Consider the following 72,089-nt stretch of genomic DNA (forward strand, 5'->3'; position numbering starts at 1 on the left):
TGCTTCCCCATTGACAAAGCTCCCCATGCATAGTAGAATGAATATGTGTGAATACATTGTACCAGAATTGGACGGAAGAAAAGTTCTGGACTGACACTGCTCTCCAGCACTGTAACTCTCATCTGATGAAATGAAGCACTGCAACGAGGTTTCCAGGGAATGAAGGTGCTGAGTCCAAAAATTTTGAAAATACCACTGAAATTTTCTCATGTAAAAATGAGAATCATGGTACCATCAGTCCACAAATTTTCATGAATTCCCAAGATGGGGTGACAATCCTCTTTGAGAATTCTAAAACACCATTTGTTAAGACAGGATCTTGTCTTGGGCAAAAAAGCCATTTTTTACATTGGAGTCAATAAGACACCCTGGAAAGATAAGTATTTGTGAAGGGGGTCAGGTCTGACTTCTGGAGATTCAACTTGAATCTTGGAAGACATTGAAACCTTCTCTAATGACTCCAAACACTTGGACATAGACTCTGCACAGATCAGCCAGTTGCTCAAGTAAGGAAAAATGTGGATACCCCAAGTCCAATAGTGGGCCTCTTCTGGGGCAAGATATTTTGTAAATAATCAAGCAGTGAATACCCCAAAGAGCAATATAGAAAGCTTAAAGTGTGACCCAAAGACAACAAATCTCAGAAACCTCTGGAAGTGATGGGAAATGGGAATATGATGATAGGCATCTTTTAAGTCAGGGGTTTCCATGAAGCAATGGCCCAGAAGAAGAGGAAGCATTGTCTGCACAATGAGCATTTTGAACTTGGGAATCTGGATGGAGGTATTCAGAAAGGACAGGTCCAGTAGTGATCTCCCACACATTTTCTTTTTTGAAAACCAAGAAAATTTGGGAATTAAAATCCCTCATTTTCTCATTAGGAGATACTAGCTCTATGAGCCCTGAAGCCAGCATATGTTGGAGAATAGGAGGGAATAACAAACTTTGGTCTGTTGGATGAAGAAGAACTTCCTTGAACAGATGAGGATGGTCTTTTCACTGCCATTGGTAACCCTTGACCACAATGTTGAGGATCTAATTGTCAGAAACCATTGGTGGGCATGCCATCTTGATGAGAGACAACTTGAGAGATCTGGCGCCCTGAAGAAAACTTGAAACCAGTGGGTGCCTTGTCCTGGTGTAGACATACGTTGGGACGCGGGTGAGTCTTTTTTAAAAAGGGATCCCTCTTGTTGGACTTTGCGGAGCTGCTGTCTGGCCACTCCCTTTTGCTACTTTGGTTCTTGTTACAGTAAGACTTCTGTTTACAAGGCCACTGAAAATTATCCTATTTAAAGGAGGAAATTTTAGAAATATGAAATATTTTTTGATATACCATACATTAATTTACCTTTGTCATCCCAATGTTTAAGGTTCTGATTAGCTGCAGTAAGAAACACACAATCAGACTCAACTGGAGTATTCAAAATGTCACTTTTTATGTCATCAAAAAACTTTTGACTATGCAACCAAGAATACCTCCTCATGACCACTGACAAAGCTGCATTTCTCAAAATACTGTCAGCCCCTTCTAAGATACTCTTTAAAACATATTTTGACACTTGAGAAATTTTGGACACAATATCTTTGACAAAAACATTTTGCTCAGCTGGCAACAATGCAGCAAACTCTTCTAAACTATTCATGATTCTCAAAACAAATTTCTACACAAAACACTGGTAGTTAAATATTTTAAATGCTACTGTACTGGACTGCTCCAGCTTCTTTCTCTAAGATTCTAGCCACTTGTCTATTTCACCTAGAGAAAATGGATTAGACGAAAACATAGACTTTTTATATGAAATTGTACCTGGAGACACAGAAGCCAGGTCCACAGACAAAGAACCCTGGAAACCCGGCAAGGTAGAGAAAACCCTAAATTTCCTAAGCACTTTTTAGAAAGAGCCTCAGTAAGCAAAGGAGAATGATAAGCTTTTTTTAAAAAACATCCTCCAAATCCAGGATCACAGGTGGGATGGGCTAAAGATAGGAGCCTCATCCTCCAAAACATAATAGACCCTTCCAGTATCAGGTGCAGTAGATTGCTCTTAAATACATCCCTAAGTCTTGTCAGCATTTGGGAAACAGAAAATATCTGTTCAGTTTCCGGCATCTGTTTGTCACCAGAGGAAACTGCCTGAACTGATTCATATCTGTCCAAACCCTCAGATACACAATCTCCTTCAAAATCAGGATAAAAAGCAAAAAAAAAAAAAAAAAAGGTGGAAATACCAGAGTTATTGTTAATCAAGGAACGTACCCTGGAATCAACTGCTTGAACACTGCCACCACCTCCAGTGGAAGAGACTTTCTTAACTACAGGATAGATTTTTTTGTTTTGTTAGCATGTTGTATAGTAGAAGGAAAATCCCTGGAGGGAAACTTAGCAACCCTAGCAATGGATTTTGCATTGCTGGTATCTGGTATTTGGTTCTTACGTAAACCCAGAAGGATGTGTCCAGCCCTCGTTTCATGCATAGTTATGGTACCAATACCACATCAGGGGTCCTGGAGGTAAAACAAAGGTGAGGGTTCTGACAGCCTGCTCTTGGCTAAGGCTCATGCAGAGTCACCTGTAGGCTGACGTATATTTGTTGTTTTATTTTTGTGTTTTTTAGGTGCAGACATGGTAGATGGTAGGGGGAACAGTTTCAGAGTCCATCTAGACAAGTGGCAAAGAAAACTAGTCAGGTCAGTAAAACTACAGTGTAACTACACTTCCAGTAAATAAAGGAATAATGCCCCTATATTCTCCCTTAAAATAGCAACAGAAAGATTATTTAACAGAAAAAAAAAGAATACTGTACTGTACTGAAGAAATGGCCAGTAACTCAGTAGTTACACTAACTACCAATACAGATCAACAACTGCAATGAAATGTCTAATTTCAGTCCCACATGTATAAAAACAAACTAAATTAGCCTAAAATAAGGAATTCAATATAAACGTACGAAAAAATTCCTGTCATAAAACAAAATGGTACCAAAATCGCAATTTAAACAAATAAATTTGTTGAAATCTCATTAAATAATTTAACAAATTAAAGAGGTTTAGATTTAATTTAAAACTTTTATTTCAAATTTCTTGCACAAACTCTGATGGTCATTTGCTAAACAAAATAGTATTACATTGAAAATAGACTTAACATAAGCAACAGTAAACTTCTGTTCCCTCACATTCATTGAAAATGCATCTGGCTGATTAATCTGCTGGATTAAGTGTAACTTGAGCCCTTAGCAGTTTTTAAACCATACACCCCAGGCACATATTTTCAGGACTATGCATACATACGTGTGTTCTTTGATTCACCTTCCTGATTGTTTCAAATGATATTTTCTGTTTAATAAAACAATATTAGTTAGCATGTGTTTTAAAAGGCCACTCAAACTGTTGTTATTATAATCCATCAATATCCACACTCAACAATTATGGTCACATTATTGACTACGTACACATCAGGGCTGATTGTGATAGGGATATTTTAGTGTGATCAGATTTATTTGATTTACACAGATGCACATTAGTCTTACAAAGACAGGCTAATGACATTGGGATAAAAATGATGACAATAGATTATTCCTATTTGCTTTACAAAAATGCACATTAGTCCTGCAAAGACAGACTAATGACTTTTTAACTTTATCTGTTCAGCAGTCACTCATTTTATCCACATACATCTCTGAAACCCAGCATGTATAGCTATGTTGTTGAGTGCATCTTTCTTAGATGTCTGTGTCAAAAAATTAATAGCGATAATAATGATCAAAAATCACATAGTTCAAATTTCTTTCACACAAGCACACAGCAGCCAAAGCATTCCAACTTAATTCACATACATATATATACACACACACACACACACACACACACACACACATGCATGCGTGAGTGCTAGTCCTGGAAAGCCAAATTAAAGACTGTTTAAGATGGCCAGATGATAAAACCATACCCCCACCCTCACCAGCAGTTATAGTCCCCTAGTTGTCTGTGCACATACCCTTATTGTAATGAAGAAATAAAGTATGTGTATTTTATTGGACGCTTTGGATGAACTACATGAAACTGTATGAAGATTACTAGCATCAGACCATAACATCCATCCATGTCTATCACAGTTTAAACAGAACAGCATTTATAGGAGCATACGAAATATTAACTACTTGATAACATATGCTAAGCCAATATGCACACTCGCTGTGCAAGTAAAAATATCTGAATAATTCCTCAGTAAAAAGATTTATTACTAATGCAGAGGTTGCTCCTGGTTAAAAAAAAAAATTGCATTTCAGTGCTTCAGCTACAATGCAGTACCTGAATAAATTGACTAGGTTGCTTTAAAAAACTGGTGTACTGTTGGTATTGCTATAACATTTCCTGAACTAGATTAGCTATGCAATAGAGAATGGCTGGCAAACAATGACAACAGTTTCATATTTACTAGGCATGCAGTCCTGGAGGCCATTAAGGAGCCTAGCCCAAATTCTCAATTGCTCCAAAGCACTACCTGGTTAAGTGACTTTCTGAATGTCACACAGCAGGTAAATGAAGGTGAAAAGATTCAAACCCTACACCCTTCCCACAGAACTACACTGACTACCAGAGTAACAGTTTTTTTAACTAAATGTAGAAATCCTTTGTAATCCAAGCTTGTAGAGAAGACTGTACAATGGTACAATGATTACATAATGGATGCTTACAGTCAGACAATTCTGATCACCACTCCAAATAATATATACCATATTGCATGATAAATGCCAACATCTTTTGCAGTTGCTGGAGGCTACAAAAAAGATACTGCAAAAATATGTTCTTAAAATATAGCATGTTTAGACTGTATCACAGAATCTAGAACTATTAATGAATTAATTAATACTCATGTGCAATGATCAAAGCAAAGCAATTAAAGACGACATAAATACTGCAATAGTTTTTGTTCAACAAACCAAAAATCATACAAAAAACAGAATTATTACTGCATACAGCATACTATTTTGGGGGGTGTGGGCCTTACATGCTTGCAGGACACCTACATTTCATTTTTACCTCCCTATGTCTTCTTTATCATCAAGAATTGCAATCCCATCTGATATCCCTCAGTACAGATCTAACCTATACGAATCGGTAATAATGCTGTATTGTTGCAGCACATACCTTCAGAGCCAACAGAGTCAAATAGGGCCCTGTGCAAGGTAATGAATCAGGGCTATGCCAACCAAACCAATATTCCATTACTTGGTTGTCTCTCCCCATTTACCATAAACACTATTCAACCCTATCAGTGTACATACCATTTTCTTCTTTACTTTTACAATTATCAAAGAGATTTGGAATTCATTTAAAATTTTTATTTCAAATTTTACAGAAAAATACTGATAGCTATTTTCTAAATAAAATGAAACAATTTCACATTGAAAACAGACTTGACATGAGAAAAAGTAAACTTCTCTTCCCTTGAAACTTACATTTAATGAAAATGAATCTAGCAACTCAAACTGCAAGACAAATGCTGGGATTCATACTGAAATAACATATGCTGAAAGATTAATCAACGTGTATGTGAAGGGTGCAGGAGTTCAAAAGACAAATGTGTAATGCATTTGCTAACAGCCTATGACAACCCACTGGACACAAGTGTTTCTTTTCAGGAGTAGCCTACGGGTACTGTCTGGTGAAATAACTTGGAAGAGTCCCATATAAGACAAATGAAGGCTGAGAGAATCAAATGTTGTGCTACAGGAAGCACATAGCCTTACTCATCTGCAGTAGGTACTAGGCAAACTATTGTAGACAAACTACAAAACTATCTAACTCTATGACTGACATTGACAGACTGTAATCCTCAATGATTTACAAACAAAAAAAATGCTAAAGAAAGCCAGTTGGTGTGGATGATTAAGACTCTTGTTTCCCATATTGAAGGATTAGGGTTTGACTCTGGGCATTTAATTTAACTAAATCATGGCCCATAATTGCAACATTACATACACACGTCCTCCTCTGCTAGTCCGTTCCTACAGGAAAATCATATCTCCCACATGGACATCTTCCTCCTATAAAATCTGGACATACATTGCACATGTTGAAGTCTGCACTAGAGTAAATCTCTCTTCTGCAATCTATCGCTTGTGGAGATGTCTTAAGCTTTTATTTTGTAACAGAGCATTCTTTTTTTATTTTTTTAAAGCCAGACTGTACTCCCCCACCCAGCCAGCAGCAGGCCCTAGGCAGCTCCCTAGGCCACCTAGTGCTAGATCCAGCTCTGCTGTCTTCTCCAAAAGACCTGTCACTAGTAGTGTAAACAAGGGCTCACACCTTGGGTCACTCATCTTTCACAGTTACATCTCAGAGGACAAAGCTTATGTTAAGGGTTTGTGGCTGACCAAGTTTGCCTTAGTGCCATCATAAACTCCCAGAAGACAACAAGATTCTCCAAGAGGGACTATCCAACCAAATAGCTGGTGTCAAAATCACTGACTAAAAATAGATACCAAGAAGTGCAGAATCATATCCTTAGGCAAACATGCTTCCCCCTCATTTGTAATCATCACATATGATCCCACAGTTAGGGATATTGGAACATATATCAACAATGAACTGCCCTTTGATCACCATGTATCTACTGCTGTAATGTAGTCCTTTTTAATTGTATAGCTTAAATCTAAAGATATTGAATCTAGATCCAGGAATGCAATGGTTCTATTGTACTTGGCACTCAGACTAATCATGGGGTGTGATGTCCCTTTCAGTATGTACTTATCTAAACAATTGTCACAACTACAATGCTTTCTCACTAAAAAAAAAAAAATCAAGGGCCTAAATAAAAAAAAAATCTATGCAGACCATCTCAAAGCCTTGTCCCCTTTCTTGGTAAAATATAGACTACTAAGAGGTGACCTGTGCCTTGCATATAGAGCTTCAACAGCTATGCTGTCAGACCTATTAAACATTTACAAGTCTAGTGGTACTATAAATACCCACTGAAGAGATCTCAATCTCTTTTGCAAAACAAAGAGAACATGTTGGAGTGATAGGTAATGTATCACAAAGAGTACCACTTCAGTGGAACGGTCTTCCACTCCAAATAAAGCAAAATACTGTTTAGAACCCCATGTCCATCATGGATAGGAGAAACATACAAATGTCCCAACATATCCTTGCTTGGCCCATCTCTGGGTTATTTGCATGCAAAATATAAGGGACCTTAATCTTGGAGATGCCAGCTCTGGAGAAAACCTGGGAGCACAGGCTGAGGAGATGGAACAGTAGAAGGTACAGGATACCAAGGCTTCAGATCTAAGGTCTTAGCAAACTTCAGAGGAGGTTTCAAAGCAGGTGTAGACCAAGGAGACTGGACAGGTGAGCGTTTATGGTGCTGCCTGGGCTCCTTCAATTTCTAGGAAGGGGTTTGAGCCCCTGAGGAAAAAGTGCCTGAAGATGGACCTGAAGCAGGATGGAGGCCTTTCAAAATAAGCTTATTTCTTCTGTCACTTATAACTCTCACACGTGGAACAAGAGGTGTCCAGATGTACACTCCCTGTGGACATCAGAACTGGGGACCTTACGGCCACAGGAAGCACATTTTTTTTAAATCAAGTTGGCTTATCAGGCATACTGGAAAATAAAAACAAGTTTAAGAAAGAAAGGAAGACTTTTTTTTAAGAAGCAACAGGAAGGAAAAAGAAATAACTACCAATGATGGTATTACAAAGGCAGCACTTCAGGGTATAGGAGAAGGAAGAATGGACTACCAACAGTGGTAGTACAAAAATACTCAAAACTTGGTAGAGAAGGTTACTAAGGGTAAGGGGGTTAAGTTAACTAATAAAAAGAAGAAGAAAAGAAAGAACTGTTAAAAGGTAACAAGAAATAGCAAACTTTCACTCACAATACCCCAAAGGAGCTTGAGGAATATTTTGAATAATGACAAACGAGACCTAAGGGATTGTCGTGGTAAGAATCATTAAGCTAAGGGAGGAGCTTGAGATTCGTATCCTAGAATCTTTAGAAAGTGGCTGAGTCGGATCAAACCCATTCGTTGAGGAATGAATGAAAATGATATCAGATCTTTAGTTTTATCCAAATAATATCTGAACTGTATATGCGAATCCAAGATGTGAAGAACCTTCTCACTGGCAGACTGTGGAGAAGGGAAAAAGGAAGGCAGATAAATGGAATGATTAAGGAACAACTCATTAACCACCTTGGGCATAAAAGGATTAGTACAAAAAGACACCCTTTATCTGTGGAAAACTAAGAAAGGGGGAACAGCCATGAGAGCCTGAAGTTCAGACACTCTCTTGACTGAAGTGAGAAACAAAAGAAGAATAGTCTTCCAGGTACAATGTTGCAAGAATGCTAAGGCAGCAGGCTCAAAAGGAGCCTGATTGAAATTTTCAAGTATAAAACCGAGATCCTAGGAAGGCTGAATAGGCTTCCTGGGAGGCCTGATATGAAGGATACCTTTAAGAAATTGCTTGACCTCAAATCTAGAGCAGAAAGTGCTGACAGGTGAGCTTTAACTGAAAAATATACTACCCCAGCATGGAGCAGATCACACAAATAAGACAAAACCAGAGAAACCAACAAAGAAAGGGGATCCTGATGGTGAGAAAGGCACCAGACAGAAAATCTTTTCCATTTGGACAAATATGATTTCCTGGTAGTGAGTTTCCTAGCTGCCTGCAGAACCCGAAGTACATCCTCAGAAAAGAGGTGCCTGAAAGGGATCAAAACCCTATCCCTCACAGCATCAGTTGAAGAGTGACCATGTCATGATGGATAACAGACCCCTTGTCTTGCTTGTGTGAGAAGATCCACCAGTGAGCTGGCCAAGTAAGAAAGAAGGGGGAACCAATGCTGTTTGGGCCATAAGGGAGTCAGTAGCAAGATTTTGAAAGAGTCCTGCTTGATCTTGTGTAAGACTCGTTGTAACAGGGGAAGGGGAGGGAAGGTGTACAGAAACATCCCCTTCCAAGGAAAAGACAGGCAGTCCACTTTCCAAGCCAGAGGACTTGGAACTCTGGAACAAAAAAGAGGAAGTTTTCTGTTCTGGGGGTCAAAAAGATCTACTTGAGGAATACTTCACTCTTGGGCAATGTCCAGAAACACATCTCTGTAAAAAATCCATTTGTGGGCTTGTGTGCTGGACCTGCTAAAAGAGTCTGCCACTAGATTGTGCTCCAAGGGAATGTAAACAGCCTGAAGAGTCACTTGATACTGAACAGCTAGATCCCAGACCTAAAGAACTAGTTTGCAAAGAAGATAGGACCTTGTACCCCCTTGCTTGTTGACATATCACATCACCATAGTATTTTCTGTGATAATTTTGAGGGGTCTGGGATAAAAGAGAGAATGAAAAGCCTGAAGATCTAGAAGCAGAGCCCTTATGTCCTTTATACTGATGTGTTCTGACCTCTGCTGAAGAGGCCAAAGACCATAAATCTTGTGAAGACTGAAGGATATCCCCCCCCCCATCCTCTATCTGAGGCATCTGTAAAAAGTTCTTTAGTTGGGACCACAGTCTGGAAAGGAAGCCTTCAGCTGAGAAAGTTGATGAATCCACAACTGAAGCTTGAGCTTGAGATAGGGAAGTAAGGGGACTGGGAAGTCCAAAGGGAGCCACACTGATGTAAGATACCACTGCAACTTTTTCATCTGGAGCCTGGCAAAAGGAAGAAAGGGGAATGGTGGAAGACATGAATCTGAGGACCCTGAGAAAGTTCTTGGCTGTGACTTAAGACAGATGAAGAAGAAATTGGAAAAAGGCAGAAAGAGACAGAACCTTGGGGGGCAGGCAGAGATGCTGGCATGAGGATGGTCTGAAGCTTGCAACCAAGGAATATATGATCTCTGAAAAGGTGTCAGAGCTGATTTCTGGAAGTTTCTGGTGAACCCTAGACTCTGTAACAAAGAAATAGTAAACTGGAGATCCTGAAGCAGAGCATCAGAGGAAGATGCTTGAAAGAGTAGATCACCCAGGCAAGGAAAGATGTGAACTCCTCTCATCCTGCAAAAGGCTATCATAGGAGTGAGACATTTGGTAAATACCATTGGGGCAGAAGAGAGGCCAAAGAGCAAGCAGAGAACTGAAAATGACATGGAGAAACAGAGAAACTTAAAAACTTCCTGAAAAGGGGATGGATGGGGATATGAAGTATGCATCTTTGAGATCCTTAGTTCCAGACAGACCAGAAAGGCCAGGGGTAGGGAAAGGGGAAAAGAGTCTGTAGAGACAACATTCAAAAGGAAGGACTCTTGAGAAAGGTATTGAGCTGAGAAAGATCCAGAATTCATCTCAAAATTCCCTCCTTTATGTGAACCAAAATATTCAGGAATAAAAAAAAACTACCTACTGGGCAGGGTCCAATGCTTGAAGGGTGCTCTGGACTAATAGAGAGTGAAGCACCTCTGGGAAAAGAGGAAGTTGATCCCAAGGAGATGGAAGTATGCCCAAAAAGGGAGGAAGGGATTTCCAAATCATGAAATATCCCTGGAGGTTAATGGACTGTACCCAAGAGTCTGTTGAGATCTTTAATCAATTTGGAAGAGAAATGGAAAGACAGAGTGATAAGGGAACCCAACCGAGGGAAAGGGAAAGAAAACTGTCAAATGGAACCTAGCTTATCTTGAAAAGTAGGTTTCTGGGAGGTAGGGATTTGAGTAGGCTTAGCAGGAGGCATACATCTGGAACCCTTTTTACCCTTAGATGGAGGGCGAGACTGTCTGCGAACAAAAGTAGATTTGGAGGGGTAATTCCTTTGAAACTTAGGAATACGAGAAACAAAAATATGTTTCAACTCCTGCAAGGCTTTACCCTTATCATGGACAGACTTGAAAAGTTCAGCAGCAGCAGCACCACCACCAAAAGGATTTTTATTATTGAAACACACACCCATCTGGTGGACATCCTGTATCAACAGGCTTTACAGCAAAAGGAAGAAACTGTTTTCCAAGGGTAAAAAGGAACAAATTCCAAATTGAGAAAACTCCCTCCTTAGCCTCAACAAGCAAATTAGATCATTAGTGAAAACCTCCAAAGCTAATTATGAATTGAAACTAGCCTCCTAAACAAAGGAAAACCACAAAGCCTTCTTCAGTTACGTCTGGAACATCCATGGCAAAGCCCAGGTCTATTCTGAATTAGTACTTCATGGTACCACTTACAGTGATCCTGTTGACTTAGCCAACCTGCTAGCAGATAGGTTCAGCGCAAACTTCACCCCCCCCATACGCCCCCAAAGGCCCATTCAACATCCTTGATACTTGTCCTGAACCTCACATCTCCATAGATCAAGTGTTAAAGCCCATATTCAAAGCAAATAACACAGCTGATTGTATCCCAGGCTGTATTCTGCACCATCTCCAGCAATAACTAACTTCACTATTGAGCATTCTATTCAACCACAGCCTAAGTACAGGCTGCATTCCAACAGCGTGGAGAACTGCCATTGTCATCCCTTGCACATAGGTGGTGCCGCTACTGACCCTGTAAACTATTGGCCCATTAGCTTGACAAGTCTGATCTCTAAAGCCATGGAGCATATTATTATGGATCTCATAAACAAGGACATAGGCAATATCCAAGCACTTGACACCACCCAGTTCAGATTCGTCAAGGGCAGATCTTGCCTGTTCTACCTGGTTGACTTCTTTGTTGATTTATTTTTTTATGTTGATTTTTCACTGTCACCAAGGCCCTGGATGAGGGAAAGTCAGTACATACAGCATACCTTGACTTGGCCAAGGCCTTCGACACAATCCCCCACTCAGGCATTATCGAAAAGCTGACACAGCTTGACGTAAATCCCTATCTCAACAAGAGTTTGGCCAACTGGCTCACTGATAGGCCCTACAAGGTCAAAATAGGTGCCTCCACCTCCGACAGCAGACCTGTCACTAGTGGTGTTCCCCAGGGATCTGTCCTGGGACCCCTACTGTTTGGCATCTACTTCTCAGAGGTCCAGACAAAAGGCCTGTGGCTGACCAAGTTTGCAGATGACTGTCAGTTGGGTGCTGTCACTAACTTCCCAGATGATGTTAACATACTGCAAGAGGGTCTCACACCAACAAATGACTGGTGCAAAAGTCATGGCTTTAAGTTAAATGCAAAAAATGTATTATCATACCATTTGGCAAAAACATGGCCCGTACTGATTACCACATCAATGGCAAACCCCTAAACACAACCTGTCGTGACAGACCTGGGTACTCAGGTTGACAGCAATCTCACATTTGACCATCATGTAATGGCAGTGGTCAGAAAAGCCTTTTACTTGATTCATCTCATAAGTAAAGTGATTATATCCAGAAAAAAGAGGTTATTACCTCTCTGTACTCCTCCCTCTTTAAGCCAATAATTGAGTGTAATGCCCCATTTGGTATGTACCTTTCCAAACACCTGAACCAGGCATGGGCAAACTATGGCCCAGGGGCCACATGCGGCCCGTTAAACGTTTTGATTCGGCCCGCCAAACTTGAAAAAATTTAATAAATTAACCTTGTTAATGTTTTATTTCCCCTGCAATTCTGATGTTTCCTCACTAGATGGCGCACTCTAGATATATTGGCTTTGTTGAGGTGAAGCGTAGGCCTATTACTCCACGTTTGCACTTTACCCTTTGACCCACCACCCCTCTATGAAGATGAGCAGACCCAAGAAAAGGAAAGTGGACAGAGAATGTCGAGTGTTCAATAAGGAGTGGACAACTAAATATTTTTTCACTGAAGACCGATCATCTGCTGTTTGCCTGATATGCCAAGAAAACAAAACAAAACTAACTCCAGACTTTGATGTGCTCGCTAAAAAAGGAGACCAACAACACTGCTCCCATTAAAATGTGTGTGTCTCCGTGATACACACGTTGTTAAAATAAACAGTGCGCGCAGATCAAATATAACGCTTCACAGACTGACTTGCTGCAACTGTTTCATCCTTGCACTGGTCGTTGTTGACTTTTGGCACCGGGGAAACAAATTGAATAAAAGGAACAGGACAAGTACATCTGCATCTCCTACTGTTTTTGAAAAAAAAGACAGTCAGGAGGAGAGTGATGGTGATATCCTGAAGGATAACAGAACTTTCAGTGCTTTAAAATAAAATGGTCATTTATTTGATTTTCAGTGTTTAAAGACTCATTTTGAAGTCAGAGATTTTATTGTAATGCTTTTCTTCATTTTCATTGGAAATTAAAGCACATGTTTTCTCCATATCCCAAGATGTGTATTTTTCCCCCAATGAGGTGATGTTTTCAAAGCATGCCATCTATCTGCTCCTGTTCCGGCCCCTTTGTCAAATGTTAGAACTCAATGTGGCCCATGAATCAAAAAGTTTGCCCACCCCTGACCCAACTGGAAAGGCCACAGAAATACCTCACAAAGAGAACCCATGGCCTCCAACACCTGTCCTATGCGGACAGGCTCAAATCACTATCACTCTACTCGGTATAATACAGATTGTTTAAAGGTGATGTGTGTCTCACCTACAAGGCAATATTGGACCCTGCCCTATTAGAGATGTTCCATATCTGTAAGTCTAATTCATTGTGCATTACCCACTCAAAAGGCCTAACTCTAATATGCAACAGTAACAAAACCTGCTGGCGAGACAGGTTTGTCTCCTAGAGGCTGCCTCATCTCTGGAATAGACTTCCCATACATGTCAAACAGAGTACCTCACTGACCCTCTTCAAGCCCAACCTTGATGAGTGAATGGGAAACCACAAATTTGTCCCAGGGGTTCCACCTGTGTACCACATTGACAGGGCCTGCAGGTGCTGACTGAAGTTCTTTTTGGGGATAAACTCTTGTAAGGGCCCCAAGGCCATTAGCCTAGTAACCTCTTGTGATCCTTCCCTTTTTAATTTCTCTAAATTTTTTGAGTTTCTAATACCATGATTGGAATGGACCTCATTCCTAAGTCAAAGTATGATTAAAGTTCATGAAATTAGTATTATTTCCCTCTTTGATGTCAGCCAAAAGTGCTCTTTGCAGCATCTGCAATGTGCCCTGTAATGAATCCTTCCGTAATTCATATGGAGTTACATGTATTGGTAACATATCTAAATATGACTGTAGACTCTTTTTTATAAGACCCATTGCTCCAACTACTATTGGAACTATCTGGGTATCTTTCTTCCACATTGCTCTCATTTCTGTAGCAAATCCTGATATTGTATTTGTGTCTCTCTGTGCACAGGACACTGTAGTCACTGGGTGTGGTGATTCCAATGATCAGTGCTACTTTTTGTCTTCCCACGGACCACTATATCTAGTTTTCTAGCATCTATCTTGTGAAATGTTGGCAATGGATGATCCCATGTGATGTAGACTTCATCATTTTCTATGATGCTTTGTGGCTCATGTTTCCAGTGTTTTTCAGCCACTTCAATACCATAATGTTTGCACAATCCCTGTGCAAAGTCTCGCCACATCGTTATGCCTTTCAGTATACAGTCTTTCTGCCATTAGTATGTCGCAACCAGCAACGAAGTGTGCAAATGTTTCTAATTCGGTTTTACAAAACCTACATTTGTCTGTTTCTCCCACATGTTCAATGGACTTTGTAAACTAATGTGCATGTAGCCCATTATCTTGTGCCTCCAATATTAACCTTTCATATTTTGGTTTGAATTCACCTCTCCTTAACCATTCCTGCATTTGTTCCTGATCAACATGAGGGTCTTCAAGTAGTTTTCTATACTTGCAACTATATTTATGCATTTTCCACATTTCTTGCCTTCTCATCTTATCCTTCACCTTATATTCTTTCTTTTGTTTTTTGGGACATTCAGTTGCTGCCTGGTTTTTATCTACTTGTGATTTGATTTCCATTCCTGCTTGACGTCGATATGCTTCTGCTAGCCTAAGCAGGTAAGTCATCTTAGATTTATTCTCCTCATGTGAAAAAATAATAGTTCACTGTCTTTTCACTAGCATGATTATTAGCTTGAATAAAAAGCTGCAAGAATGATATGAAATATAAAGGGTTAATTTAGAAATAGTATAAAATGCTGAAAAATAAGTAGCAGTAAGTGTGCTGGCATAGCTTAGATACTGGCATCCATGTAAAGGAGTATGTTATTGAGAAACAAAGTCTGTAAAAATAACTGCACAGATGGCAGATAGAAGGACATCAATGATGTAAAGAGATGTAACATCAAGTTTCAGATAGTGCTGGAACACCAAGTTTCAGATAATGCAAAACTGAGTTTCCATGGATCATCAAACTACAAAGAACCGAGGACAAGGGAACAAAGGAAAACTGTTATACAAAGAAAGAACTGTTATACATCAGACTCTGAGAAAAAATATCAGACTTTTTGGTATAAATATCAGTGTAACAGTAAACAAGCTTTGGGGATTTGCCACAGAGAGCTGACAGCATCTGTGTTGCATGCTTGTAGATCCAAAAGGAAAATGTAATCATAGAAAATACATATTAACTGAAGCAGTGTCTCAGTGTATTTATTGTACTTAGTACAATACAGCAATAAGACTAGTTGATCACAATACGTAGTTAAATATGCTTTGGTATGCTTGAATGTAAATGCAAGTACCAGCAAGAAACCAAAAGATGTCATATAATTGTTCAATGGCAAGCCACAGTTGACAGACTGAATAGTTTATTATCGTGACAACTACAGCTTCTTTTTTATTTTATTCAGTTAGTACGTTCAGTTCCAGTGCAAATGTTTGCCTTCTTCTTATGCACAGTATCCAGTAGCAGAACAGTGCATCTCTCCAGATTCCACAGGTCCTGTACATTCACACAATTGAGTCTGCCTGCTGTGTTTGACCACCTTTTGGGAGAATCAGTGAGGGACTTTCTACATTTTCTCGACGGAAGATTTGGCCACCTTCCACACAGAAACTGGTAATTCTCTTTTTGTTTCTCATTCTACAGCATGAATGCCATTAGACAGAAAAGTATTAAATGTAAGACTACCTTTCAGGTAGACAGTAATAATAGTCCAGCACATGTATGGTCAGGATTTAAAGATTGGTATAAACATAACTGTAGCACATGTAGTACTTTACTAGGTAAAGGTCATGTCAATGCTTTATGTGCGTTTGGCTATCTTAAACAGCAACATCATTAGTACGACAGTAAACGTTTATTGTGCAAGTCATATGAAACTGTTTTCTGTATACAATGTCATAAAAGTAATGGTAAACAACCAGATGCATTATGTCCTGTCACCACATGTAAAATGTTAATTTCAGAGTTACAATATCAGTCAAGTCAGTTATTTACACAATATTCTGTACATCTTGCTAGGCAAAAGTGGCATAAAACCAGTGCACATTTCAAAACGGATACGAGGTTCATGGTGAACTAACAAAAAGATTTAATAAACTTCTAAGACACAGAGTGAGTTCAAAAAGTTCAGACAACATATGCAAACACTTTTTCAGAAGTGCATAAGAGCGTTAAAGTCAGCAGACAGAATACTGACAAATATAATCTGGTTAGTAAAGAGTTAAAGCAACAGCAGTTAACTACGCTAATAAATAATTTACACCGTACTATTCTGCATTTAGAAAATGGTTAAGGGTACACAGCACAAACTTTCATTCAGTTACAGCAAGGCACTTAAATAGTAATTTTAAAACTATTTCAAATAAAACAGTTCTAGGGCATAGAAATCAAATGACAGTTGTTAAACGAAGTAAAGACATGACGTCACAAGACTGACATGCATGTATTTTCTTTTCACCTAAAGTGCGGCAAAAGGCACACAACAGCAAATATAAATCACGTAAATATATCTGTTTTAAGCATGTGTTAGTTAAGCCAATATCTCCTTTGTTTCTTACAATATTTTGTCATTGTATAATAGCATAAAAAATAGCAAAGACTCCAGCAAAAACAGTATTCAAAAGCAATATTATGCATAGTTAAACAAGTTAATGTTTATTACAACTGCATTCTAGTATCAAGTTGCAAGTATATTAATGAATGACTGAAGGTACGAGTAAGTGCAGAAGGAGTTATGGGTTAAGCATCTGGAATGCGCAGAAAAAAATAAAGTAAGTAATGTCAGCTCAAATCTTTCCAGGCTGGAATGGGTAGTTACAAGGAATGTTGCAGAACATAAAATGTTACTGGTACTGAAATTTATAAGGTCAAGGAAACAAGACTGGTTGCCAGGCCAAATGGCTTATGTTTTTCTAAAACATTATTGTTAAGTATTCATGTACAGCATTAAGCAAAAAGTACAAAAGTCCTGTTTAGTAACTGCAATAAGATGTCACAATTGTGCATACATGTCATTAATAATCTGTTTGCAAGTAAATACTACACCGAGTACAGTCAGTACATGGGCTATAGTATGCAGTTAAAATAAATTATGCAGGTCCCTTTACAAAAAGGGAGGGTACGAATAGCTAGTAGTAACAGTAAATGTCTTTTCAAAATGAGTAAAAATGGCCAAAAAATGATAAATGTGTAAGACCAAAGCGTCACAGTCTAGGTAACAGCCAAAAGGCAAGCATACATTTAATTCTCACAGCATAAAGCAAATAAACAATACTGAAAGTAAATAATGTATACTACAGGGGGAAGAGCATGCTTTCAATTTTACACCAACTATGTAAACAGTACTGCAAAAGAGACTCAAATAAAGGTGCAAAGTGATAATACCAAAAATACATTTTAATGTTTCAAGTAATGTAATTAGCAGGCTTCAGTTTAATGCTAGGTTTGAAAATTGGACTGACTGTACATTACAGCCATGTATATACAAATGCAAAAACAATCTGTACAAGGATGTGTATTCTGTGCAGTATATAGTAAATTGTTTATCTATATAAATAGACAATTTTGCATTCAAGTGTTTTAGTAACAAGTCAAAGCTTGACATATGTGTTTTTTTCCCAGTTCTAATAGTAATGGTTGTCATCATTGTATTGACAATATAAAACTGTGTTAACTTGCTGTATCAAAAGAAAGCTAAGGGTTTTGTTTAGCAATATAACATCAATAAAAAGTAGATACTGATATAGACAGTTTTGTATTTAAAATAAAACAGAGGGAAAGTATACAGTGATATATATGTTTAAAATATATAAATGCATATGCACATCTATTTGCTAGTTAAATGCATATACACATCTGTTGCTATAATATATGTAAAAATAATATAGTTAGTTAAATGCATGTATTTCTGTTTGGTAGCATACATATATTTTGGCACAGCTTGAGACAAGCTGAATGTTCAGTGTCTGGAACACGCTTCAAGGACTATAGATAAAAATGCAGCTGCGAGACAAGGCACGCAGCATCCAACACAGACATCTGCAATTCATTTGCATCATTCTAAACAAAACACAGGGAATTACAATATTTCATGAATAAAACTTGGTTAAGAAAATGCTACAGAAAATAAAACACAAGACAAGTTCAGTTGTAAAAAGCATACAGCATGTACCTTTGAGAAGATAACATTTAACACAAATATAACAGCATGGTTAGCTGAACAAGGTCAGGCATACATAAAAGTAAAAAAAGAATCAAAGACTTACATAAACATTTCAATAAACAGCTCTATCTCTATTAGATGCTGCACATTACATCCTACAAATGTAACAGTTCTGACAAGGGAAGACATCATGCAAAAATGTCACAGTGTGTAGGCAATAGCACAAAAATAAAAATAAACTCAACAGGGAAAAAAGGGTACGATTTCTATCAATACTCTGTTTATTTGTATAAACAACACAGTAATACAAGAAAAAGACCATGGGTTAAAATACTTACATTTTGGGTAACAGGCCAATACTTCATACAGATCAAATGGTAAAAATACCATCCACTTGTACTATGATAGGGCAACAATATAAAAAAAACAATATTGCACTTCAATATTACATTTCCAAGTTTTAAAGATACCAAATGCAGATTTGAAAGAGCTTGGTATAAAAACTAAAACAAGATATCTCACAAATTGTACATTTACAAACACAATAAAATCCTACTATTTAGTAAGTCATTACAAGTATCTTTAATAAAAAGATTACAATTTAGTACTAATGTGTCTAAATTTGTAAATTGAACAAAATGTTGTGTAAATGGCCTTCAAATTTCAAAATGTTTGTTAAAGTGGCATCACAATTTGTATGTGTGGTTTCAAATAACCCAGTGTTAACAGTAAAAGACAAAAACAAAAGCTGACACGGCTCATAATTGGTAGGACATATTCACAAAATAGTCGTCATCTGGGACCAAATTGCTAAATTGGTTAATACATCTTGTGTTGGTAGTTTTGGAGGTCATAATAATAATAATGACAGCTTAAAATTGTTTTATATGCTGCAGGTTACAAAGAGTTGCAATAGCTCAACAAGTTATGATTCTAAATACAAACAAAGTGGTAAATGCTGTAAATAATAATGCTAATGAAACAAATGCAATCTTTTCTTTAAATGAAGTTTAGTCCATTCCTCAAAAAAATAAATAAATAAAATAAGGGGGGCCTGAAAGAATAATAGTTCACTGTCTTTTCACTAGCATGATTATTAGCTTGAATAAAAAGCTGCAAGAATGATATGAAATATAAAGGGTTAATTTAGAAATAGTATAAAATGCTGAAAAATAAGAAGTAGTAAGTTTGCTGGCTTAGCTTAATTAGAATTTGGCATCCATGTAAAGGAGCATATTATTGAGAAACAAAGTCTGTAAAAATAACTGCGCAGGTGGCAGATAGAAGGACATCAATGATGTAAAGAGATGTAACATCAAGTTTCAGATAGTGCTGGAACACCACGTTTCACATAATGCAAGACTGAGTTTCCATGAATCATCAAACTACAAAGAACCAAGGACAAGGGAACAAAGGAAAACGGTTATACAAAGAAAGAACTGTTGTACATCAGACTCTGAGAAAAAATATCAGACTTTTTGGTATAAATATGGGTGTAACAGTAAACAAGCTTTGAGAATTTGCCATAGAGTGCTGACAGCATCTGTGTTGCATGCTTGTAGATCCGAAAGGAAAATGTAATAGAAGAAAATGCGTATTAACTGAAGCAGTGTCTCGGTGTATTTATTGTACTTAGCACAATACAGTAATAAGACTAGTTGATCACAAGAAGTAGTTAAATATACTTTGGTATGCTTGCATGTAGATGCAAGTAACAGCAAGAAACAAACAGAAGACGTCATATAATTTTTCATCATGTTTCAAAACTTTCACTACATTTGGGTCTTGTGAGGTCAGCAGAACTGTGTGGAGTTCCACGACTGCAGATCTATCTGTATCTGTATCTATCTGTAATCAATTTCAAGGAGGCCCATCCCTCCTTCGGAATGGGGAATATATAATCTTGGTATTCACTGATTTTTATAAATCATTTGGTGAGCATGAAGCATCCTTCTTGTTTTCCTATTTAATCTATGCAACATATTTTGGGGCCAGTCAGTCACTCCAAATCTGTAGGTTAGAACAGGAAGAGGAAATTGGTTTATAGCTTGGATTTTGTTCCTAGATGTCAATTCTGTTTTCAGGATTAATTTAAGTCTTCTAAAGTACTCCTTACTAAGTTTTATTTGCATTTGTTCATATTATATTGTTGATCCTTCATCAGTTCTCTTGCTCAAGTTTTTATATCACATTCTTGTCCCAAACCAATGTTTTGTTGGTGCTGCATTGTCCTGCTTTAAAGGTTGCTTTTGCACAAGTATCAAGACCAAATGACATTCTTATATCATCTCTTGCAGTTGTACTTTCAGTTCCTCATCTGATGAGTTATACAGTTTCAAATCATCAACAAAGAGAAGATGAGAAGTCTTTACACTTCGTTGTTTTTTATGAGCCAAATTATAGCAATGGCCTAAGCTGTTAAGTAGGCAGCTTAATGGGTTATGGGCAAGACAGAATAGCAGTGGTGACAAGACAGTCACCCTGGAATATCCCCCTTTGAATTTTTATCCTTGAAATCATAATTAGTTCTTTATCATGGCTTAATTGCAAATTGTTTGCCACTGTTTCATGGTCTCTGCAATGTAGTTGCTCAATGTACGGTGCATCTTATACATTTTTAAGCACTGTTTTAGCCATGAATGTGGGATACTATCAAATGCTTTTTTGTAGTCAATCCATGCCATACTTAAATTCTTCCCATTTTTACAGTTCATGACTTTATTTAACAGCAAATAATCCTTTGTTCCATATGACTTTCTTTTATTGCCATAACTAAGTTTTCATCTAAATGACTATAGACTCTGTCAGCATAAATTCCAGTATACAGTTTACATGTCATTGGAAGGCAAGTTATTGGTTTATAATTTTTAGAATAGCTTGTAGATTCACTTTTAGGTAAGAACATTGTTTTTCCTGTTGCTAGCCAGGCTGGTGTCTGTTCGGGGTGCGCATATAAATTAGTTCTTACTCATGGCTAAATCTTCACACAAAGATGTTTATACATTCAACCAGAAGTTAGGTACTGCATCTGGGCCTGGGGTTTTCCAATTTGAGGCTTTTCTTAACTTTGTTTCAATCTCTCTGGCTATTACTTCATCCTATTTAATATCCTGTACCTTTAAACTTCTTATTCTTTCTTTTACTTATTCTATCCATTTAGCATCTTTGTTATGCTCGATAGGATCTTCATAGATACTTACGCCAAAATTTATCAAATACTTCTTTTTTTTTTTGTGGTCTTTCGATTCCTTTTACCTTGTTTCCAAATTCTCTATAAAACATTTTTGGGTCATCAATAAATTGCTTATTTTGTACTTTTCCTTTATATTTATCTGCATATATTCTAGGTTTTTCCACCTGTGCTGCAATTTTTAGTTTATTTGGGATAGTGTATGATAGATTCTGATCTGTTCTAATACTGCGCATTGCTTTTATCATGTCTATCTTTCTAAGTATTTTTGTTGATCTGTTTCCTCTTCTATACTATTCTAACAATGACACTTCTTGTCTTAGTTGCTTTATAGTTTTCTCTATTCGATCCTTCCATGATGGTATTCAATTTCTCCCCTTTCTCTCCCTCACTACCCTGTGTCCTTGTGGTAGAAGTTTATCAGTTATTAATTTAGCTGCACAGTAATATATCATGTTTACTTCTGTTATATTGCATGGCTCTCTATGGACAGTCCTAATTATTGTGTTCTTTTGTTTGATCAAACTTCTGACTTTTTGGGTTTTATTGACCTTCTGCAGTCTGTTTCTTTCATTGATCTTAATATGTCTATCTATCTCTATAAAGTCAAGCAACTCTTCTCTAGCCCGTTTTCTTCTAAACTTAGGGCAATTTTTTTGTTTTCCATTTCCTGTGAGCATTCTATAGAAAGTTCTATTGCATCTTCCTGTGGCACATTCTCTTCAATTTCATCCTGTGCCATCCGTTGCTCTTTCATATGAGAATTCACTGGCCTATCACTCCTCAACATTAACTGTGTCAGAGTTTCCTGTTCCTTCTGTTGCCATCCAGCTTCAAGTGAATATTTATACTCATTTCCTGCGGAAGGCTCCAAAATATCTTCATATGGCACCTGACCAGTTGCTTCCCATTCTACTGGTTTCCCCTTAATTTGGAGTTCCATTGCTTGATCCTTTTGTGGTGCTTTCTGAATTAGATTTTCTATACCTTTTTACACCAAATCCTTCACTTTGGAGGCATGCCATAACCTCAGTTTTTATTTCTTTAACATCTCCATTACTGATCTCCTTCCCTACTTTTCCTCTTTGTCTTCTTATTTTTTGTATCGTGAAGGTTTCCATGTCTGGATTCCTTTGCCTGTATTTCTATTCAAATATCTTTGGTGCTGCTCTTTTTGTATTGATTAGCTTTGCTTTCTCCTTTGCATAGATATTATACCATATTAACTCTCTTTTTCTTTCTCATGTCCATATTTCTTCTTCAGACATCTCCTGATCTTCTTGTTTCTCCTTACTTTGGGGACTCGTTCCATTATGCTGCAATTTAACCTGTGTTAGACCTTCTACATCAAAGCCTTCACCTCGCAGGCACTCCATAACTTCAACTTCTATTTTTTTAACTTCTACTTTACTAATATGCTTTTCTACATTCCCTCTTTGTGATACTATTTTTTTATTGTCAAATGTTCCATGTCTGGATGCCCTTGCCTGTATTTCTCTGAATATCTTTGGTGCTACCTTTTTTATGTTGATTAACCTGGCTTTCGCCTTTGCATAAATATTGCACCATACCAAATCTCTCTTTCTTTCTCATGCACATATTTCTTTTTTATACTTTTCAAAAATATCTAGGCTTTGTTGTTTATATTTTCACAATTCCTTAGATGCTTCTTTTTCCAAACAGATCAAAGTTTCTTGGTCTATATACTGTTTTTCAAAAAAAACACACATTTTTATTTGAAGCTTCTGACAGTTTTTCTTGCGGAAGTGTTTTTCTTTTCTCTAATTTTTCTCTTAATCTTTTTGTATCTCATGTGTGGAAATTCTGGGTTTTTTTTGCATAATAGTAACAATACATAATTTCTTTGTTATCCTCAATAGTCCATTCTGTTGTATTTATGGCTGTTCTTCGGCCTATCAGTTTTTGTGATTTTTGTGGACTGCTACTTCCTTCTTGAACAGAGTGGCCTATACTCCCCCTGAGTTTGGCCTGGCCTGGCCCGGCCCCATTGTAGGAATGTTTCTGTATTTTGTGGATTCTACACTGTCATGTTTTCCAGTCCTGGCACCAATGCGCCTACTAGGATTGGGCACTTTTTATCCTGGGTCTTGTGCACCCAGCTATCTTTTGTAATTTTTGACCTACTTCTGTCCTTGATATATGCTATATAAATACAGTCTATATACCAGTGTTGTCTTGGTGAGATTTTGTAGAAGACAGGGTCCACCTCATGAAGGTACTCACCAAGACTCGAGAATGAATTCAATTTCAGCACTACTACTCTCCTTTCTTGCTGACTTTTCATCTCTCCATTTGGACCCCTGATCCTATGAACCTCCTATGATGCTATGAAAGGAGCATCCAATCTTAATATTATCAGGCAAAGCATGAAGTCGAAGTCAAGAGTAATGCCTTATAACAAAACCAAATGCAGCAGTCCTGGAGGAGGCATCAGCTGCACTGTAGCTGCATTTGACAGAGTGGCAAGCAGCTTTAGAGGGAGAAGCCTTCCCCTTAGTCAGAAAGATCAGAAACAGGGCCAAAACATACCCTGGTTGTATCAGTCCGGTAGTTGATGGTCCAAAAGGATAAAGTGTCAGCAGTATAAACCTTCTTGCCCAGCCTTTCCATGGCCTTACTAATCTGAAGGAAGCAACTTGGTACACAGCAACAGCTTGGAGGGCTTGTCAGAAGAGACAGGCACTACAGAAGGATCAGCAGAAGAGTATTTATAAAGACATATTCATTTGTCATGTACCTTGCAAAATCTATCAGGTTTCTTGGGTGCAGGGGTCTGAGAATCAGTGGCCACACAAGCTAGTGAAATGGTATCTAGGAGGGCAGCCAGAACAGGGGGAATAGCTGAGGTCTTGGAATGCTCCATCTGGAGGAGCTCATAATACCTCTTCTGAATGTCAGAGACTTGACAACAATCCCACTTCAAATAACTCCATCACACAGGCAACAGTATCCACAAAGGAGAGTTCCTCCAAAGGGGGAATCTGGATTAACAGAATTCTCTTCTTCTGAACCATAGTCTAAGGGAGAAGGGATTTGAGAAGAGTAAGCCGGGGATTCTTGCCCAGAATCCAGATCCTCATCTGAAAAGTCTAGTTCCCTGGGTCTTTTAACAGTGATAGAAGACCAGGGAGGGATAGGCACAGGCACCCCTTGAGGAGGCTTCAAAGCATTAAATAACCCAAGTAAAATCCTGCCATTCATGTTGGGGATCCTTAACTACAGGGGAAATATGCCTGGTTTTCTGTGAGACATCCACACAAAACACCCTTGGAGGGTCAGGCCCCTGGTGACATTCAATAAGCATAGTAGGGAATCTTCTCCCTAACTAAGATATGCAGGATCCCTCTTGGTCCCGCGGATATAATCAGCTACGGTTTCCCTTCAACATCAGGAGCAGATATCTGTAACGTCTGTGAGGATGTGCAAGAAGATAGGGCCCATGCTAGCCTCTGACAGGGTTGTGGCAGAAGAATCCAAGGCAACTATCAGATGATCCTGTGGGCTTTCACTAGCCTCCAGAGACATGTCTGAGGGAGACTGGACAGTGGCCATATCAGACCTAAGCTTTTTGGCCTTTTTCTTGGAAGTTGGCTGACCATCAGGATGGGAAGACTCATCCATAGCACCTTGAGCTAACAGCTGAAGATGCTTGTTTTCAAGGCAAATAGACAAAAAGGGAGAGAAAACTATGTTGGGTCTTAGGGACAAAAGACTGGCAAATAGAACACTGCATACAGATGTGTGAAGCACCCAAATAGAAAAGAAAATGGTGGTGATGGTCTTTATGGGGAATCTGCCTCCCACACTGACATTCTCACTTTCTGGATGGCATGAACCTAACAACACTAAATAATTGAGAAAGATAAGCAGAAACACCAATAGGGCACTTATATGAAACTCGGCTTGGTAACCAGCATAGCAGAAGGGCAGTTAGACTAATGTTGAACAGTGGCATTCAGACTGGTGGCAGAGAAGTACTGAGTATGCATCTGTCTGTATGTCACCTTTATACCCTACACCTTGCATAGGGAATGTACGTGGGATGTACGATGCCTGTAAGTACTAAAGGCTTTGGTATACTGGCCCAACATTGGGCTATCCTTGGCAGGAGATCTCTTAGGTTATGAATACTGCAACAGTGATATGGAAGGACATCACAGTGTTCAATTTCCAGTGTAATAGCACCAGATGTGCATATATTGGAGCAAGCACAACTCCCATGGCCATCCCTATGGCTTGCTGGTGATATCCTCAGTCAAACATAACAAAATTGCTGTTCAATAATAAATGCATGGCTTCCTTCACTCATAAGAAAGATCAGGGAGACCACAAATAACTTACAAACTAAGGTAATCCTGTTCCATGTGGCATGACACAGAATAAATCCTTAATGTCTCATGTAATAAATATTATATCATACAAGCAAGGTGCATCTTTTATGACATTTAAAAATGTAGAGAATTTTTAAAAATATATGAATGCTTACACACCACCACTTTAAAGCTTCCAGTCAATGTATTTTGCTAAAGATTCAGCCTTTGATCCAACAGCAGCTACAGATGCCCTAAATGGGGGATTGTATAGATCCTTGGGGACTCCAAAAATACTGAGTACTCTAGGTCTATCCACATTTAAAAAGTCATAAAACCATGGTTCAATGCATCACTCTGATAGTAAATGTTCTAACCATAAATCAATGTCCATATATGACAAGTTCATATCATTTAAAGAAACAAAAGTTATGCACTCATTATAACGATGCATCTGTGTTGTTCATTTTCATTCTTCCTCAAGTGGTGGGTCTCAGATCTGGCTTGCCAGTTTTTACCAAATTTACAGATCCAACTCTCAAGCTCCTCCCTTTACCCATATTACCCTATTGTCCTCACATACCTCAGATCGAGTTTGCTGTCCCCAACAACATATACTTGAAGCCAAATTGATATAAAAAAGAGGTTTTGGTATACTGGCTGAACACTGGGCTATCTTTGGCAGGAGATCCTTTACATAAGGAATACTGCAACAGTGATGTAGAAGGACATCCAAATGATCGCTTTCCAGGGGGCCTCCCCAAAGACTGTTTTTGACAGTTTTGGTGTTTGTATATGAAAACTTCTATCTCCAAAATGGCTGAATATTTGTAATACAGAATGCAGCATATATTGCTGGCATAATTTTCTCTAAAACGTCCTTACACTGGTCTCCCATGCTCAAATTAAAAATAACAGCTTCATCTTGAATTTTAATGAAAACTTATATTTTGGCTCTTATTTCATAAAAATACACCAGTGAAGTGATTTAAATACCTACTAGGCTTGTCAGTCTGAAAAAAATGTAAACTATACCCACATGTTAGGAACTGAATGGAAAAAATATAGTACCCAAATGGCTATATAATACTACTGGTGGCAACTAGCAATATCACAGCAATTCTCTGCATATAAATGAAACATTGCAGCAAGTTTATTAGAATAGTGTTCTTCTCAGAATAATAGGTTGTGATCCTTGGCTACAGAAGGCACATAGTTAATTTACTTCTGATGTAATTACAACTCAGTAAAGATGTATTCAAGGCCATTACTGCATTATATACATACTCACTAAAAATCACATAAAATCCTCAACAGAAGCCAAGTAGAATACAAAATGTCAGATTATGACAGAGAATGCATGTGGATATATGAATTTGGAATTTATGTATAAAAGGCAACATTTCAGTTCCCCTTTCAGATATAATTATGAATCTTCCATAACAGTATTTTACTACAAAATTCTCCTAACACTGTTATTCTGCCCTTAGAGAGTTTAGTGCATTACATTTACATTTGAACTAATGAAAACTGTACTCTGTGTATGAGTAGAAGGTTAACACAATACCTAAAATACAAAATATACATAATGGAAAATGTCAGAGTGACAGTGAAGGCATATGGACACCTGCATCAGGAACCAATATATAAAGACCATATCTCAGTCCTTTCCAGATTTCATTGTGTAACATGAATAAAGTAACATGGTGTTTAGATACAAAATGCTGAGTATAGACAAAGAGAAAGAAATACGGTGTCCTAAACAAAAGACCAGTGCTGGCAGAGTTTTTAGTAGAATCTACAACAGAAGCTGCCATTAAAAAGGAATAATTAGTAGAGCATATAAAATACTGCATGAAAACTATAAGAATCAATCAGAGGAGGTTAGAAAGGAATGGGAAGAGAGACTGGATAAGCAATTCACAAAGAAACAAGGGGAGGATATATAAATACTGGAGGTGTGATGGGGAAGAAAGAGATACTTGGGAAAATATTTTCTGGGAGTGTGGTTGGTTGGCAAACTTTAAGGATTCCCTGCAAGATGCATTGTCGGAGATACTGGGTTGGGGGCTTGGTGTGACAAGGGAGATGATATTTCTGAGCTATGATACAGAATCAGAATTGCCTAGACATGTTAAGGCCTTGCTGTGTCTAATAATGGTGGATGCCGAAAAAGCAATCACTAGAAAATGTAAATCAAAATCTAAACCAACAATATTAGAAGTAGTGAATATAGTAGCAGAGATAAAACAACTGGAATTGACATCTTTAGGAAAGGGTAGGAGCAAACTACATAGGAAAAATGGGAATTGTGTGTACAATACATACAGGGAAGAATGAGGTTTAACAGAAGGAAGGACTTAAATGAGCTATGTAATGTTTGACTGAAAATGATTGGGTAGATTATAAGTGATGTATAATGTTTGTAATTGGGAGAGCGTCAGTATGGTTTGTGATGTAAAATGCTTGCAACTAGGATTGTGTAGGAGTGGTTTGTTTTCATTTATATAAATGCATGATTGCTTATGTCGTAAGTGATGGTTTAATAAAGATGTTTCTTCTTTTAAAAAAAAGGGGCAGAAATTGAATAATTCATGTAATGTTGCTTAGGTTATATGATGTATAGCAATATATGTGAAGTATAATGTGTGTTAATGTTAATTTGTTAATACAGCTTGATTACATTTGTATAAATGTAAATTTGCCTATGTCACAAGTGATCATTCAATAAAGGTGTTTTAAAAATGTTCATAGATTTAAAGATTGATTCAGTGGGCCATTTATAGTATAGCCACAGATCCAAAATCATTGTACCCACTTACATCAATAATTAATACCTAGTCTCGACACCATTCAATGAGGACTTGAGATTCTAAACCAAGGGTGTATTTATGACTGCCCATTCAATTGTTCAGGTGCTGCTTAAAGAGGGTTAGAGAGCTACTTTGATTTATACCTAGGAGAGCCTATTCCACAAAAGAGGGATTCATCAAGAGATCTGTTTCTATCTCACCAGCAAGTCCTAGTCATGTTTTAGTGAAAGTTTACATCTCTTAAGCAGGTGTTAAAGGATTCTGTATGATTCATCTATATGCAGGAGCTCTTATAAGGTTTGATCCTTTCAGGATCTGCAGGCTAAACAGAGGTCCTGTCTCAAAATTCTATAATAAACTTAAGAGAGAGAGAGAATATGCTTTAAGGTGGTTTGTGTAGCTTAAGGAAGACATGCCTTTGACTGTCTTAGTGAGGAAATGCTGTGGTCTCTCAAGTTAGGTCACATGCCTAACTAAATACATACCGGTGGGGCTATTATACTCTATTATGGGCCTGATGTGGGAAGAAAATAGAGAGATGATATATCTCCCTTAGTCCCAGAAGCTATACATTTATAGTGATTAGTCTGGCCAGATAAAAGGATTTCCTGAAAACAGTGATCAAGGCATACTTCAACAAACGTGTCTAGGTCTCTAACAAATTAGTCAATTTTTAAAACTGTATCATCTATGTGGTGGGTGCATGGCTGCCCCATTTTGTCAAAGGACACAGTGCTGCATTTGTTGGAATTTAGTCTAAGGCCATTGTCCAGGTACCACTTGCTAGTGCATGTTAGCCCCTTCTGAAGAACACAGGCATCTGAAAAGGAGTTTATAACAGCATCAAGTTTACAGTCATCTGCAGCTTGTTCAGCAACAGGCCCTCAATGTCAGCCTTGATATCAGAGAAGTAAATATCAAAGAGAAGTTGTCACAGGAATGATCTCTATCTTCTTACTATAATGTTCCATCTGTGTTGTTGATCTTCATTCATTCATTACATCCCACCCTCTTTCCCCCTGCTAAGGCTCCTCCAGGATCGCACAGGGTCCTGCATCTGTTCTTAGTGTTTTTTTTCTGCCCAGAGACAGCCTCTGCTTTACTTATGTTAGGCAAACTCGATCTGAGGTAACAAGGGGAAGGGCATTGTCGGTAAAAGCTTAGATCGAAAGTTTTTTGGCTGGCATGAGCTTGTTACAAGGCTGACTCGTTTCCGAGGATGGAACCAACACCCATCAGTAATGAATGAAGATTAACAACATCAGCTCAATGATTAGTTCTCAAAGAAACCCTGTCCCTTTGGAAAATAAAATAGTGTTGACTCATCATAAGAGCTTGGAACTCACACACCCTTCTTGCAGCGGTCAGAGCAATCAGTAAAACTGTTTTCCATGTTAAGAACATCAAGTAAGCCATATTATATGGTTCAGATGGCGCAAGTGTTAGCTTCTCTAATACAAAATTAAGATCCAAGGAAGGGCTACCTTATGAAACCCCCCTTTCAAGAACATTTTGACATGACACTGCATGGAAAGAGGAGGAGGATCCATGGACAAACATGCTGAAATGGCCAATAAATGAACCTTGATAGAGGAATAAGAAAGGCCATATGTTAGTACCTCTCACAAATATTGTAGAACCAGAGAGCAACTAGTCTTAAATGGATGTTGTCTGTGTTACTGTTGGCACCAACTAGAAAACCTTTTCCATTTGCTAATATATGATTTTCTAGTAGCAGGCTTTCTTGCTTCCATTAGTACCTGCTGCACATCCTCAGTTAACAGGTTCCTGAAAGGAATTAAGACTCTATCATCCAGGCAGTCAACTGAAGTTGGTTAATGTTGGGGTGCATCAAACACCCCTGTTCTTGTATGAGTAAATCCATAATGTTATTAAGGTTGAGATAATCGCCCCCTGGCTATTTCCAAAAGAAGGGAGAGCCATGGTTGTCTGAGCCAGAAAGTAGTCACCACAATGATCTTGATGGATTCCTTATGAATCTTCAGAGGTACCCTGGATATTTGTGGAAAGGGTGTAAAAGGCATCTATCTTTCAGGCCTTCTTTTATGGAGTTCTGGATCAGAATCTTGCTAGATAATTGTTCAGACAGAAGGCATAGACGTCTACTTGAGGAACTCCTCGCAGATGCATCAAAGCTTGGAAGACCCCTGTTGCAATTAACATTCATGAGGGTCTGGTCTGCTCCTACTCAGTTTGTCTGCCACACAAGTTTGCTCTGATGAAATGTAGGATGCCTGTAGAATGAGATTGTACTGTGTAGTCATATGCCAAGCTAATATGGCTATTCAGCAAATGGGGAATGCCAAGGTAATCCTATGGGCTAGGCTTGTAAAGGCTCCAGGGCCACTAGCCTAGTAGACACCTATGAATGACCTGGTTCCCCCTTGCTTTTTGATGTATCACATGATTGTGGTACTGTCTATAAACAGTTGAAGAGGTCCTGGGGGCCAAAGCTAGTTTAGTGACCTAAGTGCCATGATCAGGGCAAGCATCTGTCCTTGGTGTGTCACACCCCCTGCACTTTTATCTCACCCGAAACTGCTCCCAAGCAAACTTTGAAGTGTCTGTGGTGCAGCAGGGAGGGAGAAGGGGAGACCTGGATTTAAGGATATCTGTTTTCTCCATCAAAATATTTCTCTTCTGATAAACTCCAGCACTGGAATTTTAAAAGATGAAGGATGCTGATGCTGGGACCAAAGAGATTTGAGATACCATTGTGTCTTTCTTTGTGGACTTTTTCCAGGAGTATCACATGGGAATCATAGATGCCATGAGACTCAAAATCCTGAGGTATTCCATGTCAGTGACAGACGTCTGACTGGAAAACCTTAGGGATAGATCTAGATAAAGATCTATTTTTTTTCTCATGGAAAAAAAAAAGTTCTTTGAACTGCGGTGTCTAGTTGACATCCCAGTTACACAATCCTGTGTGAGGAAATCAAGAAAGACTCTTGAATGTTCTCTTGGAAACCCAGCTTAAGTAAGAGATCTCTCACCAGAGAGAGTTTCCTGACACTTAGAAAAAGACTCTGCAAAGATAAGCAAGTCATTGAAATATGGAAAAATGTGGATACCATATAGCCAAGAATTAGCTATAACTGGAGCTAGACACTTTGTGAATATTCTTGGTGCTGAGTATAGTCCAAAGGGTAAGGCAGAGAACTAATACTATGATCCAGACTCACAAAAATTTAAGAAATGTCTGAATTCTGGATGAATATAGATGTAATGATAAGCATCTTTTAAGTCTAGTTCATAGGTTCATAGGTTCATAGGTTCATAGGTTCATTTTAGTTTGAATCCATCCATTGGTCAAGATCTTGAACAAGGCCAGAGATTTTGAGGTGAAGCATATTCATCAAATCTGGCGACCATATAGAAGGTTTTCCTAACTACTTTAGCAACATTAGTTTGCAGTCATCTGCAAACTTTGTCAGCCATAACCCTCCTGTGTTTGCTTGTACTTCAAAAGTAGATGCCAAACAAGAGTGGACCCAGGACTGAGTGGGACACCACTTGTGACAGGCTTTGAGTCTGACATGGCTCCAGCAGACCCTGTGGGTTCTGTTTAGCCAGTTTGCAACCCATCTTGTGATGTACTTTGCCAGGTCGAGGTAGGCTGTATGGATTGCCTTTCCTTGCAGATAAGGCTTGTCAAGCTGATGCTGTGTTGCACTGAACCTGTCAGCCAGTATGTTGGCAATTTTGAACTTTCCTCCTAGGTTTCTAACATAGCTAAAGAAGGCCTTATGATTCTCTGGTACAGAGAGTCATCTAATTTTGTCCAAAAAAAAAAAAAAAACAATAGTATTGCTAGGAAACATGAAAAAGGAAGAAGAGGTAACAGGATATGAAGTGACATCATTTTTAATTTTGGTACTACAACTAAAAGGTTAAGAAAAGAAAGATCCAGAACTGGTCTCCAAGCATTTTCTTTCTTTGACAATAGCAACATCCTTCAATAAAAAATTCTTCTACACCTAGGAAGAAGGAACTGGTTCTATGACTCCTAGGGACAGCATGTGATCAGGAACTGGTGGAAATGAAAGATTCTGATTTGGTGGATGAAGACTGACCCCCTAGATAGCAGGAATTTCCTCACCACTGCCATCTAACCTTGATGAATGATTTTCCAAACCCATTTATCTGAATCAATCTGTTGCCAAACAGAAAAATGGGGTTTCAGACTTTCTGGAAGAAAAAAGGGACCAGTGTGGGACCTCCTCCACAAGATCGCTTGAACAGTCATTCAGACTTGTTAGATTGCCCTTGGTTTTGAGAGGTTCAACACTTCTTGGAACCCTCTTGCCAGTTGTTCTTAAAAGTCTATTTACCTGAATTTTATTGAGACTGTTTATTGCTTTTTTTTTTTTTGGACAAAATTAGATGAGGAGATTGAAAATCCCTTGGAAATTTTGGAAAAGGAGGTATGAAAAATCATAGAAGAGACTCTCCGTATCAGCTTGCCCCTTTTATCAAACCTTTTGATCACCTCTGCAGCAGACAGGCCAAATACTAAATTTCCATCCATGGGAGAATTTAACATTTTCATCCAAGGGAGAATTTAAAATATCATTTGAATGTCATCTGAGAATGCAGCCATGCAAACCTCAAATCTGTACCAGTGGCCATAGCCCTGGGAGAAGTATCAACAATGTCATGCACACACTGTAAACAACGAGTAGTGACCTGTGCAATATACAGAAAATAAGTTATTTAAAGTAGATTTTTCCTCACAAGAAGAAACTGCAGATAAACATTCCTCATGCTTTCACAATTTGTCAGTACAAACTTTATCATATGAGCCTGACAGTTCAAAATCCTGAAAATCAAAGTTGCAGAAGTATATACTTTTTTCCCATATTTATCAATACTTTTCTAAGCCTTATCAGAAAGAGCAGGACTGGAATTAACTAAGTGCTTAGCAGCAGTAGGATCAACTAAAGGTATAGCTGCTGGGTCAGGTTTGGGAAGAGTGTATAAAAATTTAAGACTGCGGAAATTTATACAGCCTAATCTGCCTTTTTAGCTGCAGCTAGATGACTATCAAGAAAATTGCAGGCGAGGGGGTGTGGCCAAGGATGAACACAGGATAGCAGCAGATTTCTTCAGCTCCACCAATTTCATTACACTGACAGGAATTAATTACTTAAAAAATTAATTTTTGAAGTAATTTTCTTTCTAAATACGTTTGTTTTATATAGTTCTTGAACTATATCTAAAAAAGAAAGGAAATCTTAACAATATTCCTGTCAGAAATCACTGTGGAAATTTTCCTGTCAGTTTATCAGTCTGAAATGAGTTCCAGTAAGACAAATTCTCAAGACTCCAGCATCAAGAAAGAACTTCAGTCTCTGATAATTATAATCCAGCAACTTACTGATAAAATGGATAAAATGGATACTAAAATAGACACCTTCATAGAAAAACTACAAAACAAATAGACCTGTTACATACAGACCTGCAACAACAGAAGAACCAGATGACAGGCATAGAAGAAGCTGTGAATGACATGGAAAATAGAATCCAAGAAGAGGAAATCAACATTGAGTTTCTGCTGAAACAAAATACACATTTACAAACAAAGCTGGATGACCTGGAAAATAGATCTAGGCGCAATAACATTAGGATTTTTGGACTGCCAGAAAATATTGAAGGTAACAATATTACTTCTTTTTTAACAACTTGGCTCCCTAAAACTTTAGACTTACCAGAAGCATTCTCTTTTGGTATCGAAGAGCACATAGATCTATAGCTAATACTAACTCTAACAAAAATATCCTAGATCAGTTATAGTTAGATTTCTATCATCTTTTGATAAAGAGATGGTTCTTAAATCTGCTTGGGCTAAAGCTCCTGTTAAGATTAATGAGACAACTGTGCGTTTTGACAATGACTATTCTTCCATGGTAATAGCTAAAAGAAAAGTTTTTCTGCCACTAATAAGGGAGCTTAAAAAGCACAGTTTAAAACATACCTTCTGTTTCCTGCCAAGCTTAAAATCTTCCTTCCTGATGGTCCTAAGGTTTTCGATGATTTAGACTCTGCTTTACTGTTTGTCAAAGAAAAAAGGATTTTGGATAAAATAGAAGAAATGGAATGGGCTAGTTCTTCATTAAAGAGATTGGCAACTGAAGCTTCGTGGAAGACTTCAGAGAAGAAGAAGAGACTAAAAACAAATGATTTGTTATATGTTTTTTTCTCTCTCATCATTTTAGTTCATTATTAATCTTTTGAATATAGTTCCTGCATTTCCAGAAAGCCACAAATATTTTGGAAAAGATTTAATCAAAGTTATTCTCTATGTGCAAAGAAATGTTTTGTTTCATAACCAGTCAAAATACCTGAAGATTTAATGGCAAGCTGTGATTCAATTTGTTTCTCTTTCTGAAAAGAAGTAAGGTTAGTAATTTGATACATTTTTTATCTTTACCTTTTTTTCCTTCTCCTTTTATTATTTTCTTTGTTTAAACAATGACATTCTATTTAGATTATGTAGTGGGTAAAGGGTGGGGAGGGCAGGGAGAGAACAGTAATGAAAATATCATTAATAGAATAATAACATATTTATTCCTTGTAAAAGTTTTTATAAGTTCTTCAAATGCTATTTCTAATTATACTTTCTTGATTATACTGCTTATGCCTGTTTGTAAATAATCTGTTATGCTTTAACTAATAATAATCAGAACTAAATAAGAGTAAATAATATGTTTTATTTTTAACTCTATTAATATAAACAGTAAGTAACATTCCATTGTATATACTTCTTACAGCTTTCTCTTACATTTTTTATTTCTGCCTCACTCCCTTTTATTTTCTACTCTCTTTTCTTTTCTTTATTAATATATAGAAATGCTTTTGATTGTGTGGGCACAGTGAATAATAGGATTTGTATGAAAATTGAGTTGGGAGAAGAATGTTGAGTTTTATTGCTTGTTGGTAATTTTGGGCTTAATTTCACTTACATAGAGGCTGTAATGATCTGTGGAATACATTGTGAAGGTTTTGTCATGTTTAGATGCATTTACACTGCTAAATGAATGTTTGTCACTAGTTTTTAATAAGTTTCCGCCAAAATGTTAAGAGAGACAATCTGAGATGTGGGCTGTCTCATGCACAGTGTTCATGAGTTACTTCAGAAGCTTCAGCTCACAGAATTCTCACAGAGAAACTGAAAGCAGTTAGTATAACCTTTGACATAGTTATCACACTGACACACCACAGATTCAGGAAAATACTCTATTCATAAAATATGTCAGTTATAATGTTTTGTTTCATAACCAGTCAAAATATCTGAAGATTTAATGGCAAGCTGTGATTCAATTTGTTTCTCTTTCTGAAAAGAAGTAAGAGGCTGTAATGGTCTGTGGAATACATTGTGAAGGTTTTGTCATGTTTACATGCATTTACACTACTAAATGAATGTTTGTCACTAGTTTTTAATAAGTTTCCCGCCAAAATGTTAAGAGAGACAATCTGAGATGTGGGCTGTCTCATGCACAGTGTCCATGAACTACTTCAAAAGCTTCAACTCACAGAATTCTCACAGAGAAACTGAAAGCAGTTAGTATAACCTTTGACATAGTTATCACACTGACACACCACAGATTCAGGAAAAATACTCTATTCATAAAATATGCCAGTTATAATGAGTCTAAATGATGTAGTTTCTTGTAGTAAGTAAATGTCTTATTTTAGAAGGCATAGAAAATGAAACATTTATTTAAATGTTTTTGAAAATCTACTTAACAGCAGCATAATAATCTGTGTTAAAATTTGTGTTCCAAACATATACTTTACTATAACTCATTTAATTCATCTGATTGACAAGCATAAATAATCTTATAACTCTATTCTGGAAGAAATGTCATGTGATATATTTTAAAGCAGTAGGTTAGCATGATTGTAAAATCTGGTTACTAAAATGTGTTTGCTGTGCATTATTTTGTATAAAGCAGACAGATTTATTCTAGGGACAGCAAGTAGGATAGTGCTCAACAAAGACACAACTCAGTGAGATCAGATATATATATATATATATATATATATATATATATATATATGTGTGTGTGTGTGTGTGTGTGTGTGTGTGTGTGTGTATGTGTATGTGTGTGTGTAAGTGTGATGGCTTTTTTTTTTATATAATAATGCAAGTGTTTCTGAGAATCTGCATAACTATCCAATATGATTTATAATAATTTCTATGAATACAATATTTTACTCTATTGACAAAATGAATGTTTGCCACAAGTTTTAATAAGTTTCCCGCCAAAATGTTAAGGGAGACAATCTGGGATGTGGGCTGTCTCATGCACAGTGTCCATGAACTACTTCAAAAGCTTCAACTCACAGAATTCTCACAGAGAAACTGAAAGCAGTTAGTATAACCTCTGACCTAGTTATCATACTGACACACCACAGATTCAGGAAAAATACTCTATTCATAAAATGTCAGTTATAATGAGTTTAAATGATGTAGTTTCTTGTAGTAAGTAAATGTCTTATTTTAGAAGGCATAGAAAATGAAACATTTATTTAAATGTTTTTGAAAATCTACTTAACAGCAGCATAATAATCTGTGTTAAAACTTCTGTTCCAAACATATACTTTATTATAATTCATTTAATTCATCTGATTGACAAGCATAAACAATTTTATAATTCTATTCTGGAAGAAATGTCATGTGATATATTTTAAAGCAGTAGGTTAGCATGATTGTAAAATCTGGTTACTAAAATGTGTTTGCTGTGCATTATTTTCTATAAAGCAGACAGATTTATTCTAGGGACAGCAAGTAGGATAGTGCTCAACAAGGACATAACTCAGTGAGATCATATATATATATATATATATATATATATATATATATATATATATATATGTGTGTGTGTGTGTGTGTGTGTGTGTATGTGTATGTGTATGTATGTGTGTGTGTGTCTGTGTGTATGTGTGTGATGGCTTTTTTTTAATAATGCAAGTGTTTCTGAGAATTTGCATAACTATGCAATATGATTTATAATAATTTTTATGAATACAATATTTTACTCTATTGACAATAATGAGTTTAAGTAAATGCTCATATACAAACAATTCAAGATTTTTTTTTGGAAGCTGTTAATAGTATTCACATGACAGAAAATAGATGCATCTTAATATATGTAATGTCTGAATCATATTAGCCAAAGTTTTTGATTTAAATGAATGTTAGAACCTAATTTTCTCTCCTCTTGATTTCTAACATCAAGATTATTTGAATGCTATTTGAATACAAGTGTTATATATTACATAGATCTATATAGTAGTATGAACAGTTTTTAAAAAAAAAAAGTTTATTTTAGTTTATATGATGCTGTTTTACCAAATGTGTAGTTTTGTCTTGATAGATAATTGAATTGAAAACTGTTAACCTCAGTTAAATATAACTAGTATTAAATTGATAAGGTGGTAGCTGAGGTACTGCTGCTTAGGGTAGGGGTTAACTTGAGTAGTAAATACTACTCTAAGTTGGAGTTTTCAACTCCAGGCTGGATGCAAGGTTTAATCCTTACATTATTTTCACTTGTTCATTGTTATATGTATATAGTTTTGACATCCACAATATATTTTGTACACTCATTGTCACTACAAACAAAATTGAATCCTATACAAAATCCCATAAGAGATTTAATAAATACAGCTATATTTAAAGGTACACCTAAAGAGGAGATGTAACATTATTTATCTTGTTATTTGTTATTTCGATCATAAGATTCTTGAGTTTTAAAAATGCCAAATGACATCTTTAAAAGGAATTTCTTTAAACATTAATGGATTGAATAATCCGTGTAAAAGGGCAAGCCTAATAAGATACATTAATTTACACAAGGCCAATCTAGTCTTCCTGCAAGAAACCCATCTCTTGAAAAAAGATATTGATAAACTAGCCACTAATAAGTATACAGTATTGGTTAGTTCAGAGCACACTCAGAAAAAAGAGGAGTGGCTATTTTATGGAATAAAAGTATGCCCATTCCTAAAACCATTAAGTCTTTTCAGGATGACAAAGGAATGTTTTGTATGGTTACAATACAAATTAATGGGAAGACTTACACTTTAATTAATGTATATTGGATACCTGGAATTGGTATTAATACAGTGAAACATCATATTGATAAGATCATATCATTCTCTATAGGGATATTATTTTAGCTGGTGATTTTAATTGTATACTACATGAAAGTGATACTACCACTATAAGGAAAAGAAGAATTACATCTAATGCAAAACATTTAAATGATTTTGCTAATTCTTATCATTTGAATGATATTAATAATCAGATAGATTCAAAATCATTACCATACACCTTTTTTCTAACAGATACAAAACTTATTCAAAAATAGATAGGGTCTTTATTTCTAACCAGATGGTAACAGATTTAATTAATTCCAAAATCATTTCATGTCCTATATCTGATCATAACTCAATTGTTTTTGAATTCATGATAAAAATACTCATAATGTTCAGATCAAAAGGATACCAGCATACTTAACTCAGCTAAAAGACTATAAAGAATATATACTTTCAGAAGTACAACATTTTCTAGACATAAATAATACTCCTGAAGTCTCCATTGTCTATGTTTGGGATGCCTTAAAATCATATCTATATGGACAAAGTATCAGATGGTATAATAATAAAAGGAAATCTTGGGATAAGGAATTGTTAGATATTCAAAGTAAATTAGACTCTTATAAACATAATAATAAAGAAAATATTATGGACAAGAAAGTTATTGAAGAAATAAACAAACTAAATGAGAAATACAAAGAAATTTTAACTCATAAAGTTAAAATAACTTTAGAGAAATACAAGTTTTGTCTTATTCAATAAGCCCCAAATACTTACATAGACTTAAAAATAAAACAAAAGATTGAATAAACAAAACCATATCAAAGAAATCTTTTCTCTAAGGAAAAGAAGAATGTTTCTAGTATACCAGAAATACTGGATGAATTTAGAAATCACTTTCACAAGATTAACCATAACAACATTAACATGGAACCTAAAGATAAAATAAAGGAGTTTATAACCACAAACATGAATAAAAAGCTTAATAAACAACAGATTAAACTATTGGACAAGAGTATTTCATATACAGAAGTTATTACACAAATAAATAAGCTTAAATCAAACAAAGCACCGGGTAATGATGGTATTATACCAGAGATATATAAAATCCTTTCTAAAACTACATATTCATTAATACATAAGGTTTTATTTTGGCCCAAACTGAGTTAATAACCCCCATCTTGGCAATATACATTTATTTCACCAATTTTAAAACCTAATAAAGATCCAACTAGATGTTCTTCATATCGACCCATCTCATTACTTAATGTTGATTATAAAATGTTTATGAGTATTTTTGCTGATAGATTGAAGACAATCATCCCCGGCATTATAGATATAGATCAGACGGGCTTCATTGTAAATAGAAATACTTTTGATAATATAAGAAGAACTTTAACATTAATTGATTTTGCAAATAGGAAAAAGAAAGATTTAACACTTATTAGTCTTGATATAGGTTCAGCATTTGATTCAGTAAGTTGGGACTATCTGTTTACCTTACTGAAATGCACAAACTTCTCTGATGCATTTGTAAATTTAATTGAGCATTTATACAAAGGAACGCTGGCTTATATTAAGGTAGGAACATATGTTTCACAAAAATACCCATTCTTAAAGGTACAAAGCAAGGATGTCCACTTTCTCCACTATTATTCACTTTAGTAATGGAGCCTTGGGCTAATTTGATTAGAAACAGTACTGACATAGAGGGTTTTGAAATAGACGAAAATACAACATCAAAAATTCAACTTTTTGCAGATGATGTTCTAATTACATCAGCAGGATCTAATTCTTCTATGCAGTCTTTATTTGATAAAATGATGAATTTTAAAAGTATTTCTGGTTTAATATTCAATGAAGAAAAACTAAAATACTACCTATATATACACGAAAAAATATTCTCATTAGTGATTTTACTAAATATGTACCCAATTCAGGTCAGATAACTTATTTAGGTATAATACTATCTAAAGATATTAAATCTATTATATATAATAACTATAATACCTGTTTTCTTAATATACAAAATCTTTTTAATACCTGGAATAATATGTTTTTACTATGGAGGAGAGACTTACAATTATTAAAATGATAATATTCCCCAAGATTTTATACTTAATACAATCAATAATACTTTCACCTACAAAAATAATTATCAAGAAACTGAATACACTAATGTTAAATTTCTTATGGGCACCTAATAGACCTAGGATTGCATTAAAGAAACATACTAATAGCTGGTCTCAAGGGGTATTTCTTTTCCAGACTTTAATTTATATATTATCTCTTCTATTATAAAAGTTATTACTTTATTAATAGATCAGTCATATATCGCAAAATGGAAAGATTATTGGGAGCTAATTAGTATGCACTTCATGAAAATCTCCTTAACACATAAAAATATGATTGTAAATAACTCCATGTTGTGGTTGCTAAAGGAATTTTGTACTTCACCTATTACACCTAAACATATGGTTTGTTACCCATTAAATATTATTATTAGTTATCGTAACTTTATATTCATGCACCCTAAGTATAGGGAATGGAATTTTATTGTATTCCTATAATGTATACTCAGGGTATGCTTATGTCATCTACTTCTGAAGGAGCTCATTTAGCTATAGATAATGATCTAAAGTACTGGTATCAGCTGATATCTGATAATAAAGTTAAAAATCTAGATTTCTTAAAACAAGAATTTGATCTAAGAGAAACTTGCTGGTTAGAGGTTCAGATCTTTAGACAACATCTCATTGATAGAATAGATCTAATGTCTATAACAGTTAAAGAATCTATTCCAAAACTGATTGATTACTTGATATTAAATTTACAGCATAAAGTTTCTGATAAAGGTAAACTTTCATATATACATAAAATTATCAGACAAGAAACTTTTTACAGTGTAGATTCATACTGGAATTATTTCACCTCTATTAATGGGGACCCACCAACTCAACAAGATAAACAATATATATTGGAATCTGCTTATAGAACTACATCTTCCATTGTCTGGAGACTTTATACATGGAAATTTTTACATAGATCTTTTTATACACCTTTGATGATGAATAAAATAAATAATAAAGATAATCTATGTAAGAGATGTAATGTAGAAATTAATGCTGACTGGGCTCATATGTTTTATGACTGTATGAAGTTGAAAGAATACTGGAAGTCAATTAATGAATTTTGCAGGCTCTTTTACAGATAATTTCATTATTTCTAAGTCTCTTATATTATTCAACACACCTGTACCTCAATGTGTTAAAAGATTAAGCTTCCCTTGTTATGGTCTATCCTAGCAGTGGCCAGGAAAATAATAACTAGAAATTGGATTTCAGATACACCTCCTTCATTCAATGAATTTAAAAATGTTATGAATATAATGTGCCATATGGAAATAAGCACAATTAGAATGAGAACAACTAGAAAAACATCATATTATATTGTATGGGATAATTTACAAAATTTGTTAAAAAAATTCTAATTTCAATAGCACGGTATTTTAGTTTAATTAATTGATCTGATTGTAGTGGATGTCTTTGTAAATACTTTAGTTGTTTTGTTGAATATTATAATAATACCTATTTTTAATTACTTGTATAAAATTGTTATGATATTTCTCTTATATGTTAAAACAATAAACCTGTTTTGAAAAAAAAAAAAAAAAAAGAAAATTGCAGGCAGTAACACATCCTCTAAAGCAGACAGAACAGGAGGAATAGGTGTTGGTTCTGGAAAATCCTTCTGTATCAGCTCATGGTATTTTGTGAGGGACTGAGAAACTTCAGTGTTCTCCTACTGAAAACACTGGCACATTCTAGCAATAGTCTCAGAGAAATGGACCCCCCCCCCCAAAGTGATAAACAGAAACTGAGCTCTTCTCTGAATCTTGATCAGAAATTTGAGGAAAAAATGTATTCATACCTGTAACTTACTGTTCTGATTCAGAATATTGAATCTCTTCAGAAAAAGAGGAATCCCTCTTTCTTTTACCAGAAACTACTTTACAAGAAGGATCAATAGCCTGCATTAAACCTTGAGCCAGACCCAATAAACTACTCCTATCCAATGAAAACTGAAGAAGAGTAGATACATCCTTGGTTTTCTGTTCCCTTTGACAGAAATAAAATGGAGCCAGTTGTGTTACTAGTGGCAACAGCAACTTGGTAGCTGTAAAAGCTCTAGAGGGCTTCATGCTCAGACTTGTCTTTCAGTTAACTCAACTTAAGCTCCCTGATAGTTTGGGTGCATGGGAGGTGTCCTGAAGCATGGAAAGCTGGCCAGCTGTTATACCCTTAGCAGGACATAACACATATAGCTAAGGCTAATGCAACAGTGATCAATATGCGGAACATGTATCTGACCAAATGATAAATCTCTAAGTTACTTCTGCCTTCTGCAGACACAAATGGTGTATCAGTCCTGGTATGTTTCCTGAATATCCTACATAACATTCTCTATATACTTATTATGCATGCATATACTTTTTTTAGTGGATTAGAAAGGAGTTTTATATAGCTATGTCTGCAAGCAGAAAACAGCTTCATGTGGCACTTCCTAGTCCTGACACACACAATATCTCAGCCTTTGCTCAGTCACATCCATGCCATCCATTTTGCTATTGCATGTATGACAGCATCTGGTTTATACTTCTGACAAATTCCATGCCTTGAGTCACATTATATAATTTGATTCCAGTACACAGTGGTTAGATACATACAGTTTGTTTTTTCTTAGTTTGCCATGCCATATTATTTCTGTCATTTTTCAGTAATCTGAATCCACATATAACTTGTGCTGTTTTCAACAACTAAACATAACTGCTGGCACTAATGTGGCATCTCTGATATAGTTCCGTTTATTGTACCTCAGAACTCTGTCACAATACAGATGGAATACACGTCTGTGGCTGGAACATATTTTGCCTAAAATACTACATAAGAATTTCCAACTAGGAAATATGTCCTCTGTGGATAGCCTTGCAAGGTGTTGGACAGAATGGGCATCAGTTTTCTGACCACTTGTTCCAGGCAGAGATTCAGGTGCATCTTGTTCTGAGGATGGATGTCTGGAGTCCATGGACCCCCCCTGCCTGTCTAAAGATCAACTGCTGTGCTTTGATGTAGAAGGGGACTGCACCAAGCTAGGGGAGTCCTCTATAATAATTGTGGGATCTGACACAGATCCTGGATCCGACCACCTAAAATCCAAAGGCAAATGAGGATCGGAATGCTTGGATCTCACATGACTCGGATCCGAGAAAGCCATATCTATGGCTGGCCCGGATCTGGCCAGATCCAAAGGCCTTGATCCAGGAGTAGATCCCCAGACCTAGGATCCAAGGACATCGGATCCGACTGGGCTGAGACTGGAGTCAGATCTGAGGAACTGGGATCCAACAGCCTGGCCTTTTTAGATGAAGAAGACCCAGGAAGAGAGGGGGTCTTCCAATTATAATCAGAGGGTCCAGGCTTGGCCGAAGACTGGGCCAACGGACTCCCTTGGGCTAAACCTTTTAAAAGAAGTTTGTTTCGGCACTTGACCAGAGCCCTGGGGTTAAATGCAGCACAAATGTGGCATTCAACCCCCAGGTGGTCAACGTCCAAAAATAAAGGCACTCCTCGTGCGAATCGGACACGGGCATCTTCCGACCACATGAGGAGCACCTTTTGAACCCAACAGGCTTGTCAGACATGTTGGCATGGGAAAACACCTAAACCTAAGGGGCACTCTGAATTCGGAAACTGGAAAGTAAAAGCTATGGTCAAACCCACAAGAACAACCCATCACTCTATAAAGTATAAACCTATAACACTGTAAGACTATAAGGCTGTAGAACTATAAACCTACAGGAATAAAAGACCACAGCAAAAAGGGCACCAAAACACACAGCAACAACAACTAAGAAGCAAAACAGGAGGGGGAGGGGCTAAATACTACCAATAATATAACTAAAAACACTAAACACTAAAAAGGGAGAAATGAAGAGAGGAATTTGAAAAATAATGCTACTTATCCCCACTGGAGACTCAAGCCAGAGAATCTGCGTCTGATGCAATGTGGCAAATGAGATCTGAGGGGTTAGAGGGCAGCAAGGGATCATAGGAGTGGGAGGAGCTTGAGCCTAGAAGCTGTCTGCAAAGTTGCCAGCGCGAGATCTGATGTTGGATTCTATCACCCAACAGTGAGGAAAGGTGACATGGATAATATCAGATCAAAAGTTTCCACGTGAAAACCAAAAATAAAGCACACTTTTAACAACTTTTTCCCTGAAACACAAAAAGCAACAGTTTAAAGTGACTGAAAAGTCACATAACATTCCAATAAACAGCCATTATCTCACCTAAATTAACTTATTTCACAGCAAAAGTTAAGTCTGTGTCATAAAATAAAATGTGGAAGTTTTTTCTTCTCCTGAAGGCATTTTATCTGCCCAGCAATGGAGAAATGCTAGCCAACCCTTGAAAATCTGCAAAAGGAGCGCTGTTTGTTGGCAGGAAATTTGTCAAGGACTTGGCAATCAAACTGTTGATTTTCTATAGCTATACTTGAGCTGTCAACAATCTGGGCATATGGAAAGTACCTTTAAGCTCTGGCAGCTGGCCAGTGCAGGATATAATCCGTATAGCCAGGAGTACTGCAGCAGTGATCAAATGATGAATATCTCAGTACTTCTGTCGCATCTACTTGGCTTTCAAATTTCTCTCTCATTTCCTTTCTCGTAATGTACATTCTTCTGTGTACCCTCACTCCAGCATGGTAGTTTTCTAAGGCCACAGTGGCCTACTAGTTTAGCTTTGCTGCCTTTTCTGTAATATTTTCACTGGCTTTTTTTCTTATACTTTCTCCTATTTTGCATTATTCAAAACAACTTTATCATCAATTATCACCTATAATAATCTTAATTTTAACCATGCTGCTATTAAACAGGTGAAACCCACTCCCATGGATATGGAGTTACTTTTAGACAGTAAACATTTATATTAATGATTGTCACAAACCTAAAATGGAGTGTAGAGGCTATAAACAATGTACACATACAGTATTTCATTAACACATAGCATTCTCAAACTAGGTAGGATTACTGAGTGCTATACTGTAGAAAGGGCACACAACATGCAGCAAATTCATACTACCATAGCACTGTTACCTGTAATATAGGAGTTCCTGTGGCTTTTGTGAATTAATTTAAGGAGTTACTTTTAGACAGTAAACATTTAAATGAATGATTGTCACAAACCTAAAATGGAGTGTAGATGCTATAAACAATGTATGTATACAGTATTTCATTAACACATAGCATTCTCAAACTAGGTAGGATTACTGAGTGCTATACTGTAGAAAGGGCACAAAACATGCAGCAAATTCATACTACCACATCACTATTACCTGTAATACAGGAGTTCTTGTGGCTTTTGTGGATTAACTTTTGCCAGGAGCTTAGTAGTTTCGATATATTTCATTGTCTGTGGATTAGTGGATGACTGTTTTTCTTGGTTACACAGCGTATTGCACATCTTAAACATAATCTGCTTTTCTGAAATAAAATCAGTATAAGTAGCAGATGATCAGAAACACCACTCTTTAAAGTGCAGTCAAAAAGTACAGTTGTGTGATGCATTAATCGTAAGAGTAGATGTTTGAATAACAGGCTAATGCTTCATGAATATAAACCTGATTGAGATCAACCATCAAGATGGTGGCAGTGAGTGCATTTGCATCAGTTAGATGCTAGTCACTAATCATCTAGAATTCATCCTAGGTGCAAAACAATGTAATTTGTGGGTATAGGCATTACAGAGAGGCCAACTGCAAGAAAGAAAACTGCTCCTGACTGTCCTCTGCTCTTTTCTGGAGGTTCCAAAGAAGCAGAGGAAACTGAGATAATAAAAAGAAAGTACACAAACAAATATTATTTGTCTAAAAAGGCAGTAACATGGAAGAAACAAATGAAGGGTCGGGTTTATCATACAGAAGCAACTGGACATGGATGAAATACAACTGCAGTGAATGAGATCATCACATTTGGGGTCTGCTAATTTTTAAAATGTATAGTAACTTTGGAGTTATTAAATATATTAAGTTTAGGAGTACAGGAAAGTAAGTCACTACTTCAGAAGACTCGTCCACACAGGAATAAAAGGGGGATCTCAAAAAGACAGCTGACCACAGTGCTTTCAAGGGACTGAGTTTATGGGAAACTGGCTTTTAGAAGACTAATATGGTCTTTCAAGTGCAGTGTCTACTGAAAAGAAATGCCTTCTGGATAAAAGCCTGATGACAGGAACTCTACATCATCAGAATCAGTGTCCTGGTTTTCTTCTTCACTTTCATAACTGAAACAATGAAATTTCTGCAAATTTGCATAAAAAGTCTTCTTCTGTGGGAGCATACACCATCAATGCAGGCTGTCACCCTCTGCATCCCTTTATTATAATCCTCTCCAATGTTGCTGCATATTAGCAAAAGGGATACAGCAACTTCAAAGTCTCAGCTCATACAACTCATTGCAACAGAATGGGAATTGAAAGGTTAGTATTCCTCCAGTCATAGTGCTTACAATCGCAAGGGTATAAGCAAGGGAGCCCGCAGGATTTTTTGCAGGGGGGTGCAAAACCCAGAGCCCCGCCCATGCAGTCCCACCCCCTCCCCATGCAGCCCCGCCCCTCCCCACACAGCCACGCCCCCACACACACACACACACACAGCCATTCCAGTGTCCCATTACTTGGCTATTTCTCCCCATTTGCCACAGACACTGTTCAAATCTATCAGTATGCATACTGTTTTATGCTTTACTTCTACAATGATTACAGATATCTGGATTTTACAACTTTTATTTCAAATTTTATAGCAGAAACACTGAGGCACGCATTTCACATTTGCTAAACAAAGCAACAGTCTTGCAATGAAAACAGACTTAGCATTAAAACTTCTCTGCTTTTGAAACTCACATTGATTGAAACAGCATTGAAACCCACATTCAAAGAGAATGCATCTGGGCAGTGGCAGGTTAAGTTTAACTTTGGGCTGTTTTCAAAGCATATCAAATGCACACATTTTTAGGCCCATGCAAACGTATGGTGATTCATGTTCCTGATAATTGAATTATATCCCTTGTACAGCACCTACACCACCTGTTAGAGTGTATTTTAAATTTACAGTTTTGAACATTTTCCAGTAAGCAGTGAAACAATTCAAAACATATGAACCAGTAATGACAAACTGCCTAGTTCAGAACATTTGAAACATAAAAGGCCACTCAGACTTCTATCATTATAATCCACCAATATTACTCCATATGCACAATCTCTGCAGTCTGCAGAAGTCATCTGAATTCCACATTAAAAAGATCTGAAACTAATGAAGAGATTGTTGCTATAAAACATATATTTATATTTCAGTGTTTCATTACAAATGTAGTGCCCATTTCCCTTGAAGAATAAATTGCCTATGTTACGTTAAAAGAAATGGTAAGCTGGTAAATTGCAACAGGGAATATGTGACAAGCTGAAGAAGAAGTTCATAGTTACTAGGCACCAAAGGGACATACTCAGGACAGGACTGCAGCACCCCACCCCCTTAAAATACACATTTACATGCTGTGGGAGTAGAAGCTACAGCCCTTTGTATCAAGATGCAAGTATGCTACCTGCTGTGCTACTAACACTGCTTTAAAATTCTATACTACAATGATACCATTTGCTAAACAAAAGAGTTGCATATTTTTACAAACCTAGCATGATGAGCAGCAGTAAACTTCTCTTCCCTTGAAGCTCTCAATTCCTTGAAAATAAATTCCACCTGCTAACTCTAAGTAGGTCATTTCAGACACACACACTTGACCCATTAGTAAAAGAAATCTGGACAAAGCCTAAAATAAACAGGGACAGATTAAAAATATTGCTCTGATAAACTTATAAAGTTAAGTTGCTAGAATAACAGGATTTGTGTTAGTAAGCATTTTTTTAAAGGATATGACACGTAAAACTGAAAATGTCTGTCACTAGCAACTGCAATCCTTTTCAGGTGGAATATGAGGCAAAATCTGGACGTTCTGCAAAAACCTGGATAGCTGAGGCAAGGCCCATGGGTTATACTACCTTCCTCTGATACACACCCCTACCTGTCAATCTCATCTCATAGCACAAGTAATGTGTAAGGCCCAAAAATGGGAACACATTGAGAAAGTTGCTACAATAAAAGGATTTGTGTTAGAATGCATTTTCTTAATGATATGAAGTCTGAAACTGAAATGCGTGTCATTATTCATTAATTTTAATGGTTAGCTCATCATCCCAGTGATTTGTACCAAAAAAAAGATTTTTATGAGGAACAGACTAAAAATATAAAGCAAAAATCTGGACAGTGAAAATCTGTACATTTGACAGGTATGACACACAAATCTCCCTCCCTACCTTGTAGTACCTCCTTAGAAAGTGGATAGAGCAAATCTTTTGGATTTCTAGCATCGTGACAGGAATGTACTGCATTCCTAAATCAAAGTATGATTAAAGTTCATGAAATCAATACTGTGTCAATCTTTGATGTCTGCCAAAGTGCTCTTCAGAGTACCTGCAATGAATGTGCACTGCCCAGTAATGACTTCTCAGTCCTCCTGCAATTGGTATGGAGTTACATTCATTGGTAACATGTCTAAATACAAATGTATATTCATTTTTAATAAGACCCACTGCTCTTACTACTACTACTGGAACTGCCTGGGTATCTTTCTTCCACATTGCTCTCATTTATGCCTGCAAATCCCCCTGCGAGCACACACACACACACACACACACACACACAAACACACACACACACACACACACACACACACACACACACACACACACCGGAAATCCAGGTATTCTATTTCCACTAATAAAATAATTTCTAATACTTTCACACAACTTTCTTGTTTTGAAGTAATGTGAGACTCAAATAATCATTTAGTCTGTATGTAAGGCATTCAGTCTACTGGTTAAATGCAACCTTAGCAGCAAAGAAAACCTCCGACCGCTATCCGAACCACAACAACAGAACAAAACCAAAAGCTGCCCCTCCTAAGAAAGCGTGGCAAAAACTACCTTCAAGATGGTGCACAAGATATCCAAATATCTCCACTCTTGGCAAAGAAAAAAAACGCCACAATCCGCTGCCCAAACCACAAGCATTATGAAAATATTAAATGTAACTATGCCACAAAGAATATCCGAAAAATTAGTAGCCACAGTTGTGGTTTAAAATTTAAAATCATTTATTAGTAAAATAATCATTTAGTAGTACACACAATGATGAACACTCTTGCATCCATTAGTCGACAGAATGTGTGTAAAAAAATAAAAATAAAGAAAAAACAAAAGACACACTCCAGTTTTATTCTTTAGCTTTGTGACTAGTACAGTGCGACATACTTTTAATTGAAGTTTTGCTGAATACCAGCCTGTCAATTCAAAATGATGACATGAGAGTTTAAGAGTTGTGCATCAGAAGATGAACGCCATAAAATGCATCTTACACAAAACATCCCTACCAAGGGTCCCCATATTAAAACTTATATATATAAGACGGGAAAATACACACTAGGGAAAAATATACACATGGGCGCAGAGCACTACTCACTCACACACACTCCATCTCAAGTTGATGCGCCACTTTTCTGTTTTGGCGCCAACCGCCAAGTGTTCAGTCACTGTACAAAAAAAAGGACTCCGACTCAGGAGTGGAGCAACCAACCTACCTTCTTCTTGTACCAACACCACCACCAGTCCAGTCCTTCCACCACATGATGGTTTTGAATAGCTACAGCCAGGAATCAGGAAGGATAGTCTTCTCCACTGTCCACCTGCAGTCTTCCATAATGCTGCGGTTGCCAGTTATAAAGTTTAAGGAGGAGTTTGACGCTTGTCACGGCAGTCGTCAATTATGCATTATTGTGTCATGTGACTGCCTGCCACACCACCTCCACTAACATCTCTTCCTAAAGGTCCGATTCTACGAACAATGCAGGCTTTAGAGGAAAAAAAAAAAGTAAGTGGAAATAAAATCGAAAAAAGTGTGTTTTGCAGATAGCATTAAGAAAGTGCAAGTGCACCCCTTGCACCTGCTCAAGCCTTGGGTATAAGGATGAACCCTGGTTAATAGGAGAGTACTAGGCTAACAGCTCAAGAGCTCTTATAAGCGCAATAAGTTTTACCTATATTTTACACAATTTTCTATTTCTAGGGGAAAGATAACAAAGGAAAGCTAGCAGGGTTTTGAAAATTTTTACAGACTGCCCCTGTTCATAAGGGACATGGCGCCACCCCAGGAGTGAATTTGTGACTTCCCATCCATTGTTCCAGATTGCACTTGAAGATGGTCAAGGAAGGACTGAGCTTCACATCAGTAGGAAGTGTATTCCAGAGGAGGGGCAATCTCTGGGACCCATATCAGTCTTTCAGCATGATCTATTCATGCCAAAAATCAGGTTTAGATCCTTTGAGCGGGTAATCCTTGTGTAGTTAGTTTTGCAAATATGCAACATATCCATCAGGGCTCAGTCACAGACCGCCTTGTAGGTCAGGCATAAATCACCCATCAGTAATTGTTAGGAAACTGAACACAGTGAAAGGCCTTTTAATTGGTCTGCATATGTTGGTTACACCATGTATGTTTTTTTGGTGAGAAGCCTCTGAGGATTTTCCAACTGCTGCAGATGCCTGACAAGGCACATGCCAAAGGGTCCATTGTACTCTATTACTGGTCTGATGAGAGCAGAGTACATGCTATGCCCTTATTTATAAGCTGAGCCACACAGAAGGATTTCCTCACCATTGCGGACACATGGTGGTCAAAGTACAGATCACTATCTATCGGAGTACCCATGTTTCTCACCACTGGGTTCACTCTTCGGGGGAATTCTATCAATGTTGTAATTTGCAGGGGTATTTGATTTTGCAAAGGGTAATATGCATTTATTTTGAGGCCATGGCTCTGACTCCAATCACTAGTCCTCGTCAGTCCTTTCTGTAGGATATCAACATTGTTTGTGGAGTCAATGATTGCCCCCAACTCACAGTCATCAGCAAACTTGGTCAGCCAAAGGCCATCTATATCTGTCTTGACAGCTAAGAAGTATATCCCAAACAGCAGGGGCCAACACTGAGCCCTGTGGAACTCTGCTAGTGACTGGCCTCTTGCTGCATGCAGATTCCCCCACATTAACATCATGTCCTTCAGCCATTTGGAAGGGTGGAGTAAGGGTTTATGCCCAATTTTGTGAGTTTATCTATAATACCAGAGTGGGGTATTGTATCAAATACCTTGGCAAGGTAAAGGAAGGTGGTATGTCTTACTCTCATCCATGGCCTTGGTGACCTTCTCAAAGAAGTTCACCAGACTGAGCAAGCAGGACCTGCCCTTGACGAAGTCAAACTGGGTTAGGTCTAGAGTCTGGAGATTTCCTATGTCATTGTTAATCAGCTCCATGATTATATTTTCCATTGCCTTGCATATAAAGCTAGTTAGATTTATGGATTAGTAGTTTTCTGGGTCTATAGTTGGTTCCCCCTCCTCCACTCTACTGAGACAAAGGCTGTTTGGAGACTGTGGTTAAACAGAAATCTGAGTGGGTTTACTAGGTCATGTTTTATGCTAATTAATAAGCACCCTAGGTTTCTGTCAGTGCCCACTGATGTCATGTTTCTTGCTTTAGAGAGTGCAGTGAATACCTGTTCTTTTGTGAAAATAGGCAAAGAAATGGTAGATGATATTTCATGGGTAGTGACTGGAGGTGATGACAAGGTGAAAACTGAGCTGAATTTATCGTCCAGCAGGTTTACTATTTTTTCTGGCTGAGTAGAGGTAGTGCCATCTACAGCCAACTAAGCACATTGCTGAGTGTTTCCCTTAAGATTTTGGACATAACTAAAAAATGCTTTGTCGTTATCCCTTGCTTGGAAGGCTATTTTAGTATTATAGTTGACTTTTGAGGACTTGACTAGTTCCTTGATTTGCCTGTTGAGACTAAGGGCTTTTTTTCTCTCTTGTGCTCCCTCCTACTTGCTTCTAGACAGGAATTTCTTCCTTCTGTTGTATAATGTATTTACGTCAGGGGTCCACCAGGGTGACTTGTTTTTCTGGCTAGACCTGGGTTTAGTTCAGTCAAGTACTGCCATTTTTATGCAGATGTTAAAGTGGTTGTACAGGGCATTAGTGTTTACTTCTGCATAGGCTTTCATATTTTGAGGGTTAGGGGGAGCTTTAAAATTATCTGTGCTCTCACTTAATAGAAGGTGATTTGCTTTGGAAAAATTATTTAGGGTTTGATGGGAGTTCTACCATTACATTTATTTCAAAGGAGACAGATTTATGATCCGATCTTACCAATGAGGGCATTTGAATTGACAAAGTCCAAAAACCTCTGAGCCTACATGTTTGTGGTTGGGCATGTTTCCCAGTTTATGGAGGGGTAGATAAAATTGCCCATGAGTAGTGTGTTGAGCTAAATGGTAAGTGCTTCTATTAACTTTAGGTGTGTGGAGTGGTTTTCATGGTTCATGTTTGGGGACCTGTAGCTAGCAATGATATGGTGGGGGGATTTTGCCTATGGTCAGCTGGAATCCTGCTTGATCAATCTTGTGGCGTGATTGTTTGTTATTTAAGTGGAAACACCTCCTCCTTTCCCTTTTTTCTTTTCAGCGGATGGTCTGAATGTGTGATAGGCATCGCAGTTTTTAACCATGTCTCTTTAACTGCAGAGACTTTAGCATTTTCCAGGGTGAGCAGAGCTTCCAGGGAGTGCAGTTTCTTGTTTAAGACTCCTACCATTGAGCAGCAGTACCTTCAGCTTGGCATTAGAAGAATTTGTTACATCAGTAGGTCTGTTTGTTTGACACTGTCTAAAAAGACACTATAGGGGTGGCTAATACCTTGGCCAGTATCTGAAAGCCTAGAAGTGACACATGCAGACCATCTCTGAACAAAGCAGTGTGGCCTGTAGATCATGTCATCCCAGGCTGATAAATACTGGATCCCCTTGGAATGACACCAGTAGCTAAGCCAGTTATTGAAATCAATCATTTTCTATTTGTACTGTGCTATTATTCTTGTTGAGGGTAGAATTCTGCTCAATATGAGACTCACATCCACCTGCGACACATATTCAGAGACATCCATCATGTCTGTCTACATATAGTCCTAGGAGGTATGTCTCAGTTCATTCACACCCACATGGATTATGACTGAGTCATAATGGTATTTGTGGTTGACTGACCTGAGTGCCTGTGTGATCTGGCAAATCTTGGTACCTGAGAAGCAAATAACTATAACCCTCTCTTTATCCAACCTGGTGAGGGGGGACTTTTATGTGTCTCACTTTGGAGTTTCCTATAACCAAGATGTATGAATGTGTTGGTGTTTTGCCTCAGGGGCTTGCTTGTAGAGCCACTGTGATGTGTATTTTTATGTGTAGTGGTTGGTGTTGACTTGGTTTTGTTTGCAAGTGGTTCTGAAGGCAGCATATGGGAGGCTGCAGAGATTTTGGTGAGTTACTTGTGAGTACCTCCACATATGTGGATTTATGTGTCGAGACCTTATTTAGTGAGGGAAATGATGTGCTAATAACCTGTTTGTCATTTAATTTGTCAGTATGTGAGAGACGTGTCTCAATTTTCATAGTGTAATTACATCTGTCACATACTGTGTTTGTTTAAGGATTAGGTGGTTGTATATATATATATATATATATATATATATATATATATATATATATATATATATATTTTATATATATATATATATATATATATATATATATTCTTTTTATATATATATATATATATATATATATATATATATATATATATATATATACAGATATAGAGAGAGAGAATTGCTATAGTGCCTCAGGATGCCCCTGTCCACCAGGCTAGCCACCGAGATAGCAGGAACATGCCTATACATGGTTTTATACATGGTTTCAGTTTTTTTTTACAATGGGTTTAATCAGGGAGAAGATTGGGTAGATTTAACTGGATTGGGATGATAGCACATGGATGAAGATTAAGTGCTACACTCAGTGTGAAGTACAGCTATCCAACAAGGTGATTCTGCTCTGTATGCAACTCAGATGCTCCTAGAGCAGTAGGGGAACTGGGGAAGGTTGCAGAAATAGTTATTTTAAGGGAAATTTGAACTTGAAAGTGTTTGCACCTGTACAGGGCACGGCTAACTGCTGTTGCTGTGTGGACAGCAGTTTAGCACAAACACTGGACTTCTTTAGAATCATAAAAATGAGTTTTACTACAGCAAGACCTACAGATCAATCAGAAAAACACACAATGGGCAGGATTCACGAAGCCTCCGTGTAAGAGTTACAAGGCTTACACGGAGGCTGCAGTTAAACAGTGTGACGTCAGCATGTCATGCATATGCATGAGGGCATGCTGAATCACACCTAAGGCTTACGCGGTCCGTGGAAGACAGTAGGGGGCGTGTCCCTAGGCCGAGCCCTGCAAACGGACATGCCCCCAGAAGAGTAAAAGTCCCGAAAGTAAACCCCCAGGACAGAGTCCGTGTAAATGTGAATAAACACAACACAACACATGCCCCCACAGACTATGAACGTAAAATATATAAATGAACATGTTATATATTTTTTTAAATTGTAAAGATGTTTGCCCGTGAGTGCGCTCGTTTGCGCGGGCGTGCTCGTAGCTTAGCCACAGCTAGCAGTCAGTGGAAAAGCATATAAGAACTACATATGCAAAGTAAGCCAAGAAGCAATAGCATAGCGGTAGACACGTCGTCTGAAGAGTAGGCAGTCATGGTTCGAGCCCCCCCAACATCAATTTTTTATTTTTAGTGAAATAAGCACGAAACAAGTCCCTGACATATATGTACGCATATAAAATTATATTTTATGTAAAATGTAATGAAATGGGCCATTTATTTTGAAGAAATGTGAGATAACAAAATAATAAAAAATGCCAGATGTGCCTATAGCTGAGCTACAGTTTAACAAGTTGAGTGCATCTGCCCGTAGGTGAGCAGTGGTTTAACAGGTGTAAAATGAGTGCCCGTAGGTGAGCAGTGGTTTAACAGGTGTAAAATGAGTGCCCGTAGGTGAGCAGTGGTTTAACACACTGAAACTGTATGCCCCTAGCTGAGCTGAGCATAATATGCGTGCTGACAGCCAAATGACGCGTAAACCAGTGTAACCTGTTTGTGCGGAGCTGAGCACCGCACCAACAAGCTGACCGACGGGCAACGTTGAGCAAGCTGTAACAAAACTGCCTTTACACAGACACACCTCCTAGCCTTTGTAGACAGTCATAAAATATAAAAAGCAGTGGCCAGGTTCGAACCCAGGATACCATGCACCATAGTCAAGGTACTGAACCACTAAGCCATGACAGTTGCACTTAGAAATGCAGTAATAGCAAATATAAAGGAATGAATAGAAAGAGGAGCATGACAAAGCAGGTTTTGTGAAGCTGATACAATTCCAAAATGGCCAATCACAGATAAGTGAGAGAAAAACGGCATATATAAGCCCCATAGGCGGGAATACACAGCATAACTGATTGTAGAACCGACTTGCAGCCGGAATGTCAGGTGTAGGTGAAGGTAGTTGCTTTCGAGCACAGAAGTGGGGCATTGAGGAGTCCAAATATATGGTTTGGCTCCTTGTCCACAATCATGAGGCCCAATTCATGCAGGGCCAGGTCCCGTGGGGAGCATATAGGGCTGAGGGGTGGGACCGGTTGGCTCATGATCTCACCAGTGCCACAGGGATACCAAGGACTGGTGAGCAGGTCCGTCACCACCATGCAGACCTGAAGAGATGGAAGCAGGACCAACTGAACCGTTGGATCCAGGAGGCCTGGCAAATGCCCAACGCCCCACTACTGTGTAAGTTACATCTAATTATTTATGTAAGAAATTAACCTAGCTGATATTATGGAGATGTGTATTCCAATATTACTTTATTTATATTACAGCTGCAGGTGTCCGTTCTGCGAACTGTAGAGCCTATGGCGATAGGCTGGCGCAGTTGCGCCACCAGGCAGGTCAGTAATCCTCTCCCTGTAACTGTAAATAAATATAAAAGTATGACAGTTAGCAAAAGAGTGCAGTGTAGTCACTAAGTAATAAAATGTGCAAGTAACAGTGTAAGAGGGTTTGCAAGTATTGCTTGATTACAAAAGTGTGATGCAGTCTGTAATCCAAACAGAAAAATGAAAAAGTCTGAAATAAAGTCTGAAATAAAGATGTCCCACCTGTAATATAATAGTACATAACCTGCAGCAGGCTGAAAAGTACAGCTGCATAAGCTGAGTAAAACACGTGTGAAATATATCCCTGTTGAAATACAGAAACATGACAGAAGTGAGACTGTTGGAAAGGATTGTAATAACTACAGGTAAAACATGTCAATAAAGCCTAGAAATAAGTACCATCCTGAATTGTAAAAATAAAACAAGTGAGAGAGTGTGAGAAAGAGTTATGAATCCACCAATAAAGTAGTAATAACTCCTGAATAAAGTATACTGCAGTCAGTACAGAATGAAATGAATGTGACAAGCAGAGCCAAACTGTAAAATGTGTTGAAAATGTCACCGCAGCTGGAATGTGTATCCCAAAATCTGGATATGTTGCTCTCAGTCTGCAATATGCAGATAGTATGGTTGTCTGAAATACCAAACATCCACAGTTGTCTATAGCTATATAAAGCAAATGTAGCAGGATGATGTAGCTGAAGAGAGCCAGATATGAATGTGTATGAATAAAAATGAAAATGTATATTGATGTAGCAGTAACATTCCTATCACCAACTTGAAGTAGTTATCACATAGGAAACTGTAGGCAGAACTGTAGTGTGTATATATCTGCAGCTATTAGAAATGTACAGCATATGTATTGGTATTTGAAGTTGTTAATTAAATTTTCTTCACCCTACCCTATAATCACATATAATCCATTCCACGTGAAATTGGTATGTGCAATCACAATTAACAACCCTGGACATTTGTCCTGTTGGTTCATACATATTTGCATGTACGTTGATGCATCTGCCCTGTTCATACATCCAAACCTGATGGCCTCTTGCCATCAATCAACCCTGCATGTTGTTGGACTGTGTATTGCTGTTCAAAATATGCATGTGTTATGCTTGCTGTTCAATGGTTTGAATATCTGGATGTTTGGTTAATGGGAATACTAATGCATGCTGTTACAACTAATTGTGAATGGTATTGTACGTTACTAACCCAAACTGTCATGACATAATGCAAAACATAGGATGACAGGGAAGGCGGGTTCCAGCGGACCCACCTCTCCCACCTCAGCTGGCAAGTGCACCTGGCAGTAGTGCCCAGTCCAGACCCTCCTCTGGTGGCCCTGTGCCACCTGCGGGTGGAAGCGCTGCAGGGGATGGGGCTCGTCCCCCCTCTGCAAGTGTGGCCGGAGGAGACCAACCACTCACCCTCCGTAGTGTCCGGACTGTGGTGTGTAGGGAGATCCAGGAAGCTGTTCTTGGGCCCCTACGCCAGCTTGAGGCACAGGTGGAACACAACTAACGGGTGTGCCTGCTGCCCGGCCTACACAGCCCCCAGCACAGCCCCATCCTGGGCTGTGAAGGCACAGTGGCAACTGCCCATGGGTGGGGATATCAGTTCCACTGTTGCCATCTGTGGGCTCATGGGCTCTAGATATCCAAACATCCATCCCCGTCAATTGTGTAACCCCCCCCACATGTGTCATACACCGCCCCTGTATGCGTCTTGTTTGTCTTGTCTGTTGACCTACCCAACCTACCTCCCCAGCTATACCGACTTCCTGTACCTGACATACCACTCTCATCTGAAAAAAAAAAAAAAAAAAGGGCACTCTGTACCCACAAAAAAATTACGCCCCATACATAGCTGCCCATTTCGCACACATGTCTGCTGGACATGGAAACTGTCAATTACAACTGGCTGTACAACAAGTATTATTGCTGTCCTCACACCTCTCTCAGAGGTGGAAGGTTTCAAATGTCACACCAAATTACAAACATATGCACAGCTGTTGCTGATGAAGAAATGGGCAGCTATGGGTCTTACCTACATCCTTCCTGCAAAACCCGAGCTTGTTTCCCTACTGTCTTACCGTCTTTGTGACCCCTTTTTCACCACTTTCCTGTCTCCCCATTTTTATTTCTTTCAAAGAAAATAGCGCGGGTGTGCACAAGAGTAAGCACTTTTAAGCGGTTGTAAGCGGGTGTGCGCAGAGCTGAACGCCAGTGTGCATACGTGAGCTCCACGCAAACCAGCGTTAACATGGTTACAACTGCTTAAAAGTGCCTTAGTCACTCTGAATGACAAGTCCTGTAGTCTGCTCAAAAGCAAAATAAAATCCCACTGTCAGTCCCGAACCCAGGACCTTGGAAACAGTAGTCTGCATGACTTACCACTAAGCCATGACTGTTATATAAGAACATTGTGCTACAATAAATATATCATGTAATAGTAGGAATGAATGTAAAGGGAATATAGGATGTGTAGTACACAAAGCATGTCATGTATATTTACTGTCAAATGTAGTGGATTTCTAGAATAGTAGTGTGTGAACAGAAACAGCCATGCTAGTTGGTAGCTTGTAAGTAATAATGTCACTGTAGCACCTTGCAAGCCACACACATACTCACAGCAGGATAATCACTGCCCATACCCCACAACCTCTTACAGGAACACATCCGGACTAAGTAATAAAAAATGTGGAGCAAAGGGCCAAAAACAGGGACACATTCCAAATAATGCTACAACAAACTTAGATAGTTCAGAGAGTAACAGGTTCTGCATTTTGTTGGATGTTTGGAAGGGTATGAAGTCTGAAACTTAAATGTTTGTCACTATAGTCTGACTTGAGCCCAGAGTGATTTACCAGAAAAAGCTGTTTATGAGATATTGACCAAAATATGAGGCAAAAATGTGGACAACCTGCAAATATCTGTACACTTGAGAGGTCTGACACTGCCATATTTGAATAGTTAAGAGCCTAGACATAGCAACAGTGACTGACTTACAGGGATGCCCCACAGACTCCCTGTGAAATGTACAAACAGTAGGCAGAAAGGTGTTACAACACATGCAATGGCAACTACGAAGTACTGAAAGTATGCACCACTTGCACGGCAGAAATAGTGTAGTAATACATATGCTCATGCTATCCCACAGTCACAACTGCAGAATACCAGACAATTTAATGGGTGTACCCCACTGATATGTACCATTCCATGAGGCAGATAAAAGATGCACCTGAGAGTCTCTGGGGCCTGCTCAGCAGCATACTCAAATACCCTAATAGATGTCAAGGCCCACACCAAGGCCAGACCACACTGCATGCAGTAACACCCTAGCAGATATAGCAAGCATTCCAAGGTGTGAATGTACATGGAAAATAGGAATGCCACAGCAACACACTACAGTCAAGACACCTAGCAGGCATACAAGTAGTGAATGTAAAGGGCAAATATTGAAGCCATAGCAACAAAGTGCAAGGGCCACTGCTATACACCAGTTACACCACATGTCTCACAGGAAAGCACACACACCCACATTAACAGTAGTAGTAGTCTTAGGTGTCAGTGTACATACACACTTGGTACAGGAAACTGGTGAAATGTTAATCTACAACACAGCCGGAAATATGAGAGAGATACTAACCTTTACACTCACAGAACAGTGTCCACAGCATACCAGCATGATCCCTGCCCTTAAAATCTGAAAGGGCTACGCCTATCTCACATACCTTTTTATAGCACTGTCCTGAAATCACAGTGAGAACTGCAATCAGTACACAACTGGCTGCATGCCATCACATGGACATATGCAGATACCTACAAAAGCATGCTGTACTCCCAGTCCACACATGCAATACTTTCATTGCACCCTGTGGAGGTAGGGAGAGACAGAGAGAGAGAGAGAGAAAAATAAATAAATAAACATACACAAACAAAACCAGTCAGCAACAACCACTCGAAAGCTGACAACTGGCAAGTGGAGCAGCAGGACACGAAACCAGACGGCAACACAAGCAGCTGTGACAAACACAGGTAATGTAAAGTAATACTATAAAAGCCTACATACTGTGAACCCTCCATATGTGTCATTGGTCTGTATCCATATGTATATGAAGATGTGCATAGGGCAGGGGACATACAGCAACTATCAGTGAAGGCTGTACATACATATGTATGTGAGGGCATCTATGTGCACATATCAATGTAGGTTGAATGTAGGTTGTAGTGCAATGTACAAAGTAGGTTTCACATTTATGTATGTTTAGCAGTATGTTAGTGGGTGTATACAGTTTTGTAAACAAACATGTTGATATACCTATCTATCATATGGATACGTATGTATGTCAATATATGTATGTATGTATATATATATATATATATATATATATATATATATATATATATATATATATATAATATGCATATATGTATACATACATAGAGAGGGATGTAGGAATACATAGATGTAGATAGAATATGTACAAACATATATATGTAATACACACATACAGATATAGATATATGTAGATACATATACATAGACAGACAGATCTGACTATCTACAGGTATGACTGTATATGACGATCTCACACTCCCCCTGTTCCCACCCCCTCTGTCACTCTCACCCCTATCTGTCACTCCCCCCTTCCATATCTATAGCAATATATGTACATCAATATATATATGTGTATATGTATACAGACATATATATATATATATATATATATATATATATATATATATACATATATATATATATATATATATATAGAGAGAGAGAGAGAGAGAGATGTATATATATTCTGAGTGAGGCACATGTGTACAGATGTATTGCAACAGGTGCCTGGTGACAAAGGCATGGAGTGAACACCAGTGTCAAAACTGGAGTACCATACCCTATTTCAAATCACCTACACCAGTAACCACCAGATAAGTGATTGGCTGCCCACCACTGCATGTGTCAGGAGTGAACAGGGTCATAAATGTGTACAATAGTCCCCCCAATGATATTCACAGTGGAACACTATTCCTGGAATACCTACACATGGTATGTGTCAGCAGACATGGTGTGTCAGCTATGGACATGTAGGTCAGTGTACCCCTCCACACCACACAATGGCTGCCACGGTATGTACCTCACATGACAGCTACAGATATGGAGAAGGACACAGTAACATGTACAACACTGTGACAATGCACTCAAACACATTACCAATGCACAGTGACTGACAACACCACATTGTACACACATACTACCCACATAGAGGTTACCACTCCTGGATTTACGTACTTAAGTCACACCCATGACAGATGTCCAACAACCATAGTAACATCTCACACCGTCCACAACCTAAATGACTTCTGTGTGTTGTCCGTGACACTGCAGTACAGAGCACATGGCGGAGGTACAGGTTCCTACTCACAGATAAGACATACCCTGCAATAAACCACACAGCTTTAAGAAGCAAGACTCCTCATGAGTACATGTCACACATACCCCTGCTGAATGTTAGTCAGATAGGTAATATGCCATATGAGTCACCCTGTGTAACTGTTTGACAGGAGCTGGTACCATCACATCACATGTGTCACAATGGTCAGGGTAGCAGAACAGTATGCTGCTGTAGTCCCAGGGGCAATAGCATATTGTATTGTATTGTATTGTAATGTATTGTATTGTGTTGTATTGTATTGGTATGTAGAGGTGCCTCCTTCGTGGAGTGGAACCACTACTGCTGTACGCCAGTGTACAGGTACATATCCTGTAGTCAGGATAGTGTTACATAGCACTTCTATATGTGTGTTTAGCTCCTCTTGGAGTTCATGTAGCATGCAACCGGGGATACCAACAGGTACCATTCATGTTGTGTTTTCTGCTTTTATGAGGGCGGCTCTCACCTGGACATCTGTGATAACAGGGAGGTTACAGTCAGCTGGGTTAAGTATGTCTTATTTTGGGGGAGAGGGAGGGGGGAAACCTGCACTGAACCTGTCTGCCACAATGTTGCCAATATCTGTGGTTTCAGTGAATTATTTGTAGTTGTGTACTAACTATGAGCATATTGGAGGGTTTCTGACCAGGTTGCTAACATAACTGAAGAAGGCCTTGTGGTTATCTGTAGTGTCCCTGTTGATTTCCCTCTCAAAGTTGCCCATGGATGTTTGTATGAGAGAAAATAGCTCCTTACTAGTGCTGATCAGACATGCCTTCCCTTTATGGAATTATGCTCTGTCTTGCAGTAGCTTCCATCTTTTGTTATACAATCTGTCTATGGCTGGGGTCCACCAGACAGGATGCTGTCCCTTTGTGGAGAGTGTCTTGGACTTATATGGGATTGCATGATCCATGCATTCTCGGAGATGTCCGTAGAAATCATTTGTGAAGGGGTCAGCATTGTGGGTTGTGTCTTCCACTGGCCCAGTGGGCTTAAAGGATACCATGTCAGTGTTACAAAGTGTAAAGTTTGCATTTGAAATGTTATTCACTGTAGTCATTTGTGCTGGTGGTGGAGGTGGGATATGTATATCCAGGGCAATTAGTTTGTGGTCAGCTCACAGTAGTTGATGATGTACCCCATACAGTACCTCGATACAAACCCCCAGAGTGAGGAGGTGCTTTGGACCTGAATCAGTGTTCTGACTGCTGGTGGTAGTATGTCATATGGAGTGTGCCAGGTACTGTTGCACAGTTGTTGGCTGAGCACTGATACCTGGCCATTTACATGTGTATCCACCAATAGACAGACAGATGCTATATATGTAAGATATGTTGTATCACAACAGTCGAGCAGTATGTGTAGTATGTGTGCCAAATTCTGCTGACATATTTTGCTGATATCATGTTATTTCCTTTTTCAGGACCATGGCTCACCAGCGCAATCCAGCATACTCTGCAGCTAAAGATGAGGAGATACTCCAGAGCCTGGTGCGGGATTATGCAATACTCTTTTCCCACACCAGCTAGAATCAGCAGAAGAGGGCTGCACTGTGGCAAGACCTGGTCCGTCGGGTAAATGACATAGGCACGCATAATAGGACATATGAGCAGGTACGACATCACTGCAGTGATTTAATCAGAAATGTCCGTCAGCGTGCGTCGGATATCCACAGGCAACAGGTTGCCACAGGTGGTGGGGTGGCAACACATTCCCCCACTCACCAGACTGGTGGGACTACTCATAAGTGTTGTGGCTCCAGCCCGCCAACAACAACAACAGCAGCAGACCTGCATTATGATGGAGGCTGGAGCCACACAGCAGCAAGACTACGAGCGTGCAGGTAATATGCCATATGTATAGTTGACTGTTGTGTACACTGGTAGTTAATGCATGTGTGTCCTTGGTTTGTAGCTGTCATCATAGTATTTAATGTGCAAGTGTGATATTCTCAATATCAGCAGCTGACCTGTGAAAGGCGACTGTTGTACTACTGACCTGTATCATACTCAGTAACAATGGCACAGTTGTGCCCACTGACATTAATTTCCTCACTTCTGCAGGTCCCTCTGGTGTAACAGCAATGCAGCCTATCCATGCTGGTGAGTGTGTATTAACAATACCTTTAATAGTCTTGATAGTAATAGTAATATTAGGCTCACTGAGTAGTGCTCTGTGTATGCATGCAGGTGTGTCTGTGTCTGTGTGTTGATATCTCGCATACTGAGTAGTGTGCAAGTGTGCAACTGTGTGCATGTGTACACCTGTGTACCTGTGCATGTGTGCACGTGTGCACGTGTGCATGTGTGCACATGTGCATGTGTGCACCTGTGCATGTGTGCATCACTGGTAACATTGTGTAGACATTGTAAACTGTGTTTCATGTTTCCCTCCCACAGGTTCTGGTGCTGCTCTGGTGTCATGCAGCAGGGAACCTGAATCAGGTGCCACGGGTACTGATAATGATGACATCTGTGTAATGGCACAGGAAGGTATGCCAGGGTCCATCATTGGTCAGCCAATTGACAGTACACAGCTGTCAACCCCATCAATGCGCACAGTTATCCTGCCAATACACCCTTTGTCACCAATGTCCCTAGGTGATGGACAGGATACAGTGGGCATTGACCAGGGTAATGTGGTATCTGTGGCACATGCTTCCCCACACAGCAGCCATGGGCATGGCCCTGAGATGGTACCACACAGACAGATGTCCAGGGGTTCTCGTGGGAGCATCCGTGGGTGTACTGCCCCTGTCAGACGTGCCCACAGAGGTCTTACAACCTCAGCTATGTTTCGGGCTGTCATGCAGGCACAGTCACATATGGAATGGTACACCAGACAGGGTCTGAGGGAGCTGACAGCATGTCGCACAGCCATGACTGACAGTATGCGTGACATTGCGGCTGCCATCCGTAATTTCACCGATGTCATAGACAGATGTTGTGGGGACATATTAGACCGGTTCCACAACTACATGTCCATGAGCCAGGGAGATGGTGGATGGTTGAGGCATCGACGTGGGCGTATGCCAACAACAGCAGCAGCTGGCAGTCGTCGCGGATGACAACAGGGCTGCGGCCGCCCCCATAGTGCCAGCAGCAGCCCCAGCAATGCTGGGTCTGTGCTGTCATCAGACCGCCCCAGGAGACCACGTGCATGTGGCTCTGGACAGGCCCGACAGGGATCTGTGTCCAGTCAACAAACACCTGCTTCTGATGACAGTACCCAGTCTGGATTGGTACCGGATACGGTCCATAGCACCCCTGCAAGGCACAGGTACCGTGTAGTAATAGTATCATGTTGTTAACAGCACTGTGTGCTGATATAATTGTGGGTATATCCCAGCATGCCTGATGCAGTAAGGGTATGATTGTCTTGTACTGTTGTCTACACCCATGGTAAGTACCATAGTGTATCATCTGCACATGTTGGCATACTGGTGGTAAAGATGTCAACAGAAGGCTACATACATAGGTAGCACAGGGGATAAGGTAATGAAAGTATTGATAAGCAATGATGGACATGTAAACTGCAAGTGGCATGTTGCCCACACTGGACTCTGCAATGCGGATGTTTGAGGATGTTGATATGTGTGCAGTACTACACGAATGGTACAGGACACACAGGAGCACCCTAGCACTGCAAGCTCACATCTCATACCATGCTAGACAGCCCCAACACACAAAACTAACTGTCACAGGAGGGAGAGTCCCCATAAATGTCAGGGATACTGTGGTGGCAGGCCAGGTAGCATACATCCTACTAAGTATGGAACCACTGAGTGAAGGCTCAGTGTCTGTTATTTGACATGTGTATTACTGCAGGTATGAGCACCTGGGTTTCCATCCAGTTATTGTACATCCTGACGGTACATGGTCTGTACACTTGTGTGTGCTGAGACTGGACCCTAGCCATCTGACCTGTGTATTTCCATGTACATGTGTATAGTGCCTGCATATTTGCACTGTTACCTACTGGAAGTGGTACAGCTTGTTTGTTGTACAATGGACTACATGCAGCCCTGCTTACTGTAGCTTTGTTTGCATGCATGTTTGCTTGCAGTTACCCTGGAACACTGATTCCACCTGCAATGCAGAGTTACAGAGCTTCTGTGGACTCCTAGTGACATCTGCATAGCTTACTATAAGTATGTCCATGTCTCACTTGACAGAACATCACTGTTTGTCCTGTTCACATGTACGTTGCCTGTGACAGATTGCATATGACTTACCTGGCATTTGTCCACGTGAGCAGTCAAATATGCCAGTGCTAACTAATCACAGGCACTACACCCTCACATACTCACCTTCTGTTGAACCACCTGCTTCGCTAGGGACGGCTTGCACCTGTCACCCCTGGGCTTTCGGATATTGGCAAAGGCTCTTGCTACCCCATAGTGCCTTTTTTAGGCAAGGCTCAAAAGACAAACCCACCTCCATAGGTATCACAAGGGATAAGAAACTAAGAGTAATGCTACTCAACGCCAGAAGTCTAAACCTCAAGATGCATGCACTCGAAACTCTCCTTAGCATGGAGAACATCGATATCTGTGCAGTAACAGAAACCTGGTTCAGGGCTCCAGAGAGCACCCCAGCACTACCAGGTTATACCTCATACCATGCTTTTCGCCCCAAAACTTGGACCGAACCACAAAAGGAGGGGAGTATCGATATTCATCAAAGATACCCACACCTCCAGGTTGGTGGCAAAGCACGAAGCATCAGAGACTATCCATGTGCAACTAACAGTGGGTAAAACTGCCTTCCAGTTTATAGCCTGCTACAGACCACCCTCCCAAACCCAGGAACCCCACTCGGCCTTCCTGACAACACTGGAAAATATGAAGGTCTCTCCAAACACCATTATATTGGGCGACTTCAACTACCCAAACATAGACTGGGAGCATTACTCTAGCTCCAACACCCTAGCCCAAAGGTTCCTAGAATTTATAAACTCAAATGCTATGGAACAACTTGTTACCACTCCCACAAGAGGGGAAAACATACTGGACCTGATCATCACAAACATGGGGACTCTATGCTCCAGGCCAGAAGTGTATCCCTCACTGGTAAGATCAGACCATAAACTAATCTCACTGGATATTCACATCCCGACCCCACCCCCTGCCCAGAAAACCACAGTGAAAGACTTCTCTAAAGCAAATTTCACACTCCTCAAAATCGAGGTGGAATCCTTCAAAGCCCCCGGGCCTGTGGAAAATACGGCCCAGACCGCAGAATCCTTCATAAACGCATTCTATGAACACCTTCAGGAATGCATGGATCATGGGATCCCAAATAAAACCAAGACCCAATCCTCCAAAGGCAGACGTCTTGTCTGGTGGACCCCAGCCATAAACAAACTATACAATAGAAGGAGGAAGCTACTAAATGATAGAGCAAATTCCCAAAAGGGGAAGGCATTACTGATCAGTATTAGCAAAAAACTACGGCCACTCATACAATTGTTTAAGGCCAGCTTCGAGAGAAAAATTGCACAGGACACTAAGGATAATCACAAGGCTTTCTTTAGTTATGTTAGGAACCTGGGTGGTAATTCCCAGATATGCTCAGAATTAGTCCAAAATGACAAAAAATACACAACCCACAGATATTGCCAACATCCTAGCTGACAGGTTCAGCGCAAACTTCTCCCCCCCTCCACACCAAAAGGGCAAATATCTATCCCAGCAGAGTGCTGCCCCCCTGACATCTCAGATGCGCAGGTAAGAGCCACCCTCTCCAAAGCAAAAACACAGCATCAATGGGACCAGACGGTGTCCCAGGCTGTGTCCTACATGAACTCCAAGAAGAGCTAAACCCAAACATAAAACTACTGTTCAATCTCAGCCTTACTACAGGATATGTGCCCAAAGAGTGGCATACAGCAACAGTGGTCCCTCTCCATAAAGGTGGTGCCTCAACGGATCCTGGAAACTATCGCCCCATAAGCCTGACTAGCTTGGTCTGCAAAGCTATGGAAAGGATCATCATGGACCTCATAAATAAAGATATTGGGGACCTACAGACACTGGATCCTACCCAGTTCGGCTTTGTTAAGGGCAGATCCTGCCTCTTAAACCTGACTGATTTCTTTGAAACAGTCACCAAGGCCATTGACGAGGGGAAGGTGGTCCACACAGCCTACCTGGACCTCACAAAAGCCTTCGATACAATACCCCACTCAGGCATTATAGATAAGCTCACCAGCTTAAATATAAACCCCTATGTCACTAGATGGATTGCAAACTGGCTCAAGGACAGAACCCACATGGTTAGAATTGCTGGAGCCATGTCAGACTCCAAACCAGTTACAAGTGGTGTCCCACAAGGCTCAGTCCTGGGACCTCTCTTGTTCGGTATATATTTCTCGGAGGTACAGGCCAACATGGAAGGACTGTGGCTGACCAAGTTCACAGATGACTGCAAACTGGCCATAATCGACTCTCCAGCCGACACAAGCATCCTCCAAAAGGGCATCACAGAAACAGACAACTGGTGCCAGAGCCATGGCCTCAAGCTAAATGCCAAAAAGTGTATAGTCATCCCCTTTGGCAAAAACAAAGTGCCCACAAATTACCACATAGGTGGTAATCCATTAAGTACAGAAGAAGTAATTAGGGACCTGGGGACCCAAGTTGATAGCAATCTCTCATTTGACAACCACGTGGCCAAAGTGGTTAGAAAAACATTTTATATAGCCCACCTAATCATGAAGGGATTCACATCTAGATCAGGGGAGGTCATCGTGCCTCTTTATTCATCCCTCATCAGGCCCATAATTGAGTACAATGCCCCTTTTGGGATGTACCTTACCAGACACCTGCAACAACTGGAAAGACCCCAAAAGTACCTCATGAAGAGGAACAAAGGGCTCAAACAGATACCATATGCTGCCTGGTTAAAGAAACTCCAGCTCTACTCAGTGGCATACCGCCTGTTCAGAGGCGATCTGTGCCTGACGTATAAAGCCATGTCCAACCCGGAATTAATGGACATGCTGCACCTCAGAAAATCCAAATCCCATCGAGCTACGAGCTCAAGAGATTTGAACCTCAGCACTGAAATAAATAGGACATGCTGGAGGGACATATTTATAACCCAGAGGCTCCCTTCACTCTGGAATAAAATCCCAGTCCAGGTTAGGCAGAGTCCCTCATTGACTCTCTTCAAGAGGAATCTTGATGAGTGGATGGGAGATCATAGGTTTACCTCGGGTATCACTTCTGTGTCACTGTTAGACAGAGGCACAGTATACTAACCTCGAAAAAGGGCATAGCAAAATAAATTTAAAATGGGTGGAGAAAGCCAAACACATTCTGGCTAGGCTTATAAATGCCCTAGGGCAGATAGCCTAGTATGAACCTATGAACCTATGTACCTTGTTCCCCATTGGCCCTATGTGCTGTTAATCACCATGGCAATCACAATACTATGGTAGCATGTGCAAAGGTCACTTGTCAGTCACCTCTATGGTACAGTTGTGGAATATGTGGGTCATGTGGCAATGTCACAGCTGCCACATGTACACAGTCAACCCTCTCCCCTACACATGGACGTACAACACATGTATGAGATGCAACCACATAGCCAAACTGGGGACTAAGCACTCTGAACCCAGTACTGGCATAACCTGTCAGGTGGCATGAAATACTACAGTGACTACAATACCAGTCTGATGTAGACCTACACTGACAGCAATCCAAACATGTGAACACACTGGGCCATTCGTGGAGCCTCAGAATAGCATCCTGCCTGAGCAGCAGACACCTCTGCAGCTGGCACACAGGCATACGTTAAGCCGGAACACAGCATGTGCAACACATAGCACACAAATCCTGTGTGCCAAACAGTCACAGCCTGTACGGCTAGACAACACACCTGCTACAGTTGTGTTAGGTACCTTTATTGTCCGGTACATTGAGGTCCCACTCACCAGGCTGGACAAGGTGAAGGTCACAGTGATATGCCCATGGGGCACTATGGTCCACCACATAACACAAGCATACAGGACAGTCAGAGGCATGGATACATATGACTCAGTCATTGTCCATGCCACTATGTCTGACCTGTGATGTACCTCCCTGGACTACATGATAGGGAACATGGAAGGGCTCTCTGAGCATGTGGCACAGGCTGGTATGACCCTGACCTTGGTTGGCATCATACCCTCACCAGGAATGCTGACATATTACTGAATGCTGATGAATTACTGTAGCTACAACACCCTAGCTGAAAGGTTCCTAGCATGTAGTCACTGCATTGCTATGGAACAACTTGTTACCACTCCCACAACAGGTGAAAACATGCAGCACCTGTTCACCAACAACATGTAGACTATATGCCCCAGGCCAGATGTGTATCCCTCGCTGCTAGGATGATACCATATACATCTCACACTGTATATACACATACCACATGCAGCACCCACACAGAAGACCACAGTCATAATGTTATCCAGTGCAAATACCATGTATTCACATGTGGCAGGCATCAGACATGGGAACTATTGAAGGTCACAGGTACATATGTGTATTTGGCACACACATACATCATCTGTGTCCATTGCCATTACTGGTTTAATCGATGTCATGCATTATTGTGAACAACAACCCACACACATGGGCATTCTGTGTGACAAAAACACACGTGGCATGTGTGGAATTCAAAGCCATAACTAACTGTGCTATGACGGTAGTGAGAGACGCAGTAGCACAGCATGCTATTTGCATTACTGGGGTATTTGCCCTCTTCCGCTGTACTTGTAGGGTGCTGACATCATCTCTGTGTAGAAATTGGAATATGCAACAGCTGGTGTGTTGTACTGGTTGGCAAAAGGGTCAGTTCTCTCACACATGTAATTGCACCCCCCCGTGCTATTTGCATTACTGGCGTATTTGCCCTCTTCCACTGTACTTGTAGGGTGCTGACATCATCTCTGTGTAGAAATTGGAATATGCAACAGCTGGTGTGTTGTACTGGTTGGGAAAGGCGTCAGTTGTCGCACACATGTAATTGCACCCCGGTTGGCAAAGGGTCAGTTCTCTCACATGTAATTGCACCCCCCCTGTGCTATTTGCATTACTGGGGTATTTGCCCTCTTCCGCTGTACTTGTAGGGTGCTGACATCATCTCTGTGTAGAAATTGGAATATGCAACAGCTGGTGTGTTGTACTGGTTGGCAAAAGGGTCAGTTCTCTCACACATGTAATTGCACCCCCCTGTGCTATTTGCATTACTGGGGTATTTGCCCTCTTCTGCTGTACTTGTAGGGTGCTGACATCATCTCTGTGTAGAAATTGGAATATGCAACAGCTGGTGTGTTGTACTGGTTGGCAAAAGGGTCAGTTCTCTCACACATGTAATTGCACCCCCCCCGGTTGGCAAAAGGGTCAGTTCTCTCACACATGTAATTGCACCCCCCCGTGCTATTTGCATTACTGGGGTATTTGCCCTCTTCCGCTGTACTTGTAGGGTGCTGACATCATCTCTGTGTAGAAATTGGAATATGCAACAGCTGGTGTGTTGTACTGGTTGGCAAAGGGTCAGTTCTCACACATGTAATTGCACCCCCCCGTGCTATTTGCATTACTGGGGTATTTGCCCTCTTCCGCTGTACTTGTAGGGTGCTGACATCATCTCTGTGTAGAAATTGGAATATGCAACAGCTGGTGTGTTGTACTGGTTGGCAAAAGGGTCAGTTCTCTCACACATGTAAT

Source organism: Protopterus annectens, chromosome 8.part0, assembly GCF_019279795.1.
Source record: "Protopterus annectens isolate FY-2018-M chromosome 8.part0, PAN1.0, whole genome shotgun sequence".
Taxonomy (NCBI): domain Eukaryota; kingdom Metazoa; phylum Chordata; order Ceratodontiformes; family Protopteridae; genus Protopterus; species Protopterus annectens.